The 70,980-nt window shown below is 43.9% G+C and overlaps 1 protein-coding gene across 1 annotated transcript; it reads left to right on the plus strand.

The window, feature by feature from the left end:
• The first annotated feature begins 5,073 nt into the window (after window positions 1-5,073).
• LOC144248260 (3'-5' RNA helicase YTHDC2-like) lies at window positions 5,074-36,582 on the plus strand. Its single transcript, XM_077790247.1, has 27 exons — window positions 5,074-5,248; window positions 5,878-5,968; window positions 6,341-6,534; window positions 14,816-15,015; window positions 15,623-15,780; window positions 18,221-18,323; window positions 19,495-19,651; window positions 21,854-21,961; window positions 23,054-23,202; window positions 23,592-23,727; window positions 24,081-24,207; window positions 25,165-25,230; window positions 26,024-26,208; window positions 26,359-26,455; window positions 26,532-26,619; window positions 26,719-26,799; window positions 27,241-27,323; window positions 28,245-28,350; window positions 28,488-28,607; window positions 28,961-29,233; window positions 29,727-29,853; window positions 30,297-30,502; window positions 31,796-31,991; window positions 33,098-33,207; window positions 34,636-34,925; window positions 35,321-35,498; window positions 36,298-36,582. The coding sequence occupies exons 1-27, from the start codon at window positions 5,074-5,076 to the stop codon at window positions 36,340-36,342; spliced, it is 3,849 nt and encodes a 1,282-aa protein (XP_077646373.1). The 3' UTR covers window positions 36,343-36,582.
• Window positions 36,583-70,980: the final 34,398 nt, after the last annotated feature.

The following is a 70,980-nucleotide window of genomic DNA, read 5'->3' on the forward strand; positions in this document are numbered from 1 at the left end:
GGGAGCAGAAATGTAATGAGCGGTTCCCCGGAGCAGAGCCTAGATGAGATCAACATTTTGGTGCTGTGACATCCTGCAAGAAACTTTGAATTAGTCAAACTTTTTGGCAATGGTACCCCATAGGAGCAGTTTTTCTTCTAGTCAGAGAAGAGGAAGAAGTGAGGACATGTGAGGGAAAACAACATGGCAATGCCAAAGTGAATAGAAAAATAAGGATATGAATAAGGGGAGAGAATCCACTGGGCCATAACTCTGTGGGATGTGTCTTGAGTTTTTGGAAGTCGCAGTCTCTCTTTTATCCTAAACTCACAATTTCATCTTGCCCTCTTTGTTTCCTCATTTGCTGAGTTAGTGAGAAAGTACAGATTCCCAATTCGCCTACTCCATTTAACACATATTCTCCCTCATCAAGCATTGTATGGTCATTAAAATTATCTTTAATCCCACCCTGGTCTGAGAGCGTGGTCCTGCATCAAGATCAGCTGCCTGAGCTGTCCATTCTGCCTTTAGCTTCTCCGGGGTGGTAGTGTGTTTTTCTTCCATAAGTTGGTTCTGTTATCCCTGTGCAGATGGTTTGTCCTTGAAGCCTATCCTCTCACCTCCCTTGTCCATCTCCCCAAAGATGCTCTTTGTTCCAGTACCTTCCATGTCCATCACTGTAACTCTGCCCTCCTCCTTTGTCTGTCAGTATAATCCCGTCTTTACTTCCAGATCCTTCCCTGTCAATCTTGTATCCCCCTAAGACCTAACTGGTTCATTCAAACTGTACTCTTCCCCTGTTATTCCCTATGGGTTTGAGCATTGTAATCCCTACCTTCTGCTCCTCCCCAGGTTCCTTGAAATTTGAGAAAGTCTGTAACCTCCCCTTGTACCCTCCCCTGTATATAAATTGGTGCACACCTTTGTTCTGTGTCTTTCCTTCCCTGACCCTTCTCCTGGAATAAACCTCCCTGAGAAACCATTGGAAGACCCCTCCCTGTTCTTTGTCCCGACCCTTTTGCAGATACAGCTCGTGCTCTGGGGGAGCAGCCTCACTGCTGCAGCTTTCTAGCAGCCCTGCTATACTGCCACCAGGCCAATCCAGGCAAGGGGCGGCCACTCTCGGCGTGGTCAGGGAAGGGGCTAGCTAGAAGTTGACCCAGCACTCCTGTCACTCCTGCCCTACAGGGAGAAAGCGTGTGTGGGAAATAACCATTTATTCCCTTTTCCTTCAGTAAAGATTTGTGAGAGCCCTGCTAGAGTTGCCAGTGGGTTGGCCTCTTGCAGGGCTGGGGAGAGTCCTATGGGCTGAGTCCCTTCTCTTAATGGGGTGCAAGGGTGCCCATGGCAATCGGTTGTAGCCCAGGAGAGGGGTGGAGGGGCTGAAGCTGCTGCCCTGGGCAGAGGGATCTGCCACTGTCACCACCTCCTGCCATGGCTCCTCCTGGGGCCAGTCCCACTCCACGGAGACTGGCACAGGTGGGGGGCAGCTGGGACCCCCAGGGAAAGCAGCCTCCGATGTACCAGCTTCCTCCTCCACATGACAGACTTCGGGGCCATGGACAGGAGCCCCCATCCAGGAGCTGCTGCTCTGGGAGCTGCTGGAGGTGGTGGAGCTGGCACTGGCCACAGGGCTGTTGTTGTCATCCCTGAAGGCACCAGAGCACAGCAGCCTCTGGGCCTCCTCGCTGCACTGGCCCACCATGATGCTGATGGTGCCATGCACCAGTGGAGCCGTGTGCTGCTCGAGGACAGGCTGCAGCCCCTGCACCAACACCTCGGCGTTCAGCCCCTTGAGGCACAGGTCGTGCAGGATGGAGCTCTCTGCGGCCTCAACCAGCCACCACCAGAGCCGGAATATCCCCTCCAGCCTCCGGCGCAGCCAGCGCTGCAGGGGCTCCAGCAGCTGCGGCTGTCCACGGAAAAGTCGGGCCCACACCTCGGGCAGGAGGCCACCCGGGAACTCCGGCCCTGAGGGGCCCTGCTCAGCTGGGGACAGTGTCCCCTGTGGCACAGCTGCACTGGACACCACAGGGCCATGGGGCTGTTCTCATCCAGGCAGCCGGGAGCTCTCCCTGCCCGGCCGGTGGCCACTGGCAGCTGCTCCGGGGCAGTCCCGGCTGTGTCCTGATGCTCGTCTGCGTGCTCAGAAAGCCTGACGGTCTCTATGGGTGTCCTGCAGAGTGGGCACAAGGGATTCCTGTGTGCCCACCGCTGGATGCAGCCCAGGCAGAAGCGGTGGTGACAAAGCAGTGCACAAGTCACATCCTCTCCGTGCCTGGCACCAAGGTCTGCCAGGAACAGGCTGTGCCCAGCACCAGAGAGGCCTGGCTTGATCCTCTCGGCCGTGGCCTCTCGCTCAGTAGAGTTCAGGCTGCAGCCAGAGTGGCCCTGCGAATGCCTGAATGGAAGCAGTGAGAGACACAATGTCTGTTGGAATCGTGCTCTTCCCAGCCTTCATTCTGGATTAATTGCTGAATACTATGGATGCCTTGAGGGCACTGAAGGGCTGCAGTTCAGTTCAGTTCAACAGTGATGTGGGAAATGGATTTGTAGAGACAAAGCTCAAGTTCTGGACCATGGCAAGTGAGGACCTGAGAGAGATTGTTTTACAAAGACAGAACAAGACAGAACTGATCAAAAGGCCTTTTCTTTGATGTCTCAAAAATAAATAGAAGTGAAGTAAGGGAAGTGGAAGTGGAAAAGACAGAAAAGTAAGAAATGATGCGTCAGCGGATGATAGGAGAGGTTACAGAAAGGGGGCAGTGGCAATCACCCGGATCAGCAGCCAAAGGTCTGGGGAACTATCAACGTAGGAGTGTATCCAGTAGTGTGCAGTAAAGCAAGAAATGCCCATTTTCACTGCAGTTAATTTATTAAACAAATATCTCTCAATATAATTTGACATCAGCCTTACTTCCCTAAATCTGTATAAATACATAACTTACTTCATGGGATCATTAATGATCACAGCAGCAAACAGCTGTCTGGTTACAAATGTACCATAATGCTTAAACCCCTGCATACTGGAATTCCTTTTTTGTTTGGGTTGTTTGGGGGTTTTGTTTGTTTGTTTGTTTTGGGTTTTTTATGGGTTTTCTGCTTCTTTTTGTTTTTTGTTTTTTGTTTTTTTTTTATTATTATTCAAGGAACTGAAAAGATAAATATATCTTGTGCTCTTTCATTAACTTGATCTTGAAGAATTGGCTTACCAGTGATCCTTGCATCATATTTCAACAGCTAGCAAGTCTTACACCACTTAAAATATTTTAAAAATCCCAAACAAACAAAAACCAGAAAGACTAATTATTTTACAGTCAAGCCTGACACAGTCTAACACAGTGCATAATACTACTGTTTCACTAACATCCTTTGCAGTTCTTTTTCTCTTAGAACTGGCATATTTTGTGGAACATAAGAGTGTTTACAAGAGAGAAAATGTTCTGCAAACTGAAAAGAAGTCAGCAAAAGTGACTCTAGGGAAGGTAAAATAAGAATGCCTAATTGTATTTAAACATGCAGATGTATTTTTTGCGTAAAACTGTGCTGCCTCTTAATTCTTCTTATAAAAAATACATGGGCATTTGACGTATGTTAATACAAGAAAATAATTCTTATTCCAGGGGTTATTTGTTTTGAGTAAACATTAGCCAGAAGGTATCTCTGAGGCCAATCATGAAAGCAGAATTTTTAAATATTTACAGGTTGTTATTTCAAATACAAAAATCCACAGCTAGTAATTTTTACTAGGAGAATACCTATAAAGAATACAATCTCCATGTCTAAGAGCTTGGTCAAGCACAATTCTTTGCTCATTCATATGCTGAGTGCAGACTGTGACTCAGTATTCAGCAGGGCTGCAGCAGGCAGTGCATGCCTGACCACACTCTCCTATTTTTTCACCCTTCTAATAGCATTGGAGAGTCAAAAAAGCAATGAAAAGAGAAGGGCATGTATTAAGGAATTTGTTATGCAGGATGCACTCAGGCTTCACACCATTTAGCCATACAGATGAGCCCTAACCCAACAGTTACCTCTGTGCACTGCTGTATTTACAGGATTGCAAACTGAGAGCAGAATTGAGCCGAGGAATCTTTTTTCAGAATCATGGGGCTTTTTGTCTGTAGGAAGGCAAGCTGATGCTGTTAAGAGGTAGAAACTGTTAAGAGATCTGGGTGCTTAAGTAAAGATGTGACTCTTTCAAATTAGTTATGAACTCTCATTTTTCCTTGTTGATACCAAGGATGATAAGAGGAATGCTCATCTTATTCAGCTGGCGTGTTTAATTTTCCATAACTGTGATGTGCTTTGAGGTGGCAGTACTGAATGTCACAGGAACAGCTATGAGGAACTAGCATTTTGTACTTTGATTGAAGATACATAGTCAGATACCTGAACTGAAAAACTGAAAAAAAAATTAAAGTAACCTTAGAACAGATCAATTGTTCCGCTCCAGTGTAATCTCTCAGTGCAGAATTATGCTGAAGTTAGCTTTGTAAAAGCCTTGCTGGAGGTCGCTTAAGAGCTACTTTTCAGCTAGCTACATCAGACAGTGAGTGTTTATTTTCTATTTATTTAATTGCCCATTTCAACTGAGGAGTAGTAGCTTATTCTTCTTCCAAGTACTCTCCTTCTGACCTAATGATGTTTCCGAAGCAGCAGCCTTCAGTACCGAGGCCTGTGTCAGGCCCAAGTGGATTTGGTTAAGTTTCTAGCTCGTGTCTTCAGCGTGGAGTCCAAGGACAGCAGGAAAAGCAGGGCAAGCAACACTTTACCGAGTGAGGAGGCTGAGGCCCGAGATGACCCTCGCCACAGCTCCGTTTCACACCATGCCATGAAAGCAGGTAATTCATGACGGGACAGGGAGCAGGGCCGCGTTCTGCCCGCAGCCACACGCGCAGCGCGCTCCTCGGGCAGCCGTGCCCCCCGAGCGGCGGCACAAGCGCCAATTTCCTCCCGCCGGGGCCGGCTCGGCTGCGGGCGGCTCCAGCCGGCCCCGCCCCGCCCCGGCGGCGCCCTCGGGCCGAGCGGCTGCGGCCCCGGGTCCGGGCGGTGTCGGGGCCGTGCGGGGCCGCGCGGGGCCGTGTCGGGGCCATGTCGCGACACGGGCGGGTCCCGCGGCGGCAGCCCGGCGGGGCTGCGGGGGACGGGGCTGCCGCCGCCGCGGTGCGCGCCCGGGCCGAGCCCCTCGGGGCCGCCGGCGTGGACGAGGTGGTGGCAATAGCGGCGCAGCTGGCCCTGGAGCGGTTCCGGAGCGGGGACGAGGCGGGTGCGCGGCACGGCCCGGCCCGGGGGCAGCTGCGGGTGTGGGGAGGGCGCTGGCAGCGGGTCAGGGAGGGGATCCTGCCCCTCTGCCCGGCCCTGGTGAGGCACGGCTGGGGTGCTGTGTCCATCTCTGGGCTCCCCAGCACGGAGACAGGGAGCTGATAGAGCGGGTCCGGCAGACACCACTGAGATGGAGGTCTCTCATCAGGAGAGCTGTGGGAGTTGGTCCTGTTTGGCCCAGAGGAGACTGAGAGGGGATCTCACTAATGCATATGAATATCTCCGAGATGAGTCCCAGGAAGGCGGTGCAGGCTTTTTGGTGACAGGACAAGGAGCAATGGCCATAAATTCAAAGAGAAGAAGTTCCACCTGAACATGAGGGAGAGCTTCTTTCCTTTGAGAGTGGCAGAGCACTGAAACTGCTGCCCAGGGAAAGCATTGAATTTCCCCCTCTGGACACATCCCAAACCCTAGATGTGTTCCTCTGTCACCTGCTCCAGGTGACCCTGCAGGGGGGTTGCACTGGGTGGTCTCCCTTCCAATCCTAACAATTCTGTGTTCTGTAACGTTGAGTTGTCAAGATTACTGCCTGTTGCATTGTTACTGTCTTTTCATTATTATTTATCATTCTAGAGATGGAATTTCCTTCTAGTTTCACTAGTACTGAAAGAGCATTTGTTCACCGGCTCTGTCAGTCTCTTGGACTGGTATCTAAAAGCAAAGGGTGAGTCGGGGTACAGTTTTCAGTTCTTTGGTGCAGATGATAGAATTTCAAGACTAATGATAACCTGATTGATGTTTTCAACATCCTCAACTTGCTGCAAGGAATAGTATTAGAGAAAAAAGTGTAAAAGTAGCTACAGATATGAGCATCTTTGTTCATTGCTGTATGCATGCTTGGAAAAGCTTGTGACATGCATTTTGGGACAGCATGATTTTATACTCTGTGGATTTAATGGCTCCATTAAAAAAGGTTCTCACTGTGATTTCTGTTTTTTTTCCAAAGATTTTGCTTAGCATCTCATACCCTGACAGATAAAAGTTAACCTAGAGTAGGTTCCTTTTTCCTAAAATAAGTTTTCCCTCCCCCTGACAGAAAAGGAGCCAATCGATACCTGACTGTAAGGAAGAAGGATGTGTCAGAGGCACACGCAGTCATGACTTGTGACTTGGCTCTCTGTACGAAACACGCCGTTCGGAGCCTAATTCAGCGCTTTCCCGTCACAAATAAGGAACGCGCGGAGCTCCTGCCAAGGACAGAGCGAGGAAGTGCCTGTGCTGTTGAATCTGGTACGTTCAGCATGTGTTCTGATTTGGACTTGTCCATCGACACCACTCGAAACCACCTGCAACCCAGTGACAAAACAAACCTCTTCCTGCTCTGTCCCCTCTGGTGTCCTAACAGACACCTTCAAACAAATGCATTAATTTTCCTTACTTTTAAGGTCTTTTATAACTGGTGCTGTGAGGAATTTGGGAAGTCATATCATGCACATTGAGATGTCCACCTTGTGTTGTGTTAATTTAGAATCTTTGAGCCAGTTCCAGCCAAATCTTTTTGGAAGCACATTTTGAAATGTGGCTTCACAGAAGTAACTATGAGGTGGGGTTGAAGAGTCAGTGTTACTGTGATGCCATAAGAATGCCTATATTAGAAAATGAGGTTGTCTGTTCTGCTTATAGAAATTAATGTGCTTGATAAATCAAAAATTTCAGTTTTTACTTCTTCATCTCTACAAAATAGATTTGGTCCTTAAGAGACTACTGTCCAGACTTCTTGATTTCTTGAATATGGAAGAGTTCACGGAAAGACAAACTTTGGTCGAAATGTTGGGTTTTTTTTTAAAAGCAAGGTTTTCATCTAGATTATTGCTTTAGCAGCTACAAGTGGAAGAGTTGCACTGTGTTTCTGTGTGCAGAGATGGGTGTAGTGAACAGAAAACATTTGTACCAGTATGCCTTGTTTAATTGCATGGTTTTGATACGTGGTGTCTCTTCTTGACGTGCTTTCTTTGCTGTTATTTCCAATTGTTTTAGTTGTTTAATAGGATTGTTATATGAACCAGAGGGAAGCTGTAATAAAAGTGCTGAAATGCAATGTCTTAGGAATGTAAGGGATAAGTTAATGAACAGTCTAATATTTGCCTTTCTCTGCATCTCAAGAATGTATTTTTAGTTCTCCTGATCTCTTAGTCTGTTTGTCTTGGTACAACAGAGCTTGAAATTTAGAATATGAATCTGTTAATGGCATTACATATGTATAACTGAGTTTACAGCAAACTTTTCATTCTGCCAGAGAATAATTCTCAAGGAATTACAGAGTAGCACTTGCAATGATGGATGTGAAGTAGCTCCCTCAGAAGATGTGCCTGTTTTTTGGCTACTTATGCACTGCTTTCTAACACATCGCACTGCTGCGTGGGGGCCAGGGCTCTTGATACAGCATGCTTGCATTGGTATGATTTCAGGCAAACGTGTGGAATAGCTTAAAGGTTTAACTCTGTCAGTGTGTATTTCTAGGGGGAACTGCAGGTGTGAAATGTGGGCGCAGATACAAAGGCCACCAAAATACGCCAGGCTGATATTCTCTGGTTTAGTTTGTTTCTCCTTTTGCTCTTTGTAGGCTTTTTTGACTTGGAGCAATGCTCTGGAAGAGTCTGGTTTTCTTCAAAATACCTATGAAAGTAATAACTGTTTTGAAAAATATCTATTGCAAGCACTGCAGGACATGCTATAAATATGACATCTAAATGTGTGATGGGTTTGTCACTTTACCCACAGGGATGCATAAAAAGCCAGCAATGTTAATTTTTAAGTACAATTTTTGAGCAGTGTTTTTGTGACCTTCCTCTGTGTCTGCATAAATGTCTTGGTTAGACAAGACAGGAGTCTGTGAAAGAGGGCAAAGCCTCCTGTGCAATGGAGAACGGCAAACCCCCCTCTCTCTGAATTACGAGGATCTTTAAATTAAAAGGCTCTCAGGCAAAGATATGGGAGTGGGAGTAACAATTCTTTACTAGGAGAAAACTAGACAACAATTTAAAAAGGAAAATGCAATCGGTACAAACAAAACTAGTGAAAGAAAAAGTCTAGAACCTGAGGAATGCCAGTATCAGGTTTTGCTGGGACAATTGCTTTCCCTTGCAATAGTTGATGAGTTGCAGCTGAAGTGGTGATCTTTAGAAGGGTATAATTTTCCTCTGAAGATCTGGTGGCAGTGGGGGCCGGTCTTCCTCTGCGCCGGGGTTGCCTCTGAGCTCCGCTGCCGTCGCCTCTGCGCGCGCCGGCTGCTTCGCTGCGAGTGCCGCCGAAGAGAGAGAGAGCGAGAGCTGCTTTTCTGGGAATCCCGCGCAGAGAGAGAGAGCTGCTTCTCTCGGAGTCCCGCGAAGAAGAGGGAGAGCTGCTTCTCTCGGAATCCCGCGAAGAGAGAGTGAGAGAGCTGCTTCTCTCGGAGTCCCGCGAAGGAGAGTGAGAGCTGCTTCCCCCCTCTGGGTGGGACCCCTCACGGCGTTACATTTTTTCAGCCTTTCATTGAATCAGTCAAAGGTGTATACACAAACCATTGTCTCTGAGAGAGATAACAAAAAACCTGTCCAACCGGTTCGCCTTCGACAGATGGCAAATGGAATACAAGCTTATCTTACAACCCAGGACATTATCCACCCCTTATTCTATTTCTATCTGCACACCATGAAATCTTACACCCAGTTCTCTCTTAAGACTAAGTTTCCCTGTGGTACACAGCGGGTCTCCCCATCTTCCTGCATTACCCACCAAGTGTAACCAGGTCCTTGAGCAAAGACAATCCCACGAATGGGTTGGTCTTTGCCTGAGGTGGGATTAATCCAAACAGTTTTCCCTAAAATACCTTTCATATGTACTACAGGGACCTTATCTCCATCTACTGCGTGTAAGGGTTCTGACTGAGCAGGGCCAGCTCGATTGACAGACCCCCGGGTGTTGACCATCCAGGTTGCTTTTGCCAGGTTAATTTCCCAGTTTCTAAATGTTCCCCCACCGAGTGCCTTCAGGGTAGTCTTAAGGAGTCCGTTGCACCGTTCAACTTTGCCGGCAGCTGGAGCATGATAGGGAATATGATATATCCATTCGATACCATGTTCTCTGGCCCAGGTGTTGATAAGGCTGTTCTTGAAATGGGTGCCGTTGTCAGACTCAATTCTCTCAGGGGTGCCGTGTCTCCACAGGACTTGTTTTTCCAAGCCTAAGATGGTGTTCCGGGCAGTGGCATGAGGTACAGGGAAAGTCTCCAGCCATCCAGTGGTGGCTTCCACCATGGTCAGCACGTAGCGCTTGCCTTGGCGTGTCTGGGGCAGTGTGATGTAGTCAATCTGCCAGGCTTCCCCATACTTGTACTTGGACCACCGCCCACCATACCATAGGGGCTTCACCCTCTTGGCCTGTTTGATGGCAGCACACGTCTCACAGTCATGGATAACCTGGGAAACACTGTCCATGGTTAGATCCACCCCTCGGTCTCGTGCCCACTTGTAGGTGGCATCTCTGCCCTGATGACCTGAGGCATCATGAGCCCATCGAGCCAGGAACAACTCCCCCTTATGGTGCCAATCTAAGTCTATCTTTGACACCTCTATTTTTGCTGCTTGATCTACTTGTTCGTTGTTCCGGTGCTCCTCATTAGCCCGACTTTTGGGGACATGGGCATCTACATGACGGACTTTCACCGTCAGCTTTTCCACCCGAGAGGCAATGTTTTTCCATATATCAGCAGCCCAGATTGGCTTTCCTCTACGTTGCTAGTTGGCCTTCCTCCACCTTTCTAGCCAGCCCCACAGAGCATTGGCTACCATCCATGAATCAGTATAAAGGTAGAGCTTTGGCCACTTTTCCCTTTCAGCAATGTCCAGAGCCAGCTGAACGGCCTTGAGTTCAGCGAGTTGGCTCGATCCACTTTCTCTTTCGGTAGCTTGTGCAACTTGGCGTGTGGGGCTCCATACGGCTGCTTTCCACTTCCGGTTCATCCCTACGATGCGACAGGAACCGTCAGTGAAAAGAGCGTAGCAGGTCTCTTCTGCTGGTAGTTGGTTGTATGGTGGAGTTTTTTCAGCCCTTGCCACTTGTACTTGCTCCTCATCATCAGTGAGACCAAAGTTTTCACCTTCTGGCCAGTTCGTAATTATCTCCAAAATCCCAGGGCGATTCAGGTTTCCAATACGGGCGCGTTGAGTGATGAGGGCAATCCATTTGCTCCATGTGGCGTCAGTGGCATGGTGGGTAGTAGGAACCTTTCCTTTAAACATCCACCCCAGCACCGGTAGTCGGGGTGCCAGGAGGAGTTGTGTTTCTGTGCCAATTACTTCCGAGGCTGCTTGAACTCCTTCAAAGGCAGCCAAGATTTCCTTCTCTGTGGGAGTGTAGTTGGCTTCAGACCCTCTGTAACTTCGGCTCCAGAATCCCAGTGGTCGGCCTCGAGTCTCCCCAGGCACTTTCTGCCAAAGGCTCCAAGACAACCCATGGTTTCCGGCTGCAGAGTAGAGCACATTCTTGACCTCTGGTCCCGTTCTGACTGGGCCAAGGGCTACAGCATGAGCGATCTCCTGCTTGATCTGGGTGAAGGCTTGTTGCTGCTCAGGGCCCCAGTGGAAATCATTCTTCTTTCGGGTAACCAGATAAAGAGGGCTCACAATCTGGCTATACTCAGGAATGTGCATTCTCCAGAAACCTATGGCACCCAGGAAAGCTTGTGTTTCCTTTTTGCTGGTTGGTGGGGACATAGCTGTGATCTTGTTGATGACTTCAGTGGGAATCTGGCGCCGTCCATCTTGCCATTTCACTCCCAGGAACTGGATTTCTCGGGCAGGTCCCTTGACTTTGCTCTTCTTGACGGCAAAGCCAGCTTCTAGTAGTATCTGGATGATCCTCTCACCTTTCTCAAACACTTCTGCCGCTGTGCTCCCCCACACAATGATGTCATCAATGTATTGCAGGTGTTCTGGAGCCTCACCCTTTTCTAGTGCAGCCTGGATCAGTCCATGGCAGATGGTGGGGCTGTGTTTCCACCCCTGGGGCAGTCGGTTCCAGGTGTATTGCACGCCCCTCCAGGTGAAAGCAAACTGAGGCCTGCATTCTGCTGCCAGAGGAATGGAGAAAAACGCATTAGCAATATCAATGGTGGCATACCACTTTGCTGCCTTGGACTCCAGCTCGTACTGGAGTTCCAGCATGTCCGGCACAGCAGCGCTCAGCGGTGGAGTCACTTCATTTAAGCCACGATAGTCCACAGTCAATCTCCATTCTTTGTCAGATTTGCGCACAGGCCAGATGGGGCTGTTGAAGGGTGAGTGGGTTTTGCTGACCACCCCTTGGCTCTCCAGCTCCCGAATCATTTTGTGGATGGGGATCACGGCATCTCGATCCGTCCGATACTGCCGGCGGTGCACTGTCGAGGTCGCAATTGGCACGCGTTGTTCTTCCACCCTTAGGAGTCCTACTGCAGAGGGGTTTTCTGACAGTCCAGGCAAGGTGTTCAATTGCTTAATGTCTTCTGCCTCTACAGCGGCTATTCCAAAAGCCCACCTGAGTCCCTTTGGGTCTTTGTAATATCCGTTCCGGAGGAAGTCTATACCTAGGATACACGGAGCATCTGGGCCAGTCACTATAGGGTGTTTCTTCCACTCCTTCCCAGTCAGGCTCACCTCGGCTTCTACCAGAGTCAATTGTTGTGATCCCCCTGTCACACCAGCAATGGAAACAGGCTCTGCTCCCACATGTCCCGATGGTATCAGAGTACACTGTGCACCAGTATCAACTAAAGCATCATATTTTTGTGGCTCTGATGTGCCAGGCCATCGGATCCACACTGTCCAGAAGATCCGGTTTTCCCGTGCCTCTCTCTGGCTAGAGACAGGGCCCTTCTAACACTGGTTATCATTCCTTCCCTGGGCATACATACTAGAGGTCCCTTCAAGGGGGTCTGACAGATCGTACCCACAAGCTTGGTCACGGGAGGTTGAGGCTACCTTCACTTTGGTGGAACTCCCCCGGTTAGAGTTTCTCTCCTTGAGTTGACGGACCCGTGCTGCCAGGACAGAGGTGGGTTTCCCATCCCACCTCCCCATGTCTTCCCCATGGTCACGCAGGAAGAACCACAGATTAGCCCTTGGGGTGTACCCTCTCTCTCTAGCTGGGGATTGTTGGGTGCTGGTTCTGGGGCCTGTGACTCTCACGGGTGCTGTATTAACCTTCCTTATCTCCTCCCTCATCTCTTCTTCAAACTCCTTAATCACAGCTGAGATATGAGCCTGCATTGGGCCATTAATCATACTCTCATAATTCCTAAGTTTGTTGGCAACAGAACCTATTGTCTCCCGGTGGGTGTCAGCATTGATCGTTGCAATGAAGGTGGCGTATTGAGATGGCCCAAGATTTGCCAGACTCCACAGCATTTGTCCCGTACACCTGACCTTGTCAGGGTCATTATTGTGTCGTCCATCCCTCCCAAAGAGTACCTCCAATACTGCCACTTCTCTCAGCTGTTGGATCCCTTCCTCGAGGGTCTTCCAGCGCATTCTATGATGGTGCTCTTGCATTCTCTCTCTGTGGATAAACTTCTCCCTGACACTCATTAAGAGCCGCTCCCAGAGAGAAAGGGACCCTGGTTCCCTTACAAAAACCTGATTTATACTCGAGTCCTGGGTCAAGGGTCCCAAGTTCCTTGCCTCACCACCGTCCAGCTGCACGCCTGTACCTATAAGATCCCAAACCCGGAGTAGCCAGGTAGCATAAGCCTCACGCTCTCGTCGCACAATGTCTTTATGCAGATTGCGAAGACTTTCGTACGTCAGGGACTCGGTGATGATAGCAATCTCTGGCTCCCCTGTGGGTTGTGAGGTTCCTCCATTCCTGTCCCTATCTGCAGGGTGCTCTGCTTTCACCTTAGACTTTCTTGTTTCTACCGGGGCCACTGCTGCTGACCGTGACTGCCCTTGTGGTTCAGCTGGAACCTGGACAGTTGTAACATCTGTGGGTTCCACAGCTGTACTATTAGACTGTCCCTCCTCAAGGCAAAGGGCCGGTTTCTCACCAGCTGGGGAAATGCACTCCTTCAGCATCTCTCGTATCTCCTTAACCAGAACCCTCACCCAATCTGGGCGGTTCATTTCTGAGGTGGGCTGTGGGGCAGGGTCAGGCTCTGGAGCAGCAGCATCTCGAGTCTGTGGTGTAGGTGTGAGGGTAGTTATCCAGGTTAATCTTCCCTTATCTCTGAATGCTAAATATAACAGGACTATCAGCAACACCACCCATTGTATGGTATCATTAGCACTTAAAAAGGATCTTAACCCTTTGAGAACTGGTGGAACAGACCCAAAAAGATGGTTAAAAGGTTGAGAGAAAGTTTGCCCAGGTGCTATTTCCTCGCAGTAGGTACCGTTATTAAAGTAACCCCAAAAACATACAGTTAACGTGTGATAGCTATGAATCCATGTACCTGCCTTCCAGAGGAAATTAAAGATCCATGAATTCCTCACCCAATTAACCCAGAAGCCAAACTTGATAACAGACACCGTAGCCTTAGTCATAGGACCCATTTTTAGATAAGGGTCTGCAAATGGGAAAAGTATAGCTACGATCACATGCCACCCAAACCAAGGTAAACTAGACCACATGGTGATGCTGAAGATGTTTTTACACACAACAAAACCAAATTACTTAAGAACTGTTAATCTTTTTTCCCTCTCAATGCCCTCGGGCCTCACGTTGATGCGCCAAATTCTGTCTTGGTTAGACAAGACAGGAGTCTGTGAAAGAGGGCAAAGCCTCCTGTGCAATGGAGAACGGCAAACCCCCCTCTCTCTGAATTACGAGGATCTTTAAATTAAAAGGCTCTCAGGCAAAGATATGGGAGTGGGAGTAACAATTCTTTACTAGGAGAAAACTAGACAACAATTTAAAAAGGAAAATGCAATCGGTACAAACAAAACTAGTGAAAGAAAAAGTCTAGAACCTGAGGAATGCCAGTATCAGGTTTTGCTGGGACAATTGCTTTCCCTTGCAATAGTTGATGAGTTGCAGCTGAAGTGGTGATCTTTAGAAGGGTATAATTTTCCTCTGAAGATCTGGTGGCAGTGGGGGCCGGTCTTCCTCTGCGCCGGGGTTGCCTCTGAGCTCCGCTGCCGTCGCCTCTGCGCGCGCCGGCTGCTTCGCTGCGAGTGCCGCCGAAGAGAGAGAGAGCGAGAGCTGCTTTTCTGGGAATCCCGCGCAGAGAGAGAGAGCTGCTTCTCTCGGAGTCCCGCGAAGAAGAGGGAGAGCTGCTTCTCTCGGAATCCCGCGAAGAGAGAGTGAGAGAGCTGCTTCTCTCGGAGTCCCGCGAAGGAGAGTGAGAGCTGCTTCCCCCCTCTGGGTGGGACCCCTCACGGCGTTACATTTTTTCAGCCTTTCATTGAATCAGTCAAAGGTGTATACACAAACCATTGTCTCTGAGAGAGATAACAAAAAACCTGTCCAACCGGTTCGCCTTCGACAGATGGCAAATGGAATACAAGCTTATCTTACAACCCAGGACAATAAATGACCTTTTAACTTGTCTTCACAGAAAAGAAAGAAGTAAACAAGACAAGTGGTCGACTTAATGATGGTATCCCCCAGGTCCCAGGGAAAAGAGGGGAATCAGAGTTTGATTCCTTCAGGCAGTCACTACCAGTTCTTGAAAAACAGGAAGAAATTGTCCAAACCATAAAGGACAATAAAATTGTTTTGATTATAGGAGAGACTGGATCAGGAAAAACGACGCAGGTATGTTGCTTCAATGAAATAAAAACTATAACAGTATTTATTCTAAACTAATGCCAGTTGTGTAACATTTGTGATATGGGGTACTTTGATGCTGTTTCAAGGCTTTCCTTTTCCTGTGTGATTGAAAATGTTGTTCCAATTTATTTTGTTGCTTTTGAAACACTAAGCCTCTAGATAGGTACTAGAAGCAAAAATGATTCCTTACAATTTTCTGGTAGATACCATTTTTTCATTAAAATAATACAAAATATTGAAGGGAAAGTAGCTGTGATGTTTGTATAACCCTTTTTCTTCTAAGGCTAGTTCTGTTCTTAGTATCCAGAGTAATCTATTTTTTGTGTTAAAATGTGAGATTATCTGCAGGGCTTTGGTTTTTTTTTACAGATTTCTCTGAAGCAGGAGGGAGGCACTGTAAGGTTTTTCTTTAAAAAAAAACTAAATAGGTTATACTTAGAAATTCACTTTCTGCTGATTCAGATATGCTTGCTATGATAATTGTAATGAAAAGTCTTTTGCAATGTGCAATATTGATATGCAGTTAATGGTTTCCCTGTGCTAACAAAGCTGTGACTTTCTCAAAAAGCAAATTTGAACCACTTCTTTACAGATCCCTCAATTTATCCTTGATGACTGCTACAAGAATGGAACTCCCTGTCGTGTGTTTTGTACTCAGCCAAGACGTTTAGCAGCTGTTGAAAGAGTGGCAGCAGAAAGAAGAGAGAAGATTGGCCAGACAATTGGTTACCAGATCCGGTTAGAGAGCAGGTACCAATGGTACTTCTAAGTGTCGGTTGATCTTGTGTTGGTCTTGTGAATCTTGTGTACATTGAAACTGCAGTATGTTTGTGCTGCAGCCTCACAGATGGGATACGTTACTGCAGGTAAGGAATACGTAAGAGTGAAAAGGATGGCTTTCTTCCTGTGTTTTGCAGTTTCATGTAGAAGGCTGTCTTACAGAACTGAATCTCAGGTATTTTCTGTTGATTTCTTCTGCATGGAAATCCTTGTCTGATTTTCAGATCAAGTCTACACTTTCTTCTTTTTTTCCCCGTCCTCTCTGCTTTTAACATGTGTGGATTCAAAAGGTCTGCAAGCTTTGAAGGTAGGTGTGAAAACCAGCATGCTGTAACAAATGTTATGTAGTGAGAGTTGATAGGAGCCATAAAAGGGAAAACAGAAAAATTGGAATGTGACTGATGAAGCTGAGCATTATTTATCAGTCTAGCCTGGATTAAATGTATTCTTCTTCAGCTGCTGTGTTTAAAACATGAAGTGATGTAAAAGTAGAGGTTTCAGTATCACTTGATGAATTTGTCTGTAAAGCAGAGCATGAATGGATTGTTTGGGGTTTTTACATCTTTGCACCGTGTAGCGAAATGACATTTCAGGGAAAGGCCAGCAGTTGAGATATGAGTGACCAGAAGATGGCTAAAGGTTGTGTTGCTTGAGTGAACAAAGATAACACATAGCTGGTGAAAATGAATGCACTTGAACAATGAAGCCACAATAAGAATTCAAATATGTGTATGAAAGCTCACAAGGATATTAAGAGATTAGAAGAGCTGGTGAAGATGTGTCACAAATAAGCCGAATGATTAATATATGGAAGTACTATGCTGGCAGAAGAAGAGCAAAGTCAGGTGAAAATGGTAGAATTACTGGGAGCAGTGCAGAAAATCCAGCTTGAGAAAAATCAATACAATTACTCCAGGGAAACACTGAAAGGGGGAGATAACAATATTTTGAGCTGTGGACAAAAGAAATTTGGAGTGGAGATGTTGAGAGGTGTTTCTAGTAAGACAGAAACATAATTTTTAAGGTTTTCTCAACTGTCTTCCAGAGAAAAGCTGTAGAGTACAGTACAGAGGAACTTTTCAGCTCTTTTAGGATGGCAGTAGCAGAGGGAGTAGTGAGAATTGCTGTTTTTATTGGGACAGCTAACTGTGCCCCAGGTATGGAATTGTAACATTTCAGTATTTTCACCTCCTGAAAAACCAGAGGATCAAGCAGATGCCTCTGTGATTTAGTCAGCTGTAATGAGTTGTGTCTTCAAGGCAAGGCTTTGGGAGCTGTGGGGAGGCTTCTGTGAGGACGTGCCAGAAGCCTCTCCCGTGTGTGACAGAGCCGGTGCCAGCCAAGACAGACCTGCCTCTGGCCAAGGCTGAGCCTATCTGTGATGGTGATAGTGCCTCTGGGACAGTGGGGAATGGGGGAGGAAAACCTGCACAACAGAGGCAGCAGTTCATGAAGAGTGGTGAAAGCATGTGAGAGAAGCAGCTCTGCACACAGGAAGGTCAGTGCAGGAGGGGAGGAGATTCTCCAGGTGCCAGAGCAGCCCATGGTGCAGCCCATGGTGAGGCAGCTGTGGCCCAGCAGGCCGTGGAGGTCTGTGGTGCAGCAGGGATCCTCCTGTGAAGGATTCTGTGTTGGAGCAGGTAGATGCTTGAAGGAGACTGTGATCCTCTGGGAAGTCTGTGCTGAAACAGGCTCCTGGCAGAAGCTGCGGCCCCGGGGAGGGAGCCGCACAGAAGCAGGTTTGCTGTCAGGATTGTGACCCTGTGGGGTCCCACACTGGAGCAAACTGTTCCTGAAGCACTGCACCCTGTGGAAAAGGACCTGTGCTGCAGCAGTTCCTGGAGAACTGCAGCCCATGGGAAGGACCCATATTGGAGAAGCTCGTGGAGAGCCCACTTTCCCGTGGGAGAGAACCACATTCTCCTTATCTTTCTCTGGGGCCTGGTAGTCTTTTTGTTATGTTTCCTCTCCCTTGCCCGTGGAGAGGACAGATAGAGTGGCTTGGGTAGGCACTTGGCGTCCAGACAGGCTCATCCCACCACGTGTAGACAAGTACAAAGGCTATATCCAAGCACAGGCTGAGGAATTGGAACCTGGTTTTCCACATGGAATTTTCTAGTAAAATGAATGACGTGCAGGGTTTCTTCACAGTTTTCTTTTATTTCCTTAGTTATTAATATTGAATCTTATTCTTTCAATTAATACGTTGTCCAGAGTTTTGAGGCGCAAGCACTACAAATTGTTAGGAAATGTCTGGGAAAAGGCATAGTTTAAAAACAAGTGGTGTGCATGAATCTTTTGAGGAGAGAACTGTAATTTCTCTTCTGGTCAGCAGCTGCTTTAATTTTTGATCCATGGAAAGCTTTAAATGGTGCAAACCCCTGAGTTGTCTCTGTGATGTGATCCATAGGGTTTCTCCAAAGACGCTGGTAACATTCTGCACTAATGACATGCTCCTTGGCACGCTGATGGCAGGAGACAGCACTCTCTCCACCGTGACCCATGTTATTGTGGTGAGCATCCTGTGGTCTTTCATGTGGGGTGGAGCAATATGTATTGCTTTGGAAAATGAGGTCCTCATTTGTTTTACTGAAATTTGCTGAGCACTTTAGGTGTTTTTGTTTGGTAGAATCTGAATCAACTTCAAAGACTTTCTGAGTCCTCAGAGTAGAATGCATGTTTCATGCAGTTTGGTGTTTTTCTGTGTGTTTGCGTTTTTCCTGTAAAAATATCTTATTTTCATGCCAATGGTTAAGTGTGGAATCAGGAGGAGTGGAGAGGGACAGAAGTGTAAATATTTCTGAACTTCCATGGTCAGCAGAAAATCCTTAGGGAGGCTTACCTTGATGTGGTTCAATGTGATTGTGTCAGATTTTCTCTTACCATTTGTTTTAGCAATACAGGTTTTCAGTCCATTTGTTTGCCCAGAGTTTTCTAGATAATGTGGAGTCTAATTGCTAGCAAACTATTCAGATTGTTCATTTGTGATTATGTCAATATTCCTATGATGGAACTGAATAAGTAAAGGGAACTAGAATGTTTTTGGCAAGACTTAAGTACTGAAGATGAAAAGGTAAGTTTAGGTGCCTGCCTGTTTATCAGAGTTAAAAAAGCATGAGAATGATTTATACATTCTTGATGTCAGCCTACAAACTTTGTATTTTGACTCCTTGTTTCCTTCATTCATAATATAAATCAAAACAGAAGAATGAAAAAGATGATTAATCAGTTATGTACCTTAACTTATAGGCTTTGTGTATGACTTGTCTAAGCAATTTGTCTGTTTTTCTGATTATGTGGTGTCATACATTTTTTTAAATGCTTATCAGTGGTGAAGTGAGAATTTATTAAAATAAGATTTGTACTTTGTGGTGTTTTCTTGAAATTTGGCTTCAAATACAAAACCAGAGAGGTTTCAGATACTCACTTTAGCCTCTAAAGTTAAGGTGCTTACAGCTTCAGCATTGCAATGCACTCAGCGCTGACAAAAACTTTTTGAGGCATTTTTGTTTCTTTATGGATAGTTTTTTTAAAAAAAACCTATTACTTAAACTAGACTCACACATATTAAGGCCTCTGTAATGTGCCACCAAAACATGTATTTTTTTTTAGAGAAGTTTGTTTTTGTCAGAAGTTGTGAATCTGTGATGGTTTTTTATCTCTTTTTTTCCTTTTTTGTTACAGGATGAAGTACATGAGAGGGATAGGTTCAGTGACTTCTTGCTAATAAAACTGAGAGATGTGCTGCAAAACCAGAATAATTTAAAACTAATTCTCTCTAGTGCTCCTCTAGATGCAAATCTCTTTATTAGGTATTTTGGAAGCTGCCCAGTAATACATAGTAAGTCTTGATCTTAACTCTTAAGTCTGAGTATACCTGCCCTGAGACTCACAGATCTTACTAAACTGTAGCAAATTATTCTGAGTAAAGGCACATGATTAATACACTGAGAATTCCAGGAATCCTTGTTCTTTCTGTATGCAGGTTTCTTGTTTCTTGACTGTTTGCACCTCATTCAAAGTGAAGTGTTTGAGTCACTGGGAGTTCTGTAAATGCAGGTACATCCTGCCCCCCCTCCACTCTTAATTGAAGAAGTAGGAAGAGGTTATTGAAGTTCTGTCTTCATGCTGATACAGGACTTAGGAGCTACATGAGTGTGATATATATCAGTGCATTCCAGTAGGATCTTACTCTTCAGGCTTTGTGAAGGTTGTCACTGGTTACTGGATAAAACACAGATAACTGTACCAGTTCAGTTCAGAAATACAGGCTTAGGCAGATTGGGTTTCACATGAAAAAAGAATCACATGATTCTCTGATTTAAGGAAAATTAGTAGTTGTTCATCTAGGTAAATATTCAGAAAAGACATCCAGTTTTGCTTAGTTTGTTTGCAGACTCAGTTACCTGCAGTTAGACTACATTCAAATGCAAAGAAAAGTTACCATTATTTGCTGGTTTAATTTCATTTGACTGATCTTTAGTAAAGCCAAAATGTAAATGCGTGGGAGATTGCGGGTTTTTGTGGGTTTGCGGTTTTTGCCCCACCCTCCTGGCTTGCAGGTTTTCTGCATGGGTGACCTCCTCTGGCACCTTGCAATCCTCTTACTTTTTCAACAGTAATGTCCAACTTTAATGTGTTTTGAAAAGTAGCTTTTAAGAGAAATGCTTTATCTGACAATCAGGTAGACTCTCTGCATGTCAGCCTTTTTAAAAAAAATCTCAATGGTTTTAGGAAATGGGATTGCTTACTGGTTTATTTTAGCAAATGTTTGTGAGGAGGAAACCTTTTTTTCCTTCCTTTTTTTGCAGATGGAATTGTTTAGTTCTCAGTTTTGAATTTCTGCCCAGTTGAATAAGGTTTGCAGCTTGTTGGAGACAGGAATCTGGAAATTACACGTGATTTCATGTTCTTTGAATTTTTTTTGCAAGGGAGTACCTCGGTTATGATTGTTGTATGACTTTCCAGTTTAGTCTTTTTGCAGCTTCCTGTTCTTTCAGATCGGTCAATTTGTGTTGGAAAATCTGCTGGCAATCTCTCCCAATCTCTCCAATTTACCACAGTGTTTGTGCTGGTTATGTAACAGGCCAATAACAATTCAAAAGATATTTTTTTCCCGTTTTTTGTTGTTGTTGTTGTTTTGGGGTTTTTTTTTTGGTTTTTTTTTTGGTTAATTTAAGAATTAAAAGAAGTGGCTTTGTCTGTTAATTTAATATACAAGGTTTGAGTCTCCTTCAGCAATACGGCTGACAAAATCCTGACCACAGAAACCACATTTTGTGGCTGTGGATCGCTGTAGTACACAGAGTTTGTGATCAGTGTTGGAAGGCTTCCTCTGTGACCAGCTTCTAAAAGTATGTGAATTGTGGATTGTTCTTTCTGAAGGAAAATCCTGAGTGTTCCTGAGTCAGGTTAAGGAACAAGAAATCAAAATGTAGAGATTTTAATCTTCATGCAAAAAGCATCCTGCAATGTCGACAGATAAGGTCTAGAAAACAGTCCTGTTGAAAAAGAGATCAGGATAAATTATCAGAAGGTAAAGGCCGCTGGGATGTCTCATCTGTCAAGAAGTATTCAGTAAAGAAAGCTCAGCTTTGCTGAATTAGTAGAGGACATGGAGATAAGGCTGCCTTCTCACATGATTCTCATGAAAAGAAAGGAGTTCAGTACAAAGATTTACTGTCTCTGTGTGGAACCTTGCAAAAAGCTGTATTAATTGCTTATTATTTAATTACATTTTTAATCCAGATGGGAGACTTACATGGCAAGTTCTTGTTTGTAAGCCTAAACAAAAACAGCTGTTTTCTTTTTCTCGTTTAAAAAAAAATTGTAGTTAATAATTGTCAATCTTACGAACATCTGCTGGAACACTTCATAAAATTGAAGAGGTTGAGGAGAAACAAGGTGGCATTTGATTTTGGAAATGTTTTGTTTTGTACAGTTTCGAGAAAAATAAACTCCAGTGAAGGTAGTTTTTTAAAAAATTAATTCTGTAAGTGAAGCTGGTGAATATATGATCTTTTACGGATTTTTTCTATTTTAGTCCAAGGGAGACCTTTTGAAGTTAAAGAGATGTTTCTGGAGGACATTTTACGAAGCACTTGGTATACAAACAAAGAGATGGTGAAGTACAAAGAAAAGAAGCAGCAAGGTCAGTGGACTTGTTAATTCTAAGGGTTGGCAATGAGAATCATTGATTGAACAAACAATTAACAGGATTATTTTCTGTTGAAATTCCAGAGTCAGGAGATTAAATGAGTGTGATTTAGATGACAGCAAGTATCTTTAAGCTGTCAATATTTACATTATGGAAATAGTTTATGCAATTAAAGAAAAAAGATCACTTTGATTCAGTGGTTGCATTCTGTTTTCACTCAGTTGATGAATGTCATCTTTTTTCTAATTATTATGCTGTAGAGTTATATATAACTGGGGGCTCTGCCCACATGAATGCTAAAGAAGCATAGGATGCTCTGTACCTTTGGGTGCAAATTAAAGTGCAGCTATTAAAGCAGGCATGATTTTGTACATCTTGCACTAAATGGACAAGGTATTCCCTTCAGTAACATTTTTCACTGCTTTCTTCAGGCATGGATGTATTTTTTTAAGTGTTAACACTCTTGAGCTAAACATCATTGGTTTTAAGTTGATTAAGTAGATACTGCTTCAGAAGTTTTCCTGGCAACTGAAAGTAATGATCCCAGTGATTATTTAAAGGAAAAGTAAAAAATGCAAACCCCAAAGCTATAACATTCAATATCCAGTCCTAACTGGGTATTGATCACAGTGCTCATCTCTGATCACTGGGGTCAGAAAAGTTCAGTTAGGACACTGGTGTTTTCTGATGTTTCTTCCACTGGTGTAGAAAAGTAAGTTGTTACATGCAGGGACTGTATCACTTGTCTTCAGAATTCCATTTGTGGAAAAAGATCTGGCCTGAGATTGTGTGGAAGGTGATTACTTAAGGAAGATACTTTGAATGCAGTAGTTTGGAATAATGGAGGTTTGGGGGGTTAAACACCAAAGTGTTGGGTTTTACCTCGTTTTTATAGCCCTGGTGCAGTGCACTTTGGGTACCCTTAAACATGTCATTTCTGTTGGACTGGTAGTAGCATTCTAGACTAAAAAAAGATGTTGAATGGGTAAAACTTGGTAAAACCTGCTGTGACTAACTTTTTTAGTAGAAAACAATGGATAATAAATATGACTCTAAAACTTTCTTGGGGAATACTTTGCATTCTAGAAGAGAAACAGAAGAACACTCTTGCTGAGTGGTGTTCAGCTCAAGATAACACTAACAAAGGGACATCTCGGAGACAAAAATCGGTTCCAAGGACAAATGAGGAGTACAAACGGTTGGATGATGGCGGTGACACAGTATTTAATCAACTGGTAAGTTTTTTCTTTAGTCGGAAGAGATGTTACAGGTGTTTATATTTGTGTTGTATTACTAGCCATTTAAAATCTGTTTTCTAAAGTTCTGTTGAATCTTTCAGGACATTAACGTATTTTAAAGATTACTTGATGAGGATGAACGGCTCTAGCTGAAGTGTGCTCTTCAGTTCGGGTGGTTGCACACAGCTTTTCCTCAGATCAAATGGCTCGACTGCCATTGTGTTCGTACTTGCGTATGACAAAATCAATGCATGAACTGATACCTGAGTGCTGGGTTTCTGTGGCTGCTGGGAAAAATAACCATTGCAATTCTTTGTGGGTAATGTATGAGAATAAAGACAACTCTTGGAAAAGATGAAGCTTTCAATATTGTTTTTTATCTTCAGACTGAAAAAGATGTGAATTGCCTTGAACCGTGGATAGTAAAAGAAATGGATTCCTGTCTTTCTGACATCTGGTTGCATAAAGATATTGATTCGTTTGCTCAGCTGTTAAATCTTATTTTAACTGAAAATGTCAGTGGTAAGTTTCATGTGTTATTGCATAAGAAAAGAGCAACCTCAGATGTACTTAGATTTTTATGGCTACTTTTATCTCCAGTTTCAAATGGTGTTACCTTTGCATTCTGATGCTGACTGAAAAATGATAGGGCTAGCAGAAATAATGAGTTGTTTAGTTAGTTATTGTTTTGAAGTATTGACAGAAGTGTGTTTCTAAAACAGTGTAGAATTCATATGAACTAACTTCAGAGATAAAGTGAGGAAACAAATTCTCTTTGGGCTGGAATTTGAAAGCAGTATTTGTACTATATTTAGATGAAAAAATAACATTTCTACTGGGTTTGCTGGCTTTTTTTTTTTTTTTTTATTTCTCAGTTGATTATAGGCACAGTGAAACTGGTGCGACTGCTCTGATGATTTCTTCAGGGGGAGGCTTTTTGAGTCAAGTAGAACAGTTGATCAGCATGGGAGCAAGTATCCACTGCAAATCATCTAATGGCTGGTAAAAACAGAGAAACCAAAAGATAGATTTATTTGTCAATATAGGAGAGAGGAAGAAAATTCTTTAACATCTAAATTAATTTGCTAGCTTATCACACTGCTGTAAGAACTATAGATTTTGACAGCCTCAACAATTTCTAACTCCTGATAATCACATTGTTTTCTGTAAATTCTAAATTGAATTCTTAATTACATGGTCTTGATTGTGAGCTATAAATTTTGTTTCAGTAGGTCTTGTTTAGGATACTGGTTAGTAGAACAACTGTAATCTACTGAACTGAACCAAAATATTTGGCAATTCCTATTTTCATGGAGTTACACATATCAGAAGATCTTTCTGTTATGTTTCTAAATATATTGTAGCATGTAAAAATATTTGTGGATCTGTAGAAACTCAGGTTTTGTGGTCATGGAGTATGTCTTCATATAAACAGGGAAGTACAGTAAATAATTGTAGTATGGAATGATAAGAATTAGGATTCCAGGGGTCTGATATTTGGTACTAACATTTGAATAACTTGGGGAAGAAATGCAATTTAAAGTTAAAAGGGTGAACTGCATAGTGAGGACAGCTTCTGAAAGACATGAAATAGCCAGATGTTATGCCTGGGGTGTGACTTTTTGAGATGACTTCAAGGATACTGCAAACAGGCAGGTCTGATCTCTGCACCATTTTTAAAGGAATGGCACCTTCTTCCTCCTCACTTCCTTGAGCATGTTTGCTCCTGTGTAAAACTGACATTCTGTTGTGGTAAAGAACTGTAGTCACCTAAAAGTCAGCTGTTAACACCTATTCAAGCACTTTCAAATGGGAAGTTGCAGATCCAGCAATAACAGTACTGATGTCAATACAGAAATGGGTACAAAAGTCTGATGTCAATTGCCTCTCCTGATGTGCTCTTCATATGCATCTTTTGAAGTGAAAAGTCTAATAAAAATACTTGTGCAACTATTTCAGGATGGCTGTGGACTGGGCTAGGCACTTTGGACAGACAGAGGTTGTTCATCTGTTGGAATCCTACAGGTAAGCTGTAACTGTTTTGCAGAATGAGTTGTATATGATATACATAGAGTTGTGATGGGAAATTTGAGATTTGTGTTCTTCTAATCAGAACAGGTTTTAGCTTTTCATGCTCTAAAATCTGGACTTAATAGCAATACCTTTTTTTAAGAATAGGAGTATTTCAAAAAATAAACAGCAAAAAAGTTTGTACTCAATAGCATATTGTTTATGCTTGCACAACTTGCTAATTCTATACTATGTACCATTTTCTTTTCACATGCTTATTTTGGAAACAAATCTGTAATGTGTTTTTATCTATATTTTTTATATGCAATAGGCATATTAAAGAAAATTTGCAGAAGTAATGTGTACACTAGGCCATTCAAGAATGATTTTCTGATTAACTTACAGTTGTCATACTTGTGGTAGTGTTTTGTAAAGATTATCTCTACTATAATTTCTCTTAGTGTAGTTTCTGCTAGTGGGAAATTTTTGGAGAAGACATATCTCTCAAATATTTTTACTTGAACAGATAAACGAGAAGTATCTTTATACTTTCCTTTGCTTATGGTTGTGTTTCAATGAAGTTGAAGAAAACTAAAGTTAACACTAATAAATAAAGTGGCATCCTTCATTGGGTTAACATTGGAATCAGTAAACAGTAATAGTATGGTGATTCCCTTCTGCAACACTTAAACATCAGAATTCAAGACCAACAGTCTTGAATTGAGTTGGTCTCAATCTAAGTTTGATTTGATGGCTCAATGCAAACCCGAAGGGGCAGCCTTGATTCTGGTGTATTTTCCTGTTACAGCGCTTCATTTGGATTTGGAAACATGGATGAAAGTTCCAGTTCCCTGGTCCAAAAAAGTGCTAGTGACCTTAGTGCAGAGGACAGAGAGCTACTGACAGCTTACCATCACAGTTTTGATGATGAAAAAGTGGATCTGGATCTGATAATGCACTTACTTCACAGCATCTGTCATAGTTCTGATGCAGGTAGGTAAATACCTAACCAGTGGTTGTGGATTTGACTTCTGATAATCATGCTCTTTTTTCAGCAATCCACAGATGTTAAAACCTTCTGAGTGCTATTCGACATGTATTTGAATTTTCTGTTTAACTTTGCAAACCCACTTCCTTTTTTAGGAGCAATTTTAATATTTCTTCCTGGGTATGATGAGGTAGTGAGCCTGAGGGACCGCATTGTTTTGGATGACAAGAGATTTTCTGATAATGCTCACAGGTAAAACCTTTAGTTACTGTGGTTTTTCATTGCTTCTTTTAAGGATCCTTAAAATGTTCCTTTTGTCTTGCATTAGATACCAAGTTTTCGTGCTTCATTCAAGTATGCAGACTTTGGACCAGAAGAAAGTGCTTGAAAGTCCACCTTTTGGCATCCGCAAAATTGCAAGTATTAGAGGACTTTTTCCAATGCCACAATGACCTATTTTGCCATTGCTTTTGCAGTTATTATAGTTTTGGTGGTTTTGGGTTTTTTCTTTGCAGATTCTTTCTACTAATATTGCAGAAACCAGCATAACAGTCAATGATGTGGTGTTTGTCATTGACTCAGGAAAGGTGAAAGAGGTAGGACTGCCTTAAATTTTCCTAGTGTGATTCTAAAACACACAGTTTATAAATTTTGGAGAACTTTTTTTTTTTTTATTATTACTTTACAGTAAAGTGAGAAAAAGCTTTTACTAGCTGAGAGCTAGTGCCTGCCAGGCAACAGTCCTTTCTGAAAGGCTTCAACATGAATTTGTTTTAAGACAAATACTGTAAGCTATCCGTCTCAAAAACCTTGAAAATCTTGAATTTCAAAACTTGTGGAGCATTAAGATACTAGAAAGGAGATACCCTCATTAATTCACTTGAAATTGAGAAGGTACCTTTGTCTCAGAAGCTGCTGTATATATTACTATTTCATACTTTTTAGAAAACTCCTGTTGGTAATCTAACTAACTAGTAACTTGTATTTCATGTACCCTATTGAGTTTTCAGTTTGTATTCCTTTCTTTGTTTTTCTAGAAGTCTTTTGATGCACTGAGTTGTGCTACAGTGCTAAAAATGGGGTGGATTTCAAAAGCCAGTGCTATCCAGAGAAAAGGCAGGTAATAAATGCCTCATAGTGGTTCCCATTTTGCAGATATGCACAGTCCTTTCTGTTTAGAATAAACCACACAACATAGTAATTGTTTCTGGCCTATTCCGGTGTTGTGTTGCATAGAGGCCAACACTGGTTCTCTGCAGACGAGTAGGCGTCAGCATGTATTTCCTTGGAATAATCTCCCAAGTTGTAGAAAAGTGATGCTCAGGCATTTCCCAAAGGTCTGGGTTGTTTTCCCCCCATTAATTTGTTCTCCTTCCTCTTTCTCCCACGTAGCACCCGCAGTCACAATGTTTTCACATCATGTGTATGGGCAGAGGACTGCCTATTTCACTTTCTCCAAGCTATCCATGACTTAACAGGCCATGATTATATTCTTCCCAGCACTGTGGGGGAGGGCTCAGAAGTTTATGTAGCAACAAATGCCTGTTTAATCAATCATATTGGCATTAAGCTGCATGTATGCACATAGATGTATATGACTGAGAGAATTTGCTCATTCCTCCCTCATTCACTCACAAGTTACTTCATCTTTATTCTACCTTTTACTCCAAGGATAACTTCTGTTTAGGGGATGTGAGGGGAAGCAAGAAAGTTTGCAACTGGTTCCTTACAACAAAGGATGATTGAGATTTGGACTGGTCTTAGGTTAGCAAAAAACCCACAGCACTTTACATTAGAAAAGCCTTGTTTTTCTTTCTCCAGATTTCTCAGTGTTGGGTTAAAATTACAGTAAAAAATTGCCACACTCTCAAAAATAATTAATGATTAGGAAATTCTCATGTTGCATGTGACCTAACAACACTTTCTTCATGGTAGTGCCTCTTCTTTTCCATTCTGAGTTTCTGTGTCTGTTTGTTGGCTTTTGGTTTTGTTTTTAGAAAGAAATCCTCATTTTCACAACTTCCCATATTTTATTTTCAAGGGCTGGGCGCTGTCAGCCTGGGGTCTGCTTTCATCTCTTCAGCAGGCTCCGATTTCAGAATATGTTGGAATTTCAATCTCCAGAACTTCTAAGACTGCCGCTTCAGGTGCATGTTCAGTTAGAAACTATAACTTTAAAAAATACAATGTCCTCAAACCATACTACTAATTGCAACAAATCATGTGTTTGGCGGCTGCTTCCAAATCTTGGTAATCTTTTTTTGTACTGCCTTTTACCTTGCAGGAGATCTGTTTGTACACAAAAATTCTGGCTCCAATTAATTGTCCAATTGTAGACTTTCTTATGAAAGCTCCTGATCCTCCGCCTGCTGTAACTGTGAGAAATGCTGTGCATATGCTTAAGGTCAGAAAAGGAATAAGTTTAGATGGTAATTGTGTTTGATCCCAAATTTGTGGTGTAGCAGTTTACTGACTTCAGTTTGTACTGAAGCTGTTTTTAATTACTTAAGGATGTTTTGAAGTTTTGCTTGTTGTCTGTTTTCATTTTGTGTGTGGGGATGTGTTTTTCCATGTCAAGGGAAGAGAGTGCTTCAAAGTCTTGTCTCTGTTAATAGTCTGACTTGCTTCTTCAGTGTTTGGAAACAAGTCTAGTTAAAGTCCATTATTCACATCCTTTTTGCTTTCACTGTAAATTGATTTTGTCCACTGTACCCATCCTCCTCTCCTTTATTTGTTTGTTTGTTTGTTTATGAACAGACCATAGATGCCCTGGACCCTTGGGAAGATCTCACTGAGCTTGGTTATCAGCTGACTGAATTACCTGTAGAGCCACACCTCGGTAAAATGGTGTTGTATGCTGTAGTTCTGAAGTGCCTGGATCCTGTTCTGACCATTGCCTGTGCTCTTGCCTGCCAAGACCCTTTTGTGCTGCCCACGCTGGCCTCCCAAAAGCGTGCAGCCGTGCTGTGCAGGAAGCGTTTTGCTGCCGGGACATTCAGTGACCACATGGCCCTGCTCAGGGCTTTCCAGGTAGTCTTTCATTTCAGAGAGTACTAATCACAGCACATCACCCAAGCAAAATGCAGATGTACCAGTTGGATGTAGAGTGGCGGACTGTGATTAAGTCCTCAGAGAAGACTTTCTTTTTGCCTAGTGCCTTTCCTGTGTATTGGACTCATAAATTTGTGAGGGAACCCTTTTTGTAGTATGTTTTGTTTCAAACCCTAGAAAATTTTGAATGTTTCAACAATGTGCCTCTTTGCATCCTACTACACTGAACTTTGAATCATGATCTTAATGTAATGATCTTTATTTATTGTTTTAATTTGACATAATCATCACTAGAGTGAGCACATAAAGAGAATCTAATTGTTGAACAGAAAAAATAATCTGGTTTGATACATTAACTTTTAGAGTGGGTTTTGCATTCATTTTATTGACATAAATGTAATCTTTAAAAAAACACCTGCAGTTTTTAGTTTAAGTCCTTCAAATTAATAGGCAAATGTAAAAACATTTTCAGGCATGGCAGAAGGCACGCAGTGATGGCTGGGAGAGAGCCTTCTGTGAAAAGAACTTTCTGTCCCGAGCCACAATGGAAATCATTGCAGGAATGAGAACACAGGTGCTTGGCCAGCTTAGAGCCTCAGGTAGAGAAGTTGGAAACAATTTTAACGTTGTTTTAAAGTCAAGCATATAGAAATTGTAACAAAAATCATGTTCACTGGTGTAATTTTCCTTAATTTGAAATACACTGTCATGCACACATTCATGCAGGGTATGGTGCAGATGAGGAATTGTGGCTGATCAAACTGAAAGCACCTTCATCTCCACATGCCACTGCGTTTCATGTTTTAATGAATTATTCCCATAGGAAATGTCTTTATATTGTAGAAAATAGTGGTATTCTGTGTCAGTATGAAACCCCTTATCAGGAAGGATTTCAGTGTAATGGTTTCTTCTTGGTGCTGTTAAGGTTGGCAGTGGTGAAAAATGCAACAAAGAAGTCATTTATTTCACCTTTTGTTTCTGACTCCTTTTGAGAGCCAAACACAAGGTAACATGGCACTGTTTTGTCTCTTTCATTTGTCAGGTTTTGTGAGAGCCAGAGGAGGAGCTGATATTAGAGATGTTAATACTAACTCTGAGAACTGGGCTGTAATTAAAGGTGCCTTAGTGGCTGGGATGTATCCCAATCTTGTGCATGTAGACAGAGACAGCCTGGTGTTGACGGAACCAAAGGAGAAGAAAGTGCGATTTCATCCTACCTCTGTTCTTGGTCAGTCTCAATATAAAAAGGTAAAGACACTTTGAATTCATAGTTCAAAAAAAAGGGCACTAAAATCTCTCACGTGTTTTAGAAATGTCTTTTCCTGTTTGTCAGTACTTCAAAAGCAGTATAGGCATTTAACACTACAGCTTTAGAAAATACTGTTCTACCCAGCTGATAGAATTGGAGTTGATTCATTTTTCTGTCGTTTCAGTTAGTCCTTTCTCTAGATGGAAAAGGCAAAAAGGCAAAAAAACTGCCCTGCTATAAAATTGTTTTAAAGATATAATGATCCCTATTCTTAAAAGCAAGTTTTTCTCTGAAACTCATTTTTAACATTTCTTTTTAAAACAACATATTTTGTTTTACCATGGTAGGATAATTGATGAATCTGGTTGAATTCTCACACTTTTTTATGTGCATGTGCGGCTTTCGGGGGGTTCTCGCTGCTGTCCCCCGTCCCTCCCCGGCCCCCCGGGACCCTCCGGCTAGCTGTCCCCTCTCGGGGCCGGGGTTTTCCGCGGTCCCGCTGCCCTGGGCTCACCAGGCAGGGCTGGGTTAGCACGGTCCGAGCGGCAGCGTTGCCTCAGTCGCCGCTAGGATTCGAGATAAAGAGACCAAGAGAGACCAATGGTATGCTTGTCCAGAGAGGTTGTATTGCCTGAACGGTTGCAGGGACCAAAAGCCCCGGGCTATTGCCCAGATACAGTTTTATACAGCAGAATTAAGAGTTAAGGTCTAAACAATAGAGACAGTTTTCATCTTAGGCACATCAGAACCGCCCCAGGGGCCAGGTCCAATGGGAACTGCTCAGGGGTGGGGAGAAAGGGGGTTTAGAGAGGAATGCTGAAGCAGGACTTTCCTTAAACAATGGAGCATACATAAATGTATCTTTTCCCTCAGTTTCTCATTTCCAGGGCCTTCCTAAAACAATGGGGCATACATAAATGTATCTTTTTCCTCTGTTTACCATTCCCAAGGCCTTTCTAAAACCTTCCTCCACACTACCATGCCAGCATGATAGCAACATGCATGTATATTTTTATATGTATATAATTGTACATGTATTTAATTCTCAAAATACAGAATCATAGAATGGTTTGTGTTGGAAGGGACCTTAAAGCTTATCTCATTCCAGCCCCTGCCATGGGCAGGGACACCTTCCACTAGTCCAGGTTGCTCAGAGCTCCACCCAGCCTGGCCTTGGGCACTGCCAGGTTGAGGCACCCACAGTGTCTCCGGATAAAATGAGAAATACGTTCAAATTTACATTAATTACAGGTAGAGGGTACAATAGCCTGGTTTTACCTGCTCTTCCACAGATTGCCCCAGCAAATGGACAAGCTGCAGCCATCCAGGCCCTCCCCACAGACTGGCTTATATATGATGAAATGACGAGAGCTCACAAGACAGCAAACATCAGGTGCTGCTCTGTTGTGACACCTGTCACCGTGGCCCTCTTCTGTGGACCAGCCAGACTGCAAAGTAATGCCTTGCAGGCATCTTCATCCTTTCAAGGTACACTGGAGTCTGGATTTGGGATGTTTCCATTGGTATACATCAGCGTGTGACATGCAGAGCTTATTTTTAAGTAATATTTAATACATATATTGGCTGATTCTGGAAACAGCGCTGTTATAATTCCTGTAGCTATTCAGGAAGAGTTTGTTGGTTCTGTAACAAATCTCTCCATTTTGGGATTCCTTACCTATTCAAGTCCATAAATTACACAGTCGTAGGGTCTCAGAAACTGCAGTATAGTTTGTAAGGAAAGAATGCAGCCACAATATCTAATGAGAACTGTAGTATTGGTACTGAGAAGTGTAGTATGCATGTTCTCTTTCTGCAGACTACTTTATTTGAATCATTGAACCAGATTATTCAAACAGAATAATTTAGAAACAATCAGTATGGCAAACAAGTCATGTTGCTTCTAGCTAACACATACATTTTCAAGATATGTTCTACTGATAATTTTTAATTTCAGTTAACTGTACTATTAACTGTAAGTAATAGAGAATATATTTACATTTCCTTCTTTTTTTCTCATTTAAATTGAGTCCTCTTGGAATGGAAGCAAAAATAACTGCTTCTAGTTGTCATAGTTTGAATCAAACTAAAAGTCCAACTTATTTCTAAAGCTTTCCTGTCTTGCTTTTAAACTGTGAACCTTAGAGTAGTACTCATGCTGACTGAATTGCACTTAAGAAAAATAAAGAATCCTAATTAATAGCCATACATATTTTTTTTTCTTACTGGGTCTTTAAATCTGCTGTTTTACTAGGAAATAGAGGCATGTGTGATTTTGCCAACAGCTTTAGGCAAAAGTTGTATAGTGGCCTGTGAAAACTGGTGAAGGTACATGAGTTGGGTCACATCATATCAATCCACGTTTTTACATAGTAGGACCTTCAGCAGGTCTGGCTACTTGATTGCTGCTATCTGGAGCAAAGACTTTGCAGTGTATTTGCAGAAAAGAAGAGGTAGTTTTACAAATGTTTACATTTAAAGTCAATTTTAGAAGGAAAAATATTGCTGGTAATATAGTAGTATGCGGGTTTTTGTATAGAAATAATAGTAGAAAAAATATGGAAATTCTGATGAACCTTTTGTCTTTAATTCAGGGGGAGGGGTATCTAATGATAGCAGCGACAGTGAGATGGAGGACAGGACGTCTGCTGATCTGGCACTGCTGAAGCTGGATGAATGGCTCCATCTTAAACTGGACCCTGAAGTAAGAAATTACTCCTGGGTTTGCTTCATGTAGAGGAATTGTAAAAAGATGTGAAAAGGTTTTTGTAACATTTGAGTAGCCAAGAATTTTCTCCAAGAATGTCATGGTCCATTTAGGTCTCTCGAACTAGGTACTCTGTGATTTAACCTTTACTTCACAAGCTCATTAAGAATTAAACGGCTTCAATCCCCTTTGGCACAGAGTTGTCTGTTGCATGAATTTGTGTATTCAAAATCCAAGTTGCAGTGTTTGATCACCTGTCACCCATACCTTTCTCTTCTTTTACCTGTCAGCAGAAAGAAAGAGAATAGTCACCTAAGTCAACAGTGAGAGTGCTCATCCCTCTTCCTCCATATTGGTGTGGGTGTCCTGTCTCTCACAAAAGGGAGCAGGAAAGCCTCAGCAATCCAGATGCTGTTGGGTCTGTTTCAAAAACTTTCTGGGTAATATGATGTTTTATATCTGAGCTTGGCAGTTTTGTCCCTTTCCACAAGTCAGCAGATTCTGAAGAGACTGGCAGACAAAAAATGATGACTGCAAGGGACAGCAAGCTGCAGGTGACAGTGACAGCATAAGGGCCCTTCTGCTCCTTCTGGCCTCCTGTCCTGCCTGCATGGTGCTCCATCAGGCCGTAGCACAAGCTGGGATAAGCTAAAATCTGGACAGGAGCTGAGAGAACAGTCACATTGGCATATTGTGTTCTTCTTTCTCTGAGAGGATAACCAAAATCAGATCAAAAAAGGAGCACTTGAAGCTGAAGTTGCTGAGAGAAAGTTGCTGTCAGATTTTGGAAGGATACATTTCAAATCCTCTTTGAAATAGAAGTCTTTATGTCATTGAGGAGCTGTGGCTGCAGTTTATGGGTCATGAAACACACAACTTTACCAACTCTAATAATAATACTCTCTCTCCTAGTCATGTCCAGAAGAGTGATTTTTAAAAATTTATCGTAATGGAAGCGTTTCTGGTAGCAGAATTAGACAATAGTCTTCTGAATTTAGTCATCACACTTGACCAGGTGTCGATGTAAGAAAAATATCACTTAGAGCTCTTTTCCATCAACTATACTGAAGAGTGCATGAGTAGAGACTGATTTGAGAGGAAGGGCATAAAGCATGAAAGGATTGAGTTTTCTTGAAAGATAAGAAGGAAAAAAAAAGTCTGTGGAATTACAATACAAAGCTAAGTTTAGTACAGAGCTAAATGAAATGTTTCCAAAATGACCTTGTACCCAAGGAAAAGAAAGCAAATTAACATCATAGTTTAAATATGGATTATTCCCCTTCCCCAAGACCTTAGTCTTGCCTTCAATTCTGGGCTCTGTTTATATTGGAATGCCAGGTGTTGCTTGATAGGGAAAAGACAGGGTTCTCTTACCTGTGTGATCTAATTTTCATCAGTATTTAACAGAATTGGAATTCATTGCAGGCTGCTGGTATGCTGCTGCAGCTCAGGCAGAAGTGGCACAGCTTGTTTCTGCGTCGTATGCGAGCTCCTTCTAAGCTGTGGTCTCAGGTTGATGAAACAACTGTAAGAGCAATTACAGCTGTTCTGAGTGCTGAAGAACAGTCTGCAGGTCTGCAGCAGCCTTCAGGAATTGGCCAGAGACCAAGGCCTGTGACTTGTGAAGAACTTCCTTTGGCATCTACATGGAAGTCAACCAGCAGCAGAAAAAGCTCAACAGAAACAGAATTGTCTGACTCCTCTCATGCTGAAAAGTAAGATGCTGAGGTCTTCTGCTTACTGTAGGTTGCAGTTTATGTATACAAGTATCACTTAAGTTTCTGCTAGTAATAGGTGAAAACAGTGGAAGTACATTTGGAAGGTGTTATACTGTTGTATGCTGCATTGTAATCCCAAAGAGAAGTATTTCATACCTGGGGCTGCTGTTTGAGAGAGCAGTCAGGAATATTGTCCATGAATTGTGATGTTTGAGAAGTAGCAGAAGAAGTTTAACAGTAGCATTAAAAAGCAATGAATGGTCAGTATGAGTTTTTAGTTAGGTTTAATAGATGTTGTAGTTGCTGTAATACATGGGGTCATGCTGTAGGTGGACAGGTCGATGTAAATTGTTCAGTGACTGCTTGTGAAACTCAAGGTATGTCCTTTGTAGGGTTTCAGTGAAATCTTCTTCTCCTGCACTCCACCAGCCAAAGAAGTACAAAGAAAAAGACATTTTGCTCTCCGGACAATCCTCAGATGACAGATCAGCTCAGTCCTCAGTAAAACCTGCAGAAAGCAGTAGCTATTCCAGCCCCTGTGCTACTCCTTCTTCTCCAGTGTCTGGAAAGGTAGAGTTCTCTAACATACTACCCTGCTCTTCCAAAATAATAGAATTTCTTGCTGATATCATTCTGCAGTTAGGTATTTTACTGATAAATTAGGAATCTAACGTAGCTTTTCATTTGTAACACTGCATAATACTTCCTTCTGGAATTTAAAAATCTAGACTAAATATCCTTGTTTCACTAGTTTAATACAGCAAAAATAATTTATGGACTGCTGAGGTAAAGCTATCCAAAGTAGAAAAAATGAGATTTAAAAAAAATCCCAAACTTGTTCTAATAAACGTGTAAGTTTTTTTCAACTAAATGAGTATATTATATACATACTTCTGAAGTTTTTGGATTCTGCCTTTTTCTGCATTCATAATAGATTTTCAGTATCAATACTGATTCTGTCTTACCTGCCTTACTAGGACTGATTTTTGTGATGGTTATTTTAACAAAGCACACATTTTTAATGAGATTACTGTGACAGTTGTCCCTATATACTTGAATAGTAGACTGCAGTAACACGAAGGAGATCATTCAGAGGAAACTTCATGGACTCATTGGAGGATGTAGTAATTCCTCTTGAATCTTTCAGCTTTTAAATTAAGACAGCGTAAAAGGAAGAAAACATGTTTCCCGAATATAGAAATGCGAGTAGTGTGCTGTAGGCTACACTCTAGGATGATGAATTTTGGTGTCATCTCAAGGTCTGTCAGATTTTAACCAATTCTAATTAATCACTAGGCTTTTTAATCCTATTCTGCTTCCTGCCCCCTATTCTTGTTTCCTGCCCCTCATGGATGAATTACTGTGGAAGGGGCTAACAGCAGGCCTGTTAGCTAAAGGAGCAAAAAGAAGCTGAGAGGCAAGAAGCTGATCAAGAGCTCTCTCCAAGGCTGCTACCAAGGAGGCTGAGAGAAGAACTGGAGAAAGATAAGGAGAGAACTGCAGCTGGATAAAGCATTTTCAGAAAGTTAACTAAAGTCACTGTTACTGTTCACCAGTGGTGTTATGTTGATTTTTTGTGGCCAACAGTTGGGGTAGAAGAAGTATAAACAATTAGAAAGTTTATAAAAGGTCATGTTCGATAATAAAGAGTTGCCATCTGAGACCGCCTGTGGTCTGTGCTTTGTGTGGCGACCGCCTCACGATGCAGTGTATATACCAGTGACAGCTGGTGCCCACCGCGTGGAGCAGCAGCCTGAGCAGCGTGGTCGGTCTGGAGCCACGCGGGGTCCCAGCGACTGGCAGCCCTGACCCGCTGGGGAGTGGCGGGGGAGGCGGCGCTGGTGCAGCTGAGAGTGGCGGGTGGAAGCCACAGGCAAGTCCTGACCTGATTTTCTCCTATCAACACACCTGGAAGCAGGTGAGGCAACAACTAGTGATAATGGGAGATAAATCTAAAGAGGAAGAGACTGTTTTGGCTACATAGAAAGCTTTGTTAAGAAATAAGGGAATTACTACTTCAGACTATGCCCTTTGTAGTATATTGCTGTGGGCTAGATCATAGGATTTTGCTACTGATCCTGACACAGCATTTAGTGTTAAAGGTTGGAAAAAAAGTCAGGAACAAGCTGTGGGAAGTCACCTGAGCGGGAGATAAAACTATTGTCAATCTAGTTGTTACTTGGAGATCGCCTTTTGAGGCATTAAAGGAATGGAAAACAGCGGGAACAAGCAGAGTACAAGGTGGATGAAGATTTGGGGTTGATAAAGGAGTCTGATGGGAGGGATGAGTCAGATGGGGCCTCTGATGGGGAACTTGTTGCATACATCCTTGAAGAAAGTGCAGGTGCCCATGGAAGTTACCAGGCAGGCTACCAAAGCTTCCAGGAAAGTTGCCAGAGCTTCTGGGCTGGATGCTGAAGCTTTTGGGAAAGCTGCTAAGGCTTCTGGGCAGACTGACAGAGTATCTCCTTCTCAGACTCCTAAGCCTCTTTATCTCAGCTGCACAGCAGCTTTCAGCGGTGCCTCTATACACTGCACCACTGCGCCAGTTAGCGGAAATGTCTTTGGCAGAGAGACAAACCCAGCTGTCTGCCCCCTGCTCCCCTCTGACGCTGTTGAGGCAGGATGGGAATGAACAGACTTTGTTCAGAAGGCTGAGACTATAACTGATTTATTTCAAAATACATCACTCTTTTATACAGAGCTTTGTGCAGACCAACTCTATTGGTCCTGAAGTGAAAACATGTCACCCTATTGGTGTGCAGTGGATGACGTACAGTAGTAAAACCTAATTATAAACAATGTGAACAAGAGAGATAAAGAACTTACATTCTTTCTCAACACTTTCTCAAGCTTCTACCTGGTTAGAAATTTATGGTTTTTCTTTGAATCTAAGACCTACACCCCTCCACTCTAGCCCAGCCATTTGCCCCCCACCCCCCTCTGAGCTGCATGAACAGTTGCAAGGTCGTATCCTCCACTGCTGGACAGTGACAGGAAATCGAGTGAAGAGTCACCCGCAGTAACACCTGAGGTGGGGCAGGGAACTGTTGGCAGTTCAGCTTCTAAGAGATCTAGCCCTACTGCCCCATGGACTTTGCCTCTGTGTCAAGTAACTGTGCTTCCATGACAGCCTCAGAAGTTTTGGGAATTTCTTAGGAAGAAAGCAGCTGAATAAAAAAATTGGGACCTAATAGAAAGATTTGGTGCCCCAAAAGTACCTCAGGAGGAGAGTGTTAAGGCAAATGTTGCCTGTGATAATCCTATGGCTTTTCCAGTTTTTAATGCAGTTCCTGGAATAGGGCAGGATGACAGTCATCATGTCTTTGCCTGGAAGGTTGTGCAAGATCTCCAATTGAAAGTGGCTCAGTTTGGTATTAATTCCTCAGAGGTAATGCAATTAATACATGTAATTAATGCAGTATGCTTGTACCTTATGACATCATGCATCTTGCTACAGTTTTATTCCAACCAGTACAGTATGGTGTGTTTCAAGAAACTCGGAGGTGAGTGGCTGAGCTCACAGCTTTAACAAATATGCAGCTGCCTCAACACGACTCGTCATGCTGTGGGTGTTGATGCCTTATTGGGCACTGGGCCTTTTGCTAACCCAGATTTGCAGGCAAGGTGGGATCCTTCAATTTTGACACAAGCTCAGCAAATAGGCATGAGTGCTTTAATTAAAACAATGGAAATGGCAGCTCCAAAACAGAGATATGTTACTATACAACAAGGGATGAGAGAACCATTTTTGCAGTTTGTGGAAAAGCTTGCTGCAGCTATTGAAAAACAGGTAGATAATGAACCTTTGTGACATAGATTGTGTATAGAATTGGTGAAAGAAAGTGCAGACCCAGACTGCAGAACGATTATTGACACCTTACCTGGGGAGCCCACATTGCCTGAAATGGTTACTGCTTGCTCAAAAGATGGTTCAGTAGAGCATAAAATGACAGATCTTGCTGCAGTTCTAAGACCACCACCGAAATGCTGTAATTGTGGACAGCAAGGGCATGTAAGGGCACAGTGTAATACCCAGAAAATAACATCTAAGTCAAATGCAAGCAGCAATGTTATGTGCAATCATTGTGCTAAATTTGGGCACTGTGCACGAGTAAGTATCATGCAAATGGTCAGCTGTTGCAGGGAAATGGGAAGAAGAACACGAAGGGGTGTGTGGGGACACAAATAACCTGACGACCATTAACAGCAATTATGGGCCTTCCCAGCACTGTAAAGCTACCCATTTGCAAACAGTATTCAGGAGCAACAAGTGGGTCCACAGGGATTGATGTACCCACCACCGACACAGTAACTATTTTGACAAAAGAAATCTGCAAAGTGCCCCATGACACCTATGGCCCAATAGGACGTGGATTGAGTGCATTTCTGATAGGGATATCAAGTACTACACTTAAAGGTATTCATGTGCATTTAGGACTTATTGATGTTGATTATTTAGGACAGAGTCATGCTATGATATGAATTGATGAGTGCCCTATTACTATTCAGAAAGGAACTTGCATCACTCAGCTTGTAGCCTCTGTGAGTTTTGTTCCCAATACGGTAAGTACCTCAAGTGTTCCGGACTGAGAAAGTAACGGAGAACCATCCAGAAAAGACATGCATCCTCACAGCCAGTGGATATCATCCAGGGACCGTATCGGTAACAGGTTTGATTGACACTGGAGCAGATGCTACAATACTCTCGTGACTGCGTTGGCCTCAATCGTGACCTCTCACTCGTGCAAGTTTTGGACTGATGGGGTTGGGTGGTTCTACAACAGGTGGCTTGTCAGCCATTGTAATTCATGTGAAACATCCCGATGGCCAACAAGCTAACATCAGACCCTCAGAATTACTGGGATTTTTAATTACTATTATTACAGAATTGCTATGGATTTTTAATAGGAGCCACTGTGATGCAGGGTGGTGAATGTCCAGTTGTAGCCTTGACATGGTTAACAGATAAACCTGTCTGGGTTGATCAGTGGCCCCTTACTACTGAAACGCTTACTGCCCTGCAAGAATTAGTCACAGAACAATTGCAAGTGGGTCATATTGAAGAATCATTCGGCCCCTTGAATACCCCTTGTAATAAAAAAGAAATCAGGAAAATGGAGACTTTTACATGATTTACAGCACATAAATGCTGTAATGGCAACAATGGGAGCTTTACAACCAGGCTTTCCTACACTGACAAAACCTGGCTAAAATATGCATTGAATCAGATATATATCACTAATACTTTCTGAAAGACTAAATATGGTCTGCAATAATTCTAAAGTTCATCAGCTGCTTACATTATTCTTAAAATGTAAAATTGTACTGCTCTCAAAAGTAAGAACCTTCCTCAAACTCCTAAGTAAAAGGTTGTTTGAAACGTATTCTTTCAAACAAGAAGTGTTTCTCAAATATTTTACAAAACCTAGTGAAAATATTATTTTCTTGCAAAATTTCACATTCCTGTACAGACCCAAGCCAATTGTGCTTAAGCAATCATAATTACTCATACTATTACTGTGTTCTTCTACGCTACAAAGTACATATTATTTAATGTCAGTAACTTCATTTTATAAGCTAAATTAATAGTTTAAGACTTTCCATTAGGAATCAAAGTGTATCTGACAGTATTTCGGAGATTAAAATGTGTGAAAATACCACAAATACATAAAATTGCAGTCCTATACAGCATGTGAACATAGTAAAATACAATGATCATGACAGTTACATTTTTCCATTCTAATCTTTTTCTGAAGCTTTGCATGTGAAGAGAGCCTGACAGAGGAATGGTTGAACGACAAGGGACATGATACTGTAAAGTTAATCCAAATAGGGAGGGCTACGTGACTGCTGCAAAGTTCGCATGGCCCTGAAGAATAGATGATGTGCAGAAAGCAGGATATTGAAATTGCTTAGTATGTAGAAGTAGATAGAGAAGAACAAAGGGGGTACTAAGCTGTTCTAACTGCAAGGCCAGCCGGACAGGCATGTATCGATCATAACGATACTTTTAAGATAATAGTACAAGTCACATAGCAACCAATCATGAACTTGGCTTTTGCAATATGTATGAGCTAATTAACGAACATATATAAACTATGTAATCTGTTACAATAAACTGAGACTTGATGATCATGATATCATGAGTCTTGTCTCCCGCGGCATTTTCCTCTAACAACTGGCGCCCGAAAGCAGGGACCTGATCCGAGCCTAAGGCGAGAGGGGTGCTGCGTTGGAGTGCGGGTCCTGCAGCTGGAAGGACGGCGAAAATAAAGAGAAGAGGCGAAACGCTCTTCTCCGCGCCCTGAGTGACCGTAGAAGCGGGCTCAGCCGATACGTGCTGCCGAAGCCTGAAGGAGCCAGCAACGGTACCGACGTAACCATGGAAAGGCAAGCAGCATATGATTTATTTAGTGCTTCTCTTAGAAAAAGGCAGATTAGGGAGATTGACTTAGATAAGGATCTCCCTTCGCTATTGCATCATGCTGAGTCTTACGGCTTTTTCTTTAACCCCCATAGTGTTCATGAACTTTCAGAATGGAGAAAATATAGGGATAAGTTGTGGGAATTAGTGTTAGATGAGGATAAACCGGGCAAGAAAATGAGTAAACTTTGGAGAGTGGTTGATAACGAATTGTTAATGTGTCAGGCAGAAAAGAGGGCGGTGGAAGTGATACGGACAGCTCTGGAGAAAAATAAGGAATGTAAACCCTCGCTTCTCTCCAGTGAGCCAAACCCTCTGGTTCTCACAAATTTTCCCATTCCCATCTCTGCTTCTGAAATGCCTGTACCTCCCATAGACACTAGTAGCATTGAGGTGCTGGAAATTGAGATCCAAATTGCTTTATGGCAACGGGACTGGGATCCCAAATTCACTTTTTGTGAACGGGAATCAGGTAGAACGGAGCGGGCGCGGGGCCAGACAGAGCGGGGCCGGCCAGCACCGAGCCGGAGGCGAGCCCGGGGCGGAGCGGACATCAGCCGAGAGACGGAAGGCTCCTTGCTGCCGAGCAGCAGCGCAAGGGGGGAGAGGGGCGTTCCCGGGGCTCAGCCGCGCTGGAGCCGGAGCAGGCGGGGCGCGGCCGTGGCGGGGGTGTCTCTTCTCCCATCCACAAGGTGACACAACAAGGACGGGAGCGAGGCGGCGCCGCCCCTCATCGCCCCGCAGCGCCCAGCAATGGCGGCGGAGATGGCGGCACAGTCCTGGTTGCCATGGCAGCGACAACGCCGAGAGCAGCAGCGCCACCGGTGGCGGGATGGCAACACTACAGCAAAAATTTCAACAGCATCTTCCCAATTTCTTACAAGAGTCAGAAGACGTAATGAAAAAGTACAGCAGTACCGAGTGTTTTCCAAGATACCAAGAAGGATGAACATTATGTGAATCAATGTTATTTCAAATATGATATAGATAAAAATCACTGTATAAAGATAGAAATGTTAGTAATGATTTAATTACCAAAAATGTCTCTGAAAACAAAGTTAAGAAAATGTCATCTGATGGAATTTTAGTATTGAGTTTGTAATCTCTGTCTTTGGGTTTTTATAGATAATAATATAAGTAATAGTGATTTTTAAGTTTTATAGATAATACGATAAATAGTGATTGTTAAGTTTTTGTAAGTAATGATAAGTAGTGATTGTTACTAATGTTATATGAGTGCTTTAAAAGGATTTGCTTAAACTATTTTAAACATTTCTTGTTAATAGGTTGATCATAAAATGTGAGTTGTCTGATTTTTGTGATAAGAATTATTATTAAAGTATTAAGGTATTAAGGTGTTGTTATAGTATTTACAGTCAGTTTTCATATGTTTTATTGTCTCTTTAGGTGATTGATTACAAGATATTTTTTCAAGATCCTGTGTTTTTGATTTTTTAACTACTCATGTGTTTTCTTTATCCAATCTTTTATGCAGCTGCAATTCATCTTCCTTTAAAAATTCATTGTCCAAATTTTAGTTCAAGATTTCAGACTTCAAATTTTCAGATTTCTGAAGAAAGGGTTTGTTGTATTTAGAGAATTTTTGTCTTGAAAGAGATTTTAAACAGGTTCAATTATTTGATAGTTTGATAAAGTTTTAATAATAAGGTTTTTTACTTATAACTGTTATTTCTAGGACTTTTGTTTTATAATGTGTTAAAACATATCCTCCAATTAGAGTTTGAGCTCTGGCCAAGCTCTGGCTCTACGTGGATGGTGTGATTGACCCAAGTGTTTTCTGCATCAAAAAGTATTCAAGTCCTTTTGGCTTGACAATTTGACCATGTAGGGCAGCTGAGCCTCAAAGGGAGTTTTGGAGAGACATGATCCGAACATGTTTTATCCAAATCTCTGATGTTTTAAGGTTTATCAGCTGCTGCAGACTCTGGGATGACAATTTGATAGTGTAGCACTTAGTAACTGTGATTTTATATGTAATATTAATTGTGTATTATCTGATTGATTTTTATTTGTTGTTAGTTTCTTTACTATATGCATTGTTTTGTTCTTGATGTTTTTTCATGTTTATTATAAAGATGTTGATATTTCCATTTCTTCATGCAAATTTTAGGAAACAGAATTGAGAGAGGACCCTCCAGTCCCTGTGGGGGGTGTTGAGTTTGTTTGTGTTTTAGCAGGTGCAGAATCTGGATAGATTTCATTGAAGAATGTTAAACTTATCAATTTCAAGAGAACACTAATCTCTCCACAAGTAAATCAGAAGATGCACAGCAAAAGTGGATTGTACAAAGATTTGTGTTTCACCCACAGAAGATTATAGGCTTTTAAGTTTTTTCATAAGTGTGTCTTTAATTATGTTATAGACTTTTTTACTAAGTTTTAATAAGTTTTAGTAATGCCTGTGATTTTTCTGTTCATTTTGCCATTGCTTTTCAATGGCAAAAGAAAAAAAGGGACAATCAATTAGATAATCAAAAGCATAACATTAAGTTTATCATAAATATAGTTTGTATTTAGAATTAAATTTGTTCCTTTCATGTTAAACAGAACAATCAAGAACATGAGAAATATGAAGTGGGGTGCACTTCTGTAATACTAACCTCATTTTCACCCCACGAGTTACTTCAGTGCAAGCTCTCACACAATTAAAAATCCTAGCCTACTGGACAGAAAAATAAATTAATATTTCATCTAAAATATTAAGTGAGCTTGCCACAAATATAGGTAGTATCTGTCATGCAGTTCTGCAAAACAGAGCAGCTGCCACTAATTTACTTCTTCTAGCCCAAGGTCATAGTTGTGAAGAATTTGAAGGAATGTGCTGTATGAACTTATCTGATCACTCTACATCTATCCATAAGCAAATACGAAAATTGACCGAGCTAACTCAACAGTTAAAGGTAGAGGATATATTAGGTTTAAAAAGATAGCTAAAAGGATTGGGGATCGGACCATAGTTAAGAGACATTATCAAATACGGCATAATAGTTCTAAGCATAATTGTGATACTTCTGTTTGTTTTGCCCTGTGTGTTTACTTGCTTGCAAGGCTTGATGCAGCAGCCTTTGCAGAAAATGCTGAATGCACACCTTCTTGTCCAAAAGGAAAACGGGGGAGATGAAGAGAGCCTGACAGAGGAATGGTTGAACGACAAGGGACATGATACTGTAAAGTTAATCCAAATAGGGAGGGCTACGTGACTGCTGCAAAGTTCGCATGGCCCTGAAGAATAGATGATGTGCAGAAAGCAGGATATTGAAATTGCTTAGTATGTAGAAGTAGATAGAGAAGAACAAAGGGGTACTAAGCTGTTCTAACTGCAAGGCCAGCCGGACAGGCATGTATCGATCATAACGATACTTTTAAGATAATAGTACAAGTCACATAGCAACCAATCATGAACTTGGCTTTTGCAATATGTATGAGCTAATTAACGAACATATATAAACTATGTAATCTGTTACAATAAACTGAGACTTGATGATCATGATATCATGAGTCTTGTCTCCCGCGGCATTTTCCTCTAACATGCATGTGTACCAGGTAACTGGGCTGGGCTTGGTGTATCGCTGTAGAGCCCCAGGAGCTCTGCTCCCACTCGGCTGAATGTTAGCACATGGGCACCAGCCCTGGGCAGGAGCCAGTACAGGGCCCCTCCTGCAGGAGAAGGGATCAGGCCCTGCTCTGTAACTTTCATTTTGGCCACTTCTGTGAACAGGTAAGAAAGGTCAAAATGAAACTTTTCCCAGCTATTTCCGTCTGCTTTATCTTTTTAGGCACCAGAACTCTGGGTCACAGATGGCCTGGGTGTGTGCTGAGCAGTGCAGTCCCCATGAAGTCCTTGGTTTCCCCACAAGTTGCCATGCCTTGTTCCCAGGTGTGCCCAGCTCTGACAGGAGCAAGAGTCTGCAGCGCCGTGCCCTGCTCAGCCAGGGCTGTCTGGCACAGAGCAGCAGCAGCGCCAGCACCTTTCAATCCACTCCTTCCTTATCTTCTCCTGGGACACAGAATCCTCTGGAAATCAGCACCACCAGTCGTCTTCCCAGCTCGGAGCAGCTCCTACTGGCAGGCAGATGCTGCCAGTTTGACTGCTTTCAAAGGGGAATAAAGGCAGAGATGTACATGCTCAGGAGCCCTGGGCATATCCAATAAATGTGCAAACATGTGGGAGATTTGTCAGGAATTGTTTCAGCTGTTATGCCAACAGTGCCTTCTCTCCTGGTTCTGTGTGTTATAGATGAGTCATGTAACAGTTGGCTCTCACTGTTAAGAGGTAGATATTATGGGGATGTAAAAATGTATAGTGATGTTATTGTAATACATCCTCCCAGAGTCCTATTTCCCCTGCCCCTTGCAATAGCCTTGGTAGTCAGGGGTTTTGGGGAGGGCTGGCTTGTGACCAGGAGGTGTGGGTGGCGTAGCAACACCTGACCTCCAATAAGAATGTAAGAAAGGAATCTCCACCAGTGGATGGCAAAACTTTGACAAAACTTTGGAGGGGTTAAGGGTATAAAAGGCAGAGCATCCATTCTATAGATGTGCTGCTTGTAATGGTCAGAGACTCCCAGTGCTGCAAATTTTCCTTATTCAGTCCTTTGTTAAGATTTAATAAACATTTAAATTTTTTAAAAGTAAGCGTTGTTTCTCAGAAGTGCAATGCTTTGGGCCGTTTTCTTGGTCTGGTTTCCTTTGCTTGGGTCCCATCTGAGTGCTCAGTTGGGGTACAAGGTATAGGTGTTTGGTGCACTCCTGGAGTTACTCTTGGATTCCTTGAACAACAGGGTTTGGCCACAAAGTGAATTTGTGCTGCTTTGTGACAGAGAAGAACTTCCCCGGTTATTTTGCGTTTGCTGTACGGAAGGGTGGTTATTGCTCTGCATAAATTCACAGGCCAATATAGAGTGCTTGCACTGTGATGTCAGGGCATGGTTGCCATGTGGTCATGGTGACAGCAGAAGGTTGTCTTGGTGCACGGAAGGCCTCAGTGTCAGAGCAACCCTAGGGCTTGCTCAGTGCAGGAGCATCCTCCTGGTTGAGGCGCTTGTCAGTGAGAGCTGCCCACTGACAAGAGCCTTGTTTTTTCTAGTGTTGGACAAATCTGCACAGCAGTGCTACAATGATTGAGCAACTTGCTGCTGCAGCTTTCACAGCTTATGGCGTTGTTTATTCTGGCTATTACCTCACTAACCTGGCATGTAAGTAGAGGTTTTCCCTGGGTGTACCCGAACCTGGCTTCTGTATGTCTTCCTGCTCTTTGTTAGTGCCTGAGTTATTTTAAAACAGAAAGAACACTAGGGTGCCACTGGTTTGGTAAAGCTCCTGTCAAGGCATCCAGGTACAAGGGGATTTCTGCAGCCACAGGGGCAGCATTTGCAAGGGAACCTGCAGGGGTTCTTTTCCCTCCACGGGAGAGTCTGAGGCAGCAGAGTCTGTCTTTTCCTCAGTTTGCTGGGACATGCAAGACAGCTTTGAAAATGTAAACTGGAGACCTTCTTGGAAGGCCTTCTAACAACTGTGCAGTATTTCCCAGAATTCAGGGAAAGCTTCTTTCTTTCTACATTTTGTCATGAAAGGATTTGACTGTCTAACTTGAGCCTTGACTGAGTGTTAAATAGTGATTCCCTTTGCAAGGAAGAGCAAACTCCAAAGCAGTGAGTGTCTGCTCCTGGAACTTGGAGCTGCTGCTGTGTTGTGTCACAATAGAGCCTGCCCCATCAGAGTGGAATTTTGGAAAAGCTTTTCTGGGCAACTGTTTCCAGCAAGTTAATGAGAAGTTGTGCATGCATCTGATTAAAAAAAACCCTAGGTACCAGAAGGAGAGGATTTTTAAAAGAGGTGTTATGTGTTTGGTAGAACAGGAGCATTGAGTGTTAGAGAACAATTTGCATTTTCTTCATCATGTTTGTGTTCATTTAATGGCTAAACAGGCCAAAGGGTAGGCATGCCCAAGAATATTATCTGGATCTCTTGCTGGTTGTATGAATGAAATGTGTCTGCTGAAGGGATGTTGTGAAAGGGAAAACTCTCTGTTCGTGGTGCTTGTTCTGTGGGTTTCACCAGCCCAGACAATTTTCTCACAGCATCTGGTTCATTTTCCCTTGCCTACTACAGGTCACCTGAAGCATGTATTCAGCGGTGCTGGTCCTAAGGTGAGTAAGAAAGGAACATTTCATGTTTGTGCTGTTTGGCAATTGCAGAGTAAGCTGTGTGCTTAGCCAGAACCAGTAGGCTGTAGAGGGCCAGGCATGCAGGCTGAAAGAAAATCCATTTTCAGGCATTCCACAACAAATACAAAGGCATAGCTGGATATTTCCTAATTTCCAACTCAGAGCCTTGAAGACCTACAAACTCAGTTTTGCAGAGAGTTGAATAAGCCCATTTTAATGAAGTCACAGCAACTTAGATTCCTATCCTTATAAAACTTCATGATACTTCCTTAGAAGATGTGGTTGTAGAATTAGAAGGACAATTTAATGCGGTATTTGCAGTCAAACGGGCAATTTTGTGGCTGGGCAGCTGCGTGGGCCAAAGGAGCCCGGGGTGCTGGTCAAGAGCAGCTGAAGGTGGCCAGCGCTTGGCCACATAGCCAAGAAGGCCAAGGGCATCCTGGCCTGTGTCAGCAGCAGTGGGGCAGCAGGAGCAGGGCAGTGACCGTCCCCCTGGGCTGGGCAGCGCTGCGGCCAGAGCTGGGAGTGTGTGTCCACTTTCTGCCCGGTCGGTCTGCATCTCACAAAACAGGATGGGACCCGGACTGGTTGCAGACTTAGCATTTATTATGTCTGTATCCTCCAAGCAAAAAGCCAGAGACACAGAGAAATGAACATCCATGCAAATCTAGATCAAAGGCAAGATGGCAGTTGATGCAAAGCCTTTTTCTACATATTCTTTGAACCTATAACATAAAAGAAAAGGTGCAGAGTCATTATACCCTAACCAATAAGAAAAGGACCCATGTGGGTTTAACATTACCAGAAGGACTTCTATGAACCTCAAACGATATAGAGTAATTCATTATATAAGACTGAAACTTTTTCTATTTTTGCAAAGCATATATCTAGGACTTTTGACATCTCAAACTATCACTAAGTTCTTGTTCTTTCTTGCTCCTTATGATAAATATAAATGAATTCACTTGGTTCTTATTTTCCTAGCTTCCCATGAGAAGGTTTTGAAATTTCCCAGCCTTTTTCAGCTTTATGTCTACTTTCTGGGGCCTTTTTGCACTTTCTAAAGTTTTTTACCTTTTATATATTCCTACAATTCCCCCTCTCTTTTTAAATAAACTATTTTTGACTTGTCACTTATTTATTACTTTGTGTTCCATAGCTTTACTACTGCATATATTTATTCATGTAGGAAAAAAGTTATAAACTTTTTACATGAAGGTACTTTTGTTTTTGTTTGTTTTAAGCTCTATAATTCTAAGTTAAACCATTCTTAATGTTGGGTAAAGTTAGGTTTAGTATCTGTATTAGGTTCTGATAAATTTTGACTTTTTTAAGGCCTCAATGTAAAGGTTAAATTTGTGAGTGACTTTAATTGTTTTTGCTGAGGTTTTGTGAATTGTCTATAATTTTTTAAAATTTTTTTCTTTTGGAAAATAAAAACTTTTTTGATGAGTTTGTAATTTGTTGTGAATAATGAAGTGTATGTGGTATTAATATTAATATTCTAATAACAAGATTTTACTGAACTTGTAAAGTTCTTTTGATTAAGGAGTTAAGCTCTACTTCCTGAATAAATTGTTTAACTATGTTTCTTTATTTTTAATTGTAGATTGTAGAGTTTTTAAGTTTTTGTATATTTTTGTGAATGGATTTAGAATGATTAGACAAATTTATGTAGCACATTCTTTTGAATTCTTTTCAACTCTGTTTATGTGTTAGAAAAGAAAATTAACTGTTGTTTGATTTTGGAATTTGTTGGACACTGCTGATGTCAGTCTGCGTGTTACTGAGCGCACTGGATGTGGTATTTGTTTGTTTAGTTAATATTTAATCTTGTCTATTTGTCTTAATGTTTTTTCTGAAGCAATTGTAGGTAAGAAGAAGCTTGTTGAAATATTTTGTGGTTTTTTTTGAAAGACTGAAATTACTGCTGTAATTTTTTGGGTATATATGAATAGATCTTTTGTCTTTTCTTGTCTTTTTTGAAACTGTTTTAGTACTAGGTGTTATTACAGTGAGTGTGCTAATGTTACATGGTTTGTCTTTAGGGTATGATAGAATGTTTTGCTATGTTTTATTTCTACAAATGAACTAATAACATTTTGGTAATTTCCGTGGATATTTGTTAACTTTAGATTTTTATCTACAGTGTATGAGTAATTGCACTAAAGCCTTAAATTTTTGTATTCATAGTAAGAGTGAATAGCACTGTATTTTGGAGAATTATTTTTTTTCTAATTGTTTCTTGAAAATGTGACACGGAAATTTATTGCTAAGGAACTACGGATCTTTAATTCTTGGGGTTCTGAACTTGTTTTGAGGAGTTGTTTGGTCTAGAGGCTTTAATCCCATGTGCGATTGTTTCTATTAGTAATTTCACTTAGCTTGTTGTTAAATCACTTTTTTGTTAAAAGATCATGTTATATAGGTATTGGCTAATTTTTAGTGGTACACTAACTAAACAGGTTGAAAAAGGCTTTTTTGGATTTGAGTGAGACATACATATGGTATCTGATCTTGTAGCTTTGGTTAATGTGACTTAGACATTTGGTTTTGGTGTTGTATAGGAAAATTTGCATGATAAAAAGTAAGCAAAGTTAGAAAATACAAAGTGAACTGCTTTTCTTTCATATCTTTTTTGTTGAGTTACTCTTTGTTAAAAGAATTTTCGATAATATTTTAACTTTTAAACTGCATTTTTTGGAGAGTTTAGAATATTAATTTTTTAGAATCTAATGATAAGAAATCTTTCTTTTCATGTTTTTGTTAAAAGAGCTCTACGAAACAAGCTCTACACATGTATCATTATCATTAGATTGAAGTTTGCAGATTCTACAGGTGACATAGGAACACTGGGCGTGACTTGTAGTCTCTGTTTAGCTTACGTTTGTGTGATTGCTTTTTTACTTTTGGGTTTGTTAGTGTGTTTTGGTGTGTTGTATGGTTTGATGCTCTTTATTGGAATTCACTTTGCTTTTCTAGTACTTGAAGAAATACAAGTATACTCTTTGCTTTAAGTTATTAATTGGCGAGGACTTTTAATTTGTCTGGTTTCAGGTCTTTTAATTAAAACAAGAGAATTTTTTTTTAGTTTTGTTTGTGTGTTATTTGTAAAATGCTTAAGAATTGGTGGATCTGGTTCTGCAAAAGAACTGTTTAAAAAATTATAAACATATAAAGCTTGACTCAATTTTATCTGTAGTATTACTTCTGCTCCCCTCTTCTGTTGATCTAAATGTGTTTTAATATGTGATATGTCTTTTTAACAGTTGTTTGATTTGTGGGGGAGTGGGGAATACTACAGGTGTGATGAACATTTTAATTTATTAGGAATGTTGTTACTTTTTGAGATAGATATGTGGGGCTATTGTTTGTTTTCATTTCCTGGAGTACACTTAATGAAGTAAATGTTTGTAAAAAATGTTGATAGGTACGATTACTTGTTCTCTTGTGTGGATAGAGGTAAAAACTGTACTTGATAGTGAATCTACTGAAACATGAATATTTTTAAATCTCCCCAAAGAAGGGTATTTAGTGATGTTTGTTATAATTGTACTCTTTATAAACTTTGTGGATTAACAGTTCCTGTAGAAACAGGGGTTTGCACAAGGTGACAATCAGGGTAACTGTTAATAATAGCTTTAGCTTGGGATTTAGAGATACAAAACGTCTGTACAAGTACTTGTGTATATTGAGGAAAAAGGTATGACTCAATTTTGCATGCTGAAAAATGTTTGCTAATGTGTTTGAGATAACTATGGCCAGTTTTTTTGTTCTTGTATTTCTTTTTGCTAAACATCTTGGTAAAGATGAATGAGTTGTAATATGAGAAATAAAATATAGGTTAGTTCTGTGTTGTAAATTTTTATGAAGACATGAGAGCTAGCAATATAAATTATTATTACTAATATTTTTTAAAACGATATTTTTACCTACATTAGTAACAGAGGTAGAATCTGTAATTAAACTGAAAGGCTTTGAAAATAGCTGAAGAGCTTTAACAACAGCAGCTATTTTAACTACTTGAGGAGAACTTTCAACTATTTGGATATTTGATTTCTAATTTTTTGTAGTTTGATTTAACTATACAATTACTGATTTATGTGTTTTTCTTGACTTATTAGCGAAGAGCGTTGTATTACTTAAAGGCCCTTCACTTAGCAAGGGCTATTTTTTGAAACTCAATTTTGTTTGTAATAATTTGTGACTTGGATAATGAATAGCACAAACACTTGCAAAATTTAAGAATGCATTTTGTAAATCATCTGAATTTTGTAATGCCTAATCGAAATAATCTTTATTTAAAGGTAATTAGAGAACTGTAAAATCTTTACCTATTAAGGTTAATATTCTTGCTTTGGCCTTAATTACAATTTGTGCTACTATCTCTAGGGTTGTAGAAATAGTTTTTGGAGACTTGTAGGGAAGAAAAACTTATTATTCTACTATTAATAATGGATCTTTCTCAGATGGATCTCATGGAAAAATGAGGCTATAAAGTTGTAGCTTCTGTCTCAAAGCAGTCAGGAAGAAAGGTTTCTTGGGAGCATAATGATGGGCTTGTCTTCTTTGGAAAGTTTTTGTGACTTTTTATGGTGAGTTGAGCTTCAGGTGTTAAAATCTTGGGAGATTTAATGTCACAGTTTTCTCTCAGTAGATCAAAAAGTGGAGCAAGTTCATCGTTGGCAATTTTCAAAATAGGTTTCATCTAGTTCATTTCTCTTAAAAGTTGCTGTAAATCTTGCAAAGTGTTGATGTTGACTTGAAGGTGTATCTTTTGTAGTGAAATTGTTTGTTTTGCTATCTTCTATCTTAGATATTTTTAGAGTGGGATTTCTTGTATCTTAGATGTAGAAATTCTAGTTCAGTCTTTTGGATTTCAGTGACAGCACTGTCACGAGTTTGTTTCATCTTTGTCTGTGTCAGTGCTGCAATGAGGAGATCATCTATGTAGTGTAGAATTGTGGATTGTGGATGCTTCTGTCAAGTTGGGCACAGTACTTGTGTGACAAAATATTGTTAAATTGTTAGAGAAGTCTTCATCCCTTGTGGTAAAGATTTCTAGTGCTATCTTTGCATTGGCTTTCTTTGATTGATGACTGGAACTGAGAAGGCAAATCTTGGGGCATCTTCAGGATGAAGTGGTGGTATGTTGAAGAAACAGTCTTTTATAGCGATAATGACAAGAGGCCAGTTTCTAGGAATTATTGATAGAGAGGGACGTGCAGCAGCTGTCTTCCTTTCAGGACTTGTACTAGTAATTATGGATTCACTTTGTAAGCAAACAGTAGTTCTTCTGATCCTTGTGAGTGTTCTCATAGGTGATACTAAGTGTTAGCTACTGGGCTAAAACAGGAGAGAAATTACAGAGACATCTGCACCGTATCTGGTATGCCTGTAACATAAATTGTTCTACCACGATGAGTTAGGGCACAAGTCAGTTCTGGTTGGTTTAGAACATACTTCTAAGTATGTTCTACTTAGAAGACACCTAGCATTGGAGTAGAAATCACATCTGGAACACCTTGGTACACCGTTTGATTGGTTAACAAAGCATCTTGTTGAGATACATTTTGTTTGAGTATGTCTATAGGTAAAGCAATTGTAAAAGCAAGAGGCGTCTTAGGTTGAATTATTGTTGGGGCTTTGAGGAGAAGAGCTAAAACTATTAGCTCTTCATTGTAGTTTACTGAAATGATAACTGGAAAAATTAATAGTCCAAGACTTGTATTGTTGTCTTAACCTATAAGAATTTAAAATTCTTGTCTTTGTTGTGATTTCTTAATCACACCTGTAGGTATACATTCGTAACAGAAATTTTTTAAAAACCGTATTAATTTTGAGTTGGCCAAGTCCAGTTTTGTCCTTGGAGGTAATAAGAAGGAACATCTTGTGGTACTGGTGGTAAAGGTGTTTGGCTTTGAGGTCTCCTAGTTAAGGCTAAGGGGGCAAAATTCCCTGAATTCTGGGTTACTAATGCTTGTTTCACTGCGTGGTGGGTCGCGCTTTGCTTGGAGTTTAACGGTAGGCGATTACTATCTATATCAAATTTAGAATGACAATTTTTTGCATAATGTTTCCCTTTTTGATATTGAGGACTAAGAGAAGGTATTCTTCAGATTTTATTATTGGATCAAGGTAAGTCTTTATCACATGACTAGTCTTCTCACATCTGAAGCACGACTTTTTAGTAGAATTTCATTGAACAGCAGCAAGAGTTTTTTCAAAAAGTTTTATTTGTTCTTCCATTGCTTTTTAAACTTTGTTTTTTAGTGAATCATGAGATTTAGTAATTTGCTCTCTAAAGGCACTAGCTTGTGCTGTAGCAAGATACCTTGGAGTGCTAATTTTACTGTAAGTTGAAAGCATTTGAGTAACAGTTGGAGGCTGTTTGGGTAATGTAGAAATAATTTTTTTGCAATCATCATTTGCATTTACAAATGCTAGGTTTTGGAGAATATAAGAATGAGCTGCTTTATCAGGGCGTTGTTATTCAACAGCTTGTGTTAACTTAATTAAAAATGTACTATATGATTCATTTGTTCTTTGTGTCATGGTCGAATATGCTTTAAGAGGAGTACCTGTTGATTTGACAGAAATGAAAGTTTTTCTTGCAGCTTGTTTAATATCTCTCAGCACTGACCTAGGAAAAAAGTTTCTGTGTCTGGTTTATCATATGGCAGTTTGCTAGACAATTTAGCTTCTGAAAATGTTTCATATGTACTACTAACATATTTTTCCCTTAAAACCTTAGTAAGTATTTTCTGCTGGAGTTTTCATAAATAACATAAATTGTGAATTAGTTAAAATCAGTCTTGCCACAATGCGATAATCAGTTGGCATGAGTTCATAAGAGTAAAAAAAATACTTTTTAACACATAATTAAAAATAAAGAGAGTTAATTCTGCTTTCTTTCAAAGTTTGATTTCACTCTTTGATGTTCTTGTCATGGTTTGACACTGGCACAATGCCAGTGCCCCCATGAAAATTCAATCTCTCAATTGAATGCTGTAATGCAATCGAGGACAGAGCAAAGCAAGCCAAAGCTTTTTAACAAGGAAAAAACTTTATCAAGCTACTACTATAAAAGGGAAAAAAAAGAGAGAAAAAAACCACACAAAGATCAAAATGAAAACCTTGCAAAGTATTCTTCCTCCCACCACCAACTCCAACAAACCACAGTGAGACACAATCTGGACCCCAATCAGGTTTCCACCCTGCAGACAATCGATACTCAGTCCATCAAGGGAGAACAGGAGTCTCCTCTGTGCCACAGACCCCCCAAGAAACACACTGCCACATCCTGTGTTTCCATGTCACACATGGCACCGCCCGGAGAAAAAGTTTGCCATGGTGACCCTGCTCCTTTCCATGCACAGTGCTCTCACCACCAATGCCTGGATGGACCGACTGCTTTTAGGATTTTTTCTTTCAAGGATGCTTTCCAAGAGGGGGAAAACAACAGCTCAGTTTTTTCATTTTTTGGGACGACAGTTCCCCCCATTTTCCCCTGGGGCCGAGGGTACAAGAACAGAGATCTTCTTCTCTTCTTCTTCTTTGAGGTCAGGGGACACCACCACAAACCCCCTAACTCTTCTCTGTTTGCTCCACTTCTGTCTTTTCCCAGCTGAAGCAGGTCTCTTGGCTCACTGGCATCCTCCTAAAATACAGTCTCTCTTGAAAGAGAAAAATCGGTTCAGTCTATGGCCAACAAGGAAAAGTCCAGCCAAAAAAAACACTCCTCACCTCCTCCCACCTAGAATTCCTCCTTCTAACATCCCAGGGTCCAAACTGTCTCTCTTCCTCTCTTTCAAACCGAGGAGGAGTGAAATTTCACCAAGCTTTCATTTCTCAAGGAAGGGTTAAAAGTCCTGACTCCCAGGGCTGGCTCGATGCTCAGGCTCTGGCTCCCACAGGCAGCTGGGCACCTTGCGGCCCCTCGCTCTTCTCCTTTCCTGCGGCGTACTGCTGATGCTGATAAAACCACCGCTGTCTCTTCACTCTCTCTCTCTCTCTCTCTCGACTCTGGGGGGAAATGGAGACATCCCAGATTTCTCCACCCTTCTACCTGCAGTGGCCAGCCCAGTTCCAGTCCCTCCACCCCTGGGCCCACCTCAGTCAGGCCATGGGCCTCCCCCTCCCCACCCAGCCACGGCCGGGCAGGGGAGAGTCCTGCACTGCACGCTGACCGGAACCAAAGAGAGCCAGTTCTCCTGGGAATTCTGATTTTAACCCCTCTGTGTTCTCAGAGGCGTGTCCACCTTCAATTGGTCAATATCCAAATTGACCTCTGCCTTCCGAGAAAATTCTTTTTCCATGTCAAAAAACAAGAGTTATAATGTGAGAGTGATTAATACATAGGCCTACTATTATCCCTCCCATAAGAGACTGGCATGGATAAAATTTGTTCGTTTAAAAACTTAAAACCTCTTTTTTTTCCAAAAGATATAACCCTATTTTTTTCTAATCAGATGTTGCTACATCATGTTCTGAACTAGGCAGATTAATGTTGTAGCAACTGCGCTCTGAGAGAAATCTGTCTTGGTTTCTAGACACAGTTCTGGGCTTTCTGCTGAAAGAAGTCTCAGCTTGGTTCCTTACTAAATTCTTACTATAGCAACTCGCAGTCTCAGCTTTATAAATTTTAATTTTCCTTAATGATTTAGATCCCGATTTTATGGTCCTGATTGTGCTTATTAATTTCAAATTTCCCAACATTTCCCAAAATTATGTCTACATTCTAAAGTCATCTTACACTTTAGAAAGATTTTTATCTTTTTATTAACGTAAACACTTGTGAGCCCATCTGAAGCAGAAAGCCCTGGAGGGGCTGGAGCGTGTGCAGAGAAGGACACAAGAGCTGGGGAATGCTGTGGAGCACAAGGCCAAGGAGGAGGTGCTGAGGAAGCTTTAGGGTGGAAAACGGGAGCCTCTAGAGGGACAATCAGGCAAACTTCCATGGTTCCATAGGTGACAGTGCTCACCACCAGGGCTGTTCCCCTGCCAAACATGCCCTCACTGCATCCCAGTGCTTTAGACACTGGTGTCAGAGACACTCCCTGCTTGTTGCTGGTTGCATTTTTGTTTTGCTGGTTTAGTAGAGGAAAAGTCCTGTTGATTTTCTCATTTTCCAACAAGCAAATATGCTTCTGCACAACGTTTCCTGCCCTTTTCCAGCACTGGATGAGATTCAGATCCAGTTGTAGGCTTCCATGTCTGCAGCAGCAATAGCAAAGGTGTAGCTGTCTCTTTCTTTCTTTTCCATTTCAGAGCTTTCAAAAGCTAAAACTCTGCATTGCAGAGACAATGTTGCTTGCTGATGGCAGCCAGGGAGGAATATCAGCTTCATATCCATATGCAGTTCTGTTGAATTGGCCTGGTTTAATTTGATCGGTGTGGCTTAGAATCCTTTTACTATCCTTTTACTCTGGAATTTTATGATTTCTCCTTGGAAGATACGGTCGTAGATGTGAGAAGGAAGGAGGTTATACGTGATAGGTAATAGCTTGTCGCACACGCTTCTCTCTTGTCCCAGAGCACAAAACCAGCATCGGTGTCTGCCCCAGCTCCCTCTGCTCCTGGAGAAGATGAAGAGGAGCAAATTGAGCAGAATGACCGCGAGTCTCCATCAGTGGTCAGAGCAGAGCCTGAATCTTCTGAGCCAGTAAGTGCCAGTTGTGGGTGGTGCTGTCTTTAGTGCAAGGCAGAGCTGCAAGTTTCGCTTTTGCATTTCAGAGATTTCAAGATTCAAAAGATCAGAAAAACAAGTAGATCATTGCTACCTCATAGTAGGCAGGGTGGAATATTTACATCAGAGCAATTTGCATTACAGATGGATCTGCCAATTTTAATACCATGAGACCACCATAGAATCCCATTGCAATCAAAGTTTCTTAATATTCCTCGGAAGATTTAGTGTTATATGGGAGAAGAAAGATTCTTATAAATGAGAGGTAATGGCTCATCCCTCATGGTTCTCTCTTGCTACAGCTGAGAGAGGCAACAGCAGTGTCTGCCCCGGCTCCCTCTGCTCCTGGAGAAGAAGCCAAAGAGGAGCAAATTGAGCAGCATGACTGCGAGGCTCTATCAGTGGTCACAGCAGAGCCTGACACTTCTGTAAGTGCCAGTTGTGGGTGGTGCTGTCTATCGTGCAACACAGAGCAGCAAGATTTCCTTTTGTTTTCAGAGCTTTCAAGAATTAAAAAGTCAGTTACAAAGAGATCATTGCTCCATGATAGTAGGGAGGGTGGAATATTTATTTCAGAGGAATTTGCATTACAGGTGGATTAGCCAATTTTAATGCCATAAGAGCGCATTGGAATCCCATTGCAATTAAAGTTTCCCAATTTTCCTTGGAAGAAATGGTGGTAGATGTGAGAATATAGAAGGTTATAAATTATAGGTAACGGCCCGTCCCTAATAATTCTTTCTTGTCACAGATGACAGAGGAAAGAGCAGTGTCTGCCCCAGCTCCCTCTCCTCCTGGAGAAGAAGCCAAAGAGGAGCAAATTGAGGAGTATGACTGCAAGGCTCCATCAGTGGTCACAGCAGAGCCTGAATTTTCTGAGCCAGTAAGTGCCAGTTGTGGGTGGTGCTGTCTTTAGTGCAAGGCAGAGCTGCAAGTTTCTGACCAGCCAGCTCTTGCTGCTGCTTGGCTGAGGATGCTGAGTGCTGGAGTCCTGCCAGGACCCGGCGATTTCCTGCAGGCAGTGACCACCAGCCAGAAATTGGCCTTGGACCTGTCATGTTGAGGCACCAAAGCCTGTTTGCCTCAGGGTGACCATCTGTCTGCTCGGCTCAGTGAAGCTCTGTCTCTTGGTTTTTGAAGTGCTGTTGCCAAGTGCACATGAGGTGGTGCTGGAGCTTCATTTGTTTGCTTTGTTTGCTTTCTCTTTGTGGAAACACGTGTTTGGCTGGTGAAATTGCTCTTCAGATTTCTTGAGAATTTATTCAGTTCTACAAAGTGTGTGGCCCAGCTGTCTTGTGACTTTTAATAAGATGGAAGGAGACGAGTGTGTTGTCCATGAATCTGTGGGGAACAAGACCTGTGGCCACAGAAACAAAGTGTGTAGATGTGAAGCCCTGTTGTGAGGCAAAAAGCTCAAGGAGCAAGGTTCTGTAGATGCATTTTTAGGGTTACAGTGCAGCTTTGGAAATGGCATTGGAGCCTGGAGGCGGGGGTGAAGCTGCAAGTCCTTGACTGGTGTCTTGTTGCTGAGAAGAGGCAGGACATCTTGGAACAGGGGATGCTGTATTTGAAGTCAAAGGGGCAACTTTGTGGTGGGGGAGCTGCGTGGGCCCAAAGGATGAAGGCGTGCCGGTCAAGAGCAGTGGAACAAGAGCCAGGGTGTGGCCACATAGCCAAGAAGGCCAAGGGCATCCTGGCCTGTGTCAGCAGCAGCGGGGCAGCAGGAGCAGGGCAGTGGCCGTCCCCCTGGGCTGGGCAGCGCTGCGGCCAGAGCTGGGAGTGTGTGTCCACTTGTTGGCCCCTCTGAAGCTGAAAGTCCTTGAGGGGCTGGAGCGTGTGCAGAGAAGGACACGAGAGCTAGGGAGGGGTTTCAGCCTGGACAACGGGAGCCTCCTTAAGGACCTTCAGGCACACTTCCATAGATCCATATGTGACAGTGCTCACCACCAGGGCTGTTTCCCTGCCAAACATGCCCTCACTGCCTCCAAGTGCTTTAGCCACCTGAGGAGGGAACACTTTTGTCTTGTGGCTTGTTGGCTTGCTAGGAGGTGAAGCCCTGCCCATTTTCTCTCTTTTACAACAAGCACAGATGCTTCTGCACAAACGTTCCTGCCCTTTTCACGCACTGGATGGCATTCTGATCCAGTTTGACTTTTCCATATCTGCCGCAGCAATAGCAATGGCCTTGCTGGCTATTTCCTCCTTTTCCATTTCAGGGCAATAAATAAAAGAGCTCAAAGCTCCATTGTTGTGCAGGGGCACCATTGCTTGCTGATGGCAGCCGGGGAGGACTATCAAATTCATAGAGTGCATCAAATAGAGTTCTGTTGAGCTGGCCCATTTTCATCTGGTTGGAGTGACTTAGAATCCCATTGCTAACAAAGTTGAGGATTTCTCCTTTGAAAAGGTGGTTGTGGATCTGAGGAGAAACGAGGTCATAAATGAGAGGTAATGGCCTGTCCCTCATGCTTCTCTCTTGCCGCAGATGGCAGAAGGAACAGCGGTCTCTGCTCCGGCTCCCTCTGCTCCTGGAGAAGGAGCCAAAAAGGAGCAAAAGGAGCAAGATGACCACAAGCCTGCAGCTGTGGCCGATCGATCCAAGACAGTAAGTGCCAGTTGTGGGTGGTGCTGTCTTTAGTGCAAGGCAGAGCTACAAGTTTCTGACCAGCCAGCACTTGCATGTTGCTTGCTGAGGATGCCGAGTGCTGCAATCCTGTGGGACGTAGCCATTTCCTGCAGGCAGTGGCCTCCAGCTAGAAATTGGCCTTTGACCTGTCACTTTGAGTCCCTGAAGGTCTGGGGACTCTGGCTGAGCTTCTGGCTGCTCGGCTCAGGGAAGGTCGATCTCTGGGCTTCTGCAGCGTCGTGGCCAAGGGCACACGTGGCAGTGCTGCAGGTGGCAGGGCTTTTTTGTCTGTTTTCCCTTTGTGGAAAGGTGTGTTTGGTTTGTGGAAGTGTTCTGCAGTTTTCTGGAGCACTTCTTCACTTGTACAGTCTCTTTTGGCTTTTGCTAAGCTGCAAGGAGATGATTGAGTTGTCTAGGAATCTGTGGGTGCCATTCTTGTTGAGTGTGGCCAAAGAAACCAAGTGCCTCGTTGGGAAGACTTCTTGTGTGGCAGAAAGAAGAAGCAGCAAGTTTCTGTGGACGCCTTTTGTGATGAAGCCTGCAGCTTTGGAAATGGCATTAGGGCCTAGGGTGGGGGTGAAGCTGCAAGTCCTTGACTTCTGTCTTGTTTAGCTGAGAAGAGGCAGGACATCTTGGAACCGGGGATGCTGTATTTGAAGTCAAAGGGGCAATTTTGTGGTGAGGGACCTGAGTAGGTTAAAAGGACCCAGTGGTGCCAGTCAAGAGCAGCTGAATGTGGGCTAGCGCTTGGCCACATAGCCAAGAAGGCCAAAGCCATCCTGGCCTGTGTCAGCAGCAGTGGGGCAGCAGGAGCAGGGCAGTGGCCGTCCCCCTGGGCTGGGCAGCGCTGCGGCCAGAGCTGGGAGTGTGTGTCCACTTGTTGGCCCCTCTGAAGCTGAAAGTCCTTGAGGGGCTGGAGCGTGTGCAGAGAAGGACACGAGAGCTAGGGAGGGGTTTCAGCCTGGACAACGGGAGCCTCCTTAAGGACCTTCAGGCACACTTCCATAGACCCATATGTGACAGTGCTCACCACCAGGGCTGTTTCCCTGCCAAACATGCCCTCACTGCCTCCAAGTGCTTTAGCCACCTGAGGAGGGAACACTTTTGTCTTGTGGCTTGTTGGCTTGCTAGGAGGTGAAGCCCTGCCCATTTTCTCTCTTTTACAACAAGCACAGATGCTTCTGCACAAACGTTCCTGCCCTTTTCACGCACTGGATGGCATTCTGATCCAGTTTGACTTTTCCATATCTGCCGCAGCAATAGCAATGGCCTTGCTGGCTATTTCCTCTTTTTCCATTTCAGGGCAATAAATAAAAGAGCTCAAAGCTCCATTGTTGTGCAGGGGCACCATTGCTTGCTGATGGCAGCCGGGGAGGACTATCAAATTCATAGAGTGCATCAAATAGAGTTCTGTTGAGTTGGCCCATTTTCATCTGGTTGGAGTGACTTAGAATCCCATTGCTAACAAAGTTGAGGATTTCTCCTTTGAAAAGGTGGTTGTGGATCTGAGGAGAAACGAGGTCATAAATGAGAGGTAACGGCCTGTCCCTCATGCTTCTCTCTTGCCGCAGATGGCAGAAGGAACAGCGGTCTCTGCCCCGGCTCCCTCTGCTCCTGGAGAAGGAGCCAAAAAGGAGCAAAAGGAGCAAGATGACCACAAGCCTGCAGCTGTGGCCGATCGATCCAAGACAGTAAGTGCCAGTTGTGGGTGGTGCTGTCTTTAGTGCAAGGCAGAGCTGCAAGTTTCTGACCAGCCAGCACTTGCATGTTGCTTGCTGAGGATGCCGAGTGCTGCAATCCTGTGGGACGTAGCCATTTCCTGCAGGCAGTGGCCTCCAGCTAGAAATTAGCCTTTGACCTGTCACTTTGAGGCACTGAAGGTCTGGGGACTCTGGCTGAGCTTCTGGCTGCTCAGCTCAGGGAAGGTCGATCTCTGGGCTTCTGCAGCGTCGTGGCCAAGGGCACACGTGGCAGTGCTGCAGGTGGCAGGGCTTTTTTGTCTGTTTTCCCTTTGTGGAAAGGTGTGTTTGGTTTGTGGAAGTGTTCTGCAGTTTTCTGGAGCACTTCTTCACTTGTACAGTCTCTTTTGGCTTTTGCTAAGCTGCAAGGAGATGATTGAGTTGTCTAGGAATCTGTGGGTGCCATTCTTGTTGAGTGTGGCCAAAGAAACCAAGTGCCTCGTTGGGAAGACTTCTTGTGTGGCAGAAAGAAGAAGCAGCAAGTTTCTGTGGACGCCTTTTGCGATGAAGCCTGCAGCTTTGGAAATGGCATTAGGGCCTAGGGTGGGGGTGAAGCTGCAAGTCCTTGACTGCTGTCTTGTTTGGCTGAGAAGAGGCAGGACATCTTGGAACCGGGGATGCTGTATTTGAAGTCAAAGGGGCAATTTTGTGGTGAGGGACCTGAGTAGGTTAAAAGGACCCAGTGGTGCCAGTCAAGAGCAGCTGAATGTGGGCTAGCGCTTGGCCACATAGCCAAGAAGGCCAAGGCCATCCTGGCCTGTGTCAGCAGTAGTGGGGCAGCAGGAGCAGGGCAGTGGCCGTCCCCCTGGGCTGGGCAGCGCTGCGGCCAGAGCTGGGAGTGTGTGTCCACTTGTTGGCCCCTCTGAAGCTGAAAGTCCTTGAGGGGCTGGAGCGTGTGCAGAGAAGGACACGAGAGCTAGGGAGGGGTTTCAGCCTGGACAACGGGAGCCTCCTGAGGGACCTTCAGGCACACTTCCATAGATCCATATGTGACAGTGCTCACCACCAGGGCTGTTTCCCTGCCAAACATGCCCTCACTGCCTCCAAGTGCTTTAGCCACCTGAGGAGGGGACGCTTTTGTCTTTTGGCTTGTTGGCTTGCTAGGAGGTGAAGCCCTGCCCATTTTCTCTCTTTTACAACAAGCACAGATGCTTCTGCACAAACGTTCCTGCCCTTTTCACGCACTGGATGGCATTCTGATCCAGTTTGACTTTTCCATATCTGCCGCAGCAATAGCAATGGCCTTGCTGGCTATTTCCTCTTTTTCCATTTCACGGCAATAAATAAAAGAGTTCAAAGCTCCATTGTTGTGCAGGGGCACCATTGCTTGCTGATGGCAGCCGGGGAGGACTATCAAATTCATAGAGTGCATCAAATAGAGTTCTGTTGAGTTGGCCCATTTTCATCTGGTTGGAGTGACTTAGAATCCCATTGCTAACAAAGTTGAGGATTTCTCCTTTGAAAAGGTGGTTGTGGATCTGAGGAGAAACGAGGTCATAAATGAGAGGTAACGGCCTGTCCCTCATGCTTCTCTCTTGCCGCAGATGGCAGAAGGAACAGCGGTCTCTGCCCCGGCTCCCTCTGCTCCTGGAGAAGGAGCCAAAAAGGAGCAAAAGGAGCAAGATGACCACAAGCCTGCAGCTGTGGCCGATCGATCCAAGACAGTAAGTGCCAGTTGTGGGTGGTGCTGTCTTTAGTGCAAGGCAGAGCTGCAAGTTTCTGACCAGCCAGCACTTGCATGTTGCTTGCTGAGGATGCCGAGTGCTGCAATCCTGTGGGACGTAGCCATTTCCTGCAGGCAGTGGCCTCCAGCTAGAAATTAGCCTTTGACCTGTCACTTTGAGGCACTGAAGGTCTGGGGACTCTGGCTGAGCTTCTGGCTGCTCGGCTCAGGGAAGGTCGATCTCTGGGCTTCTGCAGCGTCGTGGCCAAGGGCACACGTGGCAGTGCTGCAGGTGGCAGGGCTTTTTTGTCTGTTTTCCCTTTGTGGAAAGGTGTGTTTGGTTTGTGGAAGTGTTCTGCAGTTTTCTGGAGCACTTCTTCACTTGTACAGTCTCTTTTGGCTTTTGCTAAGCTGCAAGGAGATGATTGAGTTGTCTAGGAATCTGTGGGTGCCATTCTTGTTGAGTGTGGCCAAAGAAACCAAGTGCCTCGTTGGGAAGACTTCTTGTGTGGCAGAAAGAAGAAGCAGCAAGTTTCTGTGGACGCCTTTTGCGATGAAGCCTGCAGCTTTGGAAATGGCATTAGGGCCTAGGGTGGGGGTGAAGCTGCAAGTCCTTGACTGCTGTCTTGTTTGGCTGAGAAGAGGCAGGACATCTTGGAACCGGGGATGCTGTATTTGAAGTCAAAGGGGCAATTTTGTGGTGAGGGACCTGAGTAGGTTAAAAGGACCCAGTGGTGCCAGTCAAGAGCAGCTGAATGTGGGCTAGCGCTTGGCCACATAGCCAAGAAGGCCAAGGCCATCCTGGCCTGTGTCAGCAGTAGTGGGGCAGCAGGAGCAGGGCAGTGGCCGTCCCCCTGGGCTGGGCAGCGCTGCGGCCAGAGCTGGGAGTGTGTGTCCACTTGTTGGCCCCTCTGAAGCTGAAAGTCCTTGAGGGGCTGGAGCGTGTGCAGAGAAGGACACGAGAGCTAGGGAGGGGTTTCAGCCTGGACAACGGGAGCCTCCTGAGGGACCTTCAGGCACACTTCCATAGATCCATATGTGACAGTGCTCACCACCAGGGCTGTTTCCCTGCCAAACATGCCCTCACTGCCTCCAAGTGCTTTAGCCACCTGAGGAGGGGACGCTTTTGTCTTTTGGCTTGTTGGCTTGCTAGGAGGTGAAGCCCTGCCCATTTTCTCTCTTTTACAACAAGCACAGATGCTTCTGCACAAACGTTCCTGCCCTTTTCACGCAATGGATGGCATTCTGAACCAGTTTGACTTTTCCATATCTGCCGCAGCAATAGCAATGGCCTTGCTGGCTATTTCCTCTTTTTCCATTTCACGGCAATAAATAAAAGAGTTCAAAGCTCCATTGTTGTGCAGGGGCACCATTGCTTGCTGATGGCAGCCGGGGAGGACTATCAAATTCATAGAGTGCATCAAATAGAGTTCTGTTGAGCTGGCCCATTTTCATCTGGTTGGAGTGACTTAGAATCCCATTGCTAACAAAGTTGAGGATTTCTCCTTTGAAAAGGTGGTTGTGGATCTGAGGAGAAACGAGGTCATAAATGAGAGGTAACGGCCTGTCCCTCATGCTTCTCTCTTGCCGCAGATGGCAGAAGGAACAGCGGTCTCTGCCCCGGCTCCCTCTGCTCCTGGAGAAGGAGCCAAAAAGGAGCAAAAGGAGCAAGATGACCACAAGCCTGCAGCTGTGGCCGATCGATCCAAGACAGTAAGTGCCAGTTGTGGGTGGTGCTGTCTTTAGTGCAAGGCAGAGCTGCAAGTTTCTGACCAGCCAGCACTTGCATGTTGCTTGCTGAGGATGCCGAGTGCTGCAATCCTGTGGGACGTAGCCATTTCCTGCAGGCAGTGGCCTCCAGCTAGAAATTGGCCTTTGACCTGTCACTTTGAGGCCCTGAAGGTCTGGGGACTCTGGCTGAGCTTCTGGCTGCTCGGCTCAGGGAAGGTCGATCTCTGGGCTTCTGCAGCGTCGTGGCCAAGGGCACACGTGGCAGTGCTGCAGGTGGCAGGGCTTTTTTGTCTGTTTTCCCTTTGTGGAAAGGTGTGTTTGGTTTGTGGAAGTGTTCTGCAGTTTTCTGGAGCACTTCTTCACTTGTACAGTCTCTTTTGGCTTTTGCTAAGCTGCAAGGAGATGATTGAGTTGTCTAGGAATCTGTGGGTGCCATTCTTGTTGAGTGTGGCCAAAGAAACCAAGTGCCTCGTTGGGAAGACTTCTTGTGTGGCAGAAAGAAGAAGCGGCAAGTTTCTGTGGACGCCTTTTGCGATGAAGCCTGCAGCTTTGGAAATGGCATTAGGGCCTAGGGTGGGGGTGAAGCTGCAAGTCCTTGACTGCTGTCTTGTTTGGCTGAGAAGAGGCAGGACATCTTGGAACCGGGGATGCTGTATTTGAAGTCAAAGGGGCAATTTTGTGGTGAGGGACCTGAGTAGGCTAAAAGGACCCAGTGGTGCCAGTCAAGAGCAGCTGAATGTGGGCCAGCGCTTGGCCACATAGCCAAGAAGGCCAAAGCCATCCTGGCCTGTGTCAGCAGTAGTGGGGCAGCAGGAGCAGGGCAGTGGCCATCCCCCTGGGCTGGGCAGCGCTGCGGCCAGCGCTGGGAGTGTGTGTCCACTTGTTGGCCCCTCTGAAGCTGAAAGTCCTTGAGGTGCTGGAGCGTGTGCAGAGAAGGACACGAGAGCTAGGGAGGGGTTTCAGCCTGGACAACGGGAGCCTCCTGAGGGACCTTCAGGCACACTTCCATAGATCCATATGTGACAGTGCTCACCACCAGGGCTGTTTCCCTGCCAAACATGCCCTCACTGCCTCCAAGTGCTTTAGCCACCTGAGGAGGGGACGCTTTTGTCTTTTGGCTTGTTGGCTTGCTAGGAGGTGAAGCCCTGCCCATTTTCTCTCTTTTACAACAAGCACAGATGCTTCTGCACAAACGTTCCTGCCCTTTTCACGCACTGGATGGCATTCTGATCCAGTTTGACTTTTCCATATCTGCCGCAGCAATAGCAATGGCCTTGCTGGCTATTTCCTCTTTTTCCATTTCACGGCAATAAATAAAAGAGTTCAAAGCTCCATTGTTGTGCAGGGGCACCATTGCTTGCTGATGGCAGCCGGGGAGGACTATCAAATTCATAGAGTGCATCAAATAGAGTTCTGTTGAGTTGGCCCATTTTCATCTGGTTGGAGTGACTTAGAATCCCATTGCTAACAAAGTTGAGGATTTCTCCTTTGAAAAGGTGGTTGTGGATCTGAGGAGAAACGAGGTCATAAATGAGAGGTAACGGCCTGTCCCTCATGCTTCTCTCTTGCCGCAGATGGCAGAAGGAACAGCGGTCTCTGCCCCGGCTCCCTCTGCTCCTGGAGAAGGAGCCAAAAAGGAGCAAAAGGAGCAAGATGACCACAAGCCTGCAGCTGTGGCCGATCGATCCAAGACAGTAAGTGCCAGTTGTGGGTGGTGCTGTCTTTAGTGCAAGGCAGAGCTGCAAGTTTCTGACCAGCCAGCACTTGCATGTTGCTTGCTGAGGATGCCGAGTGCTGCAATCCTGTGGGACGTAGCCATTTCCTGCAGGCAGTGGCCTCCAGCTAGAAATTAGCCTTTGACCTGTCACTTTGAGGCACTGAAGGTCTGGGGACTCTGGCTGAGCTTCTGGCTGCTCGGCTCAGGGAAGGTCGATCTCTGGGCTTCTGCAGCGTCGTGGCCAAGGGCACACGTGGCAGTGCTGCAGGTGGCAGGGCTTTTTTGTCTGTTTTCCCTTTGTGGAAAGGTGTGTTTGGTTTGTGGAAGTGTTCTGCAGTTTTCTGGAGCACTTCTTCACTTGTACAGTCTCTTTTGGCTTTTGCTAAGCTGCAAGGAGATGATTGAGTTGTCTAGGAATCTGTGGGTGCCATTCTTGTTGAGTGTGGCCAAAGAAACCAAGTGCCTCGTTGGGAAGACTTCTTGTGTGGCAGAAAGAAGAAGCAGCAAGTTTCTGTGGACGCCTTTTGCGATGAAGCCTGCAGCTTTGGAAATGGCATTAGGGCCTAGGGTGGGGGTGAAGCTGCAAGTCCTTGACTGCTGTCTTGTTTGGCTGAGAAGAGGCAGGACATCTTGGAACCGGGGATGCTGTATTTGAAGTCAAAGGGGCAATTTTGTGGTGAGGGACCTGAGTAGGTTAAAAGGACCCAGTGGTGCCAGTCAAGAGCAGCTGAATGTGGGCTAGCGCTTGGCCACATAGCCAAGAAGGCCAAGGCCATCCTGGCCTGTGTCAGCAGTAGTGGGGCAGCAGGAGCAGGGCAGTGGCCGTCCCCCTGGGCTGGGCAGCGCTGCGGCCAGAGCTGGGAGTGTGTGTCCACTTGTTGGCCCCTCTGAAGCTGAAAGTCCTTGAGGGGCTGGAGCGTGTGCAGAGAAGGACACGAGAGCTAGGGAGGGGTTTCAGCCTGGACAACGGGAGCCTCCTGAGGGACCTTCAGGCACACTTCCATAGATCCATATGTGACAGTGCTCACCACCAGGGCTGTTTCCCTGCCAAACATGCCCTCACTGCCTCCAAGTGCTTTAGCCACCTGAGGAGGGGACGCTTTTGTCTTTTGGCTTGTTGGCTTGCTAGGAGGTGAAGCCCTGCCCATTTTCTCTCTTTTACAACAAGCACAGATGCTTCTGCACAAACGTTCCTGCCCTTTTCACGCAATGGATGGCATTCTGAACCAGTTTGACTTTTCCATATCTGCCGCAGCAATAGCAATGGCCTTGCTGGCTATTTCCTCTTTTTCCATTTCACGGCAATAAATAAAAGAGTTCAAAGCTCCATTGTTGTGCAGGGGCACCATTGCTTGCTGATGGCAGCCGGGGAGGACTATCAAATTCATAGAGTGCATCAAATAGAGTTCTGTTGAGCTGGCCCATTTTCATCTGGTTGGAGTGACTTAGAATCCCATTGCTAACAAAGTTGAGGATTTCTCCTTTGAAAAGGTGGTTGTGGATCTGAGGAGAAACGAGGTCATAAATGAGAGGTAACGGCCTGTCCCTCATGCTTCTCTCTTGCCGCAGATGGCAGAAGGAACAGCGGTCTCTGCCCCGGCTCCCTCTGCTCCTGGAGAAGGAGCCAAAAAGGAGCAAAAGGAGCAAGATGACCACAAGCCTGCAGCTGTGGCCGATCGATCCAAGACAGTAAGTGCCAGTTGTGGGTGGTGCTGTCTTTAGTGCAAGGCAGAGCTGCAAGTTTCTGACCAGCCAGCACTTGCATGTTGCTTGCTGAGGATGCCGAGTGCTGCAATCCTGTGGGACGTAGCCATTTCCTGCAGGCAGTGGCCTCCAGCTAGAAATTGGCCTTTGACCTGTCACTTTGAGGCCCTGAAGGTCTGGGGACTCTGGCTGAGCTTCTGGCTGCTCGGCTCAGGGAAGGTCGATCTCTGGGCTTCTGCAGCGTCGTGGCCAAGGGCACACGTGGCAGTGCTGCAGGTGGCAGGGCTTTTTTGTCTGTTTTCCCTTTGTGGAAAGGTGTGTTTGGTTTGTGGAAGTGTTCTGCAGTTTTCTGGAGCACTTCTTCACTTGTACAGTCTCTTTTGGCTTTTGCTAAGCTGCAAGGAGATGATTGAGTTGTCTAGGAATCTGTGGGTGCCATTCTTGTTGAGTGTGGCCAAAGAAACCAAGTGCCTCGTTGGGAAGACTTCTTGTGTGGCAGAAAGAAGAAGCGGCAAGTTTCTGTGGACGCCTTTTGCGATGAAGCCTGCAGCTTTGGAAATGGCATTAGGGCCTAGGGTGGGGGTGAAGCTGCAAGTCCTTGACTGCTGTCTTGTTTGGCTGAGAAGAGGCAGGACATCTTGGAACCGGGGATGCTGTATTTGAAGTCAAAGGGGCAATTTTGTGGTGAGGGACCTGAGTAGGCTAAAAGGACCCAGTGGTGCCAGTCAAGAGCAGCTGAATGTGGGCCAGCGCTTGGCCACATAGCCAAGAAGGCCAAAGCCATCCTGGCCTGTGTCAGCAGTAGTGGGGCAGCAGGAGCAGGGCAGTGGCCATCCCCCTGGGCTGGGCAGCGCTGCGGCCAGCGCTGGGAGTGTGTGTCCACTTGTTGGCCCCTCTGAAGCTGAAAGTCCTTGAGGTGCTGGAGCGTGTGCAGAGAAGGACACGAGAGCTAGGGAGGGGTTTCAGCCTGGACAACGGGAGCCTCCTGAGGGACCTTCAGGCACACTTCCATAGATCCATATGTGACAGTGCTCACCACCAGGGCTGTTTCCCTGCCAAACATGCCCTCACTGCCTCCAAGTGCTTTAGCCACCTGAGGAGGGGACGCTTTTGTCTTTTGGCTTGTTGGCTTGCTAGGAGGTGAAGCCCTGCCCATTTTCTCTCTTTTACAACAAGCACAGATGCTTCTGCACAAACGTTCCTGCCCTTTTCACGCACTGGATGGCATTCTGATCCAGTTTGACTTTTCCATATCTGCCGCAGCAATAGCAATGGCCTTGCTGGCTATTTCCTCTTTTTCCATTTCACGGCAATAAATAAAAGAGTTCAAAGCTCCATTGTTGTGCAGGGGCACCATTGCTTGCTGATGGCAGCCGGGGAGGACTATCAAATTCATAGAGTGCATCAAATAGAGTTCTGTTGAGTTGGCCCATTTTCATCTGGTTGGAGTGACTTAGAATCCCATTGCTAACAAAGTTGAGGATTTCTCCTTTGAAAAGGTGGTTGTGGATCTGAGGAGAAACGAGGTCATAAATGAGAGGTAACGGCCTGTCCCTCATGCTTCTCTCTTGCCGCAGATGGCAGAAGGAACAGCGGTCTCTGCCCCGGCTCCCTCTGCTCCTGGAGAAGGAGCCAAAAAGGAGCAAAAGGAGCAAGATGACCACAAGCCTGCAGCTGTGGCCGATCGATCCAAGACAGTAAGTGCCAGTTGTGGGTGGTGCTGTCTTTAGTGCAAGGCAGAGCTGCAAGTTTCTGACCAGCCAGCACTTGCATGTTGCTTGCTGAGGATGCCGAGTGCTGCAATCCTGTGGGACGTAGCCATTTCCTGCAGGCAGTGGCCTCCAGCTAGAAATTAGCCTTTGACCTGTCACTTTGAGGCACTGAAGGTCTGGGGACTCTGGCTGAGCTTCTGGCTGCTCGGCTCAGGGAAGGTCGATCTCTGGGCTTCTGCAGCGTCGTGGCCAAGGGCACACGTGGCAGTGCTGCAGGTGGCAGGGCTTTTTTGTCTGTTTTCCCTTTGTGGAAAGGTGTGTTTGGTTTGTGGAAGTGTTCTGCAGTTTTCTGGAGCACTTCTTCACTTGTACAGTCTCTTTTGGCTTTTGCTAAGCTGCAAGGAGATGATTGAGTTGTCTAGGAATCTGTGGGTGCCATTCTTGTTGAGTGTGGCCAAAGAACCCAAGTGCCTCGTTGGGAAGACTTCTTGTGTGGCAGAAAGAAGAAGCAGCAAGTTTCTGTGGACGCCTTTTGCGATGAAGCCTGCAGCTTTGGAAATGGCATTAGGGCCTAGGGTGGGGGTGAAGCTGCAAGTCCTTGACTGCTGTCTTGTTTGGCTGAGAAGAGGCAGGACATCTTGGAACCGGGGATGCTGTATTTGAAGTCAAAGGGGCAATTTTGTGGTGAGGGACCTGAGTAGGTTAAAAGGACCCAGTGGTGCCAGTCAAGAGCAGCTGAATGTGGGCTAGCGCTTGGCCACATAGCCAAGAAGGCCAAGGCCATCCTGGCCTGTGTCAGCAGTAGTGGGGCAGCAGGAGCAGGGCAGTGGCCGTCCCCCTGGGCTGGGCAGCGCTGC

This window comes from Lonchura striata, chromosome Z (assembly GCF_046129695.1).
Source record: "Lonchura striata isolate bLonStr1 chromosome Z, bLonStr1.mat, whole genome shotgun sequence".
In the NCBI taxonomy this organism is placed as follows: domain Eukaryota; kingdom Metazoa; phylum Chordata; class Aves; order Passeriformes; family Estrildidae; genus Lonchura; species Lonchura striata.

Excerpts from the sequence above, each read along its gene's own strand:
- LOC144248260 (XM_077790247.1), top strand. The coding sequence starts at position 5,074 with ATGTCGCGACACGGGCGGGTCCCGCGGCGGCAGCCCGGCGGGGCTGCG. Across the intron at positions 5,969-6,340 it reads CTGGTATCTAAAAGCAAAGG|AAAAGGAGCCAATCGATACC; the intron begins GTGAGTCGGGGT and ends TCCCCCTGACAG. Across the intron at positions 26,209-26,358 it reads CTGTCATAGTTCTGATGCAG|GAGCAATTTTAATATTTCTT; the intron begins GTAGGTAAATAC and ends TTCCTTTTTTAG.